This window comes from Crinia signifera, chromosome 4 (assembly GCF_055691185.1).
Source record: "Crinia signifera chromosome 4, ASM5569118v1, whole genome shotgun sequence".
In the NCBI taxonomy this organism is placed as follows: domain Eukaryota; kingdom Metazoa; phylum Chordata; class Amphibia; order Anura; family Myobatrachidae; genus Crinia; species Crinia signifera.
The window spans coordinates 22,943,667-23,015,755 of NC_139220.1; the positions used below are offsets into that span (position 1 = coordinate 22,943,667).

Consider the following 72,089-nt stretch of genomic DNA (forward strand, 5'->3'; position numbering starts at 1 on the left):
TCCAACAGATGGTGCGTTCCCCTAGCTGCCAACTATCTGTAATTCCTAGGGACAGTCTCAGGTTTTACTCAGTTTTCCCCGGATTATTTTTAGACATTTTTAGACACAATTCTTATCCTCTATTTTTAGACCCTGAGCTTTAGCAGATAAGATTTATAAAAGCTAGAGCTGCATGATTACTGCGTTCAACTCTGCAGGGCATGATGGGATTTGTAGTGCTCCTGCCAGTATCACAGAACTTGGGTCAGACGCAAAAATATTATACACAGCAGGATCTAAGGCCCTAATTCGGGTCCATTCGCACAAGGGGCTCGTCCGCACGGAGACCGATGTTTCTTCTATGCGCGTGCACAGATTGTTCATGGGTGCATGCATGCAATTAACCTTGCGGGAAGGGGGGGTGGTTTCAGATGGGGGGGCGGAGCTGGGTGTGGGGCGCCAGGGAATGGAATGGGACTGCCCAGTGTTTCATGGGCGTTTCCATGAGAACACTGGGCGTTCTCATGATAATGAGGCATGATGGACAGGCAGGGGGCGGGCAGCTGTGTTACTTTGCCTTGCAAATGGGTGTTGGCCAGCCACCATTCGTATGGCGGGGATTGGTGGACTGCAAATTCACAGCCTTGCAAATCAACCAGAATAGGGCCGGTGGGGATGCGGCCGCTGCCAGGGGGGTAGAGCTGTGGGTGCCGAATCGCTCCACTGGGGGGACGGGTCCACCACTCCCGCTGAGTCGCTCTACGAGTGCTTTGAGACAAGCTGCTCATTTGCTCTACGGCACAGGGGTGGATGCAGCCACCACCGACACGGTTCACCGGTGGCAGGGGTTGGTGCGGGCACTGCTCCCTGTGCTCCACAGAGGGGGGGGTACCAAGTGCCGCTCCTCAGTGGCCGGCGCCCCCAGGCAAATGCCTAAAGCCTAAAGCTTCCTAGTGGTGGCGCTGACCCTGAGCACACCTGTAGTTCATTGGCTCTATACCAGGGGCCCTGCTGACACCTGCAATAGGGCACAGGACAGCTCCTGCCTGGTACCACTCAGCCTGCGCTGCTCTGGTCTCTGAGATGTATGCACAGGTAAATGTTGACACACAATGTTGAATGTTGACACACACACCAAACTCCAACTTGCCTCCGGGCGCCAGATGAACATGTGCTCCTGCTGTACAGTATGTAACCAGAGACACAGGAGCATACAAAGGGTGTACATACAGTAATACACTACACCATGTTGTGCCATCAAGTCCAGTACACGCTGCCTATCAGACTTCGTCCCATCAGCCTTGAGCACAATTCCCAGCAAGCAGTGTACATGACTTTGCACCAGTCTGCATGCTGCTCGATGCCCCGAGGCCGGAGATGCTGGAGTGAGACACATGCAGTCATATTAATCCATATCAGGACATTCACATTTTACACTTCTCCATGCTGCAAGCTGAGACACGGCCGGGAAACGGAAATGATTTAAATGGGCAGAAAATAAAATGGTAAACAACTTGCCTCTGTGGAATCTCCTCCGAGAGGCATTTCAATATAAAGAATCGGTATGGATTGTCAATATGCTACGCTCCTGTTTAATTCATTGAGGAGACTTCAATGTAGCAATCTAGGTCTATACAGTATTGCTTATCAGCAAATAAGGGAATAAAGACAAGAGGCATCCTCCTAGGGGGTTTGTATTGACTTAAAGGATCAACGTGAGCTTGCACCTCTGTTTGCTGTTGCAGTGATCTGCTCTACTAAACTCTCATTTTGCACCACACTCACTTCTTATGGAGCTGCAGGCAGTGCTGATGAGATCATACCAGGAGGAAGGGGGGGGGGGGGGGCATCGCTACCGCACTACATGACTGCCTCTTACAGGCAGAGCAACACTGAGTGACCTGCAGGGAATGAGCAGAGGGGATGATTTCTGGAAATGAGCGTGAAAAAAAGCAGGATTGTGTCCTTATAGTATACAGGTGTCGGAAGGAAGCGTTCAGAAATCCTGGTTTTATAAATAGAATATAGTCGTTTGCCAAGTATAGAGATATAGAATGTTGACCGTGAAAATCTTGCGTCAACCATGTCGACATTAAGCTTGTATCGCCCTTCTGGCAATGTCGACCTATGGTATGTTGACCATTTTCTGGTGTTGACACAGGGCCAGATGCACTAAGCTTCAAAAGTGATAAAATCTAGAGTGATAAACAACCAGCCAATCAGCTGCTGCCTGACATTTTTTAAACACAGTCTGTGACATGTCAGGTAGGAGCTGATTGGCTGGCTGTTTATCACCCTCCATTTTATCACTTTTAAAGCCTTGGGCATCTGGCACTAGTGACAGTGGACCTAGACATTGTCGACACCCTATACCGTAACCATGCAGAATGACTCAGAAGCAGAAGGCTAAAGAGGTGATGCTGCCCATAGCAACCAATCAGATTCTGTCTATCATTTCTCTATTGCATCCTAGAAAATGCTAGACAGAATCTGATTGGTTGGAAGAAGCTTTAGTAAATTTACCTCAGAGAGGGGAATTTATTAAAACATGAAGAGAGATAAAGGGAAGAGAGATAAAATACCAGCCAATCAGTTACAAACATTGCTTGAAAAATGGTAGTAAGGAGCTTATTGGCTGGTACCTGTTCTCTCTCCACTTTGGGCCAGACCAGTTCGCTAGGCTGGGTATACTCGCAACCTAGCGAACAGGTGAGTGCGACCCGCCACCCCACCTAATGCCCACCCCCCCTGCCACCTGCGTCACCCGCGTACAAGAACACATCCCCTCGCATGCGGCAAATGGGAGAGAAATCATTTGATGTCAGACAAAGATGTCCGAAAAGGGGGCGGGTGCTGACATCACGTGACATCAGCCACCCACCCCGAGCAGGCTTTGGCCCACCTGCGTTGCCAAGGGAACACCCAGCGTTTTTATGGGTACGCCTATAAAACACTGGGCTCCAGCCCCCGTCCACACATACGCAAACTCCAAACATCAGAGAAAAGGCCAAATTCGGCCCACTATGACTGGGTCTGAATCAGCCCCTTCTTGTCTCTCCTAGTTTGATACATATCCCTAAAATCCTTATTATATTGAACGTTGTTATTATATACAGACACTGTAAATAGGAGTTGTCTATATAAAACCAGTAACCTTGATGCATGAAATGTGTTTCATAGTGGCACTTTCTTTAACGAGGATATCGACATTCAGAATGTCGACACTCTTTTGTCACCATGCAATAATATCGACATGGTCATAAAGTTGACATTGAGCATGTTGGCAATTGGGATGTCAACGCAGGTTTTTCTACTGTTAGAGACCAAACCTTAGGGTAACCCTGACCACAGCCTAACCCTAAACCTAACCCTACCCCTAAACCTGTAAATGGTGACATTGTGGTCATATTGACATTGTGGTGTCCTCTAACTCTCGTTATATACAGGTGTAGACATCCTCATTGCTGGCGTAATGCACACACACACGCGCACATATATAGTCAGTGACTGGGTGCGCCCAACTGCCACTATTCACACCACATGTCACACAATAAAGGGGTATATTCCTGGTTGATTCGCTCAGATGCAAATTCTACTGAGCCGCACCACGGCCCCACTGCCCCCCCTGCCCAGCGGCAGCAAGGTTGGGTGCACGGCCGCACGTACCAAGCGCATAATACAATACAAAACATCGGTGGCGTGCGAATGCACATGGCCTTGTGAATAGACCTGAGTAATGTCCTACGGCCGATTCAGGCATCCTTCGTTTGATTTTTGAATTCATCCCCGATTTTTGGCGGTTTGCGCATGGGCATTTGCAAACCCCGGGAGCAAACGACTTCGTGGAGCTGGGGGCGGGCAGGGGGCGGTAGAAGGTGAACGCCCCCAGCTTTCCCATAAAAATTCTGAGCGTTCCCCTACAAACGGCCAGCGCTGACAACATGACGTCAGCATCCGCCCCAAACTCGGTGGATAGTTGCCGGAATAAAAGTCAGACTAACTTCTATTACCGAAGGGGGAGAAAATCCATGAGCGACCACCAAATCTCTTCCGTTCAGACATGCGAGGGGTTGTGCTAGCGAACACATCCCCCCGCATGTAAGAGAGGGATTCGCGTTGGGGGAAAGTGTTCAACCGGGCGGCTTTGACCAGTCCGATAGCCTGCGAACATATGCATCCTAGCGGACAGTTCTGAATCAGCCCCAATGTAAGGTCTACGGCAGGGTGGGGGATCCTTCGGCCCTCCAGCTGCTGTTGAACTACATATCCCAGCATGCCCTGCAACATTTTTAGCATTACCAAATAGTAAAACTGTAGCAGGGCATCCTGGGAGCTGTAGTTTAACAACAGATGGAGGGCCGAAGGTTCCCCATCCCTGGTCTATGGGATGCATATGCACATAAATGGGAACACATGGGGAACTAGTCATGGGTGAGAATCAGAGGCATAACTATAGCACCGCAGCCCCCGCGGCTGCGGGGGGGGGGGGGGCGCTGTGCATGTGTGGGCGCCGGGGGGCTGTGGTGCTATAGTTAGCCCCCTCCCGTCCACCCATCTGCCGCCCGCCAATCTGCCGCCCGCAGCCTTACCTGACTTCACTGGTCCCGTCCCGGCTCCCTTGCTGGCTTCATTCTTCTGCTAGTGAGACGGACCACAATAAAATGTCCGCCCCAAATAGCAGACTGTTCTCTGAAACTGTCTGATGTATGGGGGCGGACATTTTGTGTTGGTCCATCTCACTAGCAGAAGAATGAAGCCAGCAAGGGAGCCGGGACAGGACCAGCAAGACAGGTAAGGCTGCGGGCGGGGGGTGCGGCGGGGGGGCGCCCCCCATTAACGGCAGGGGGGGGGGGCGCCCAATTCATAGTTACGCCACTAGTGAGAATAGTCGCAGCAATATTGAGGCTGGCTACATCTTCTTGCTTTACTTCCACACATGAAGGAGGCCGATACCCTCACACATAAAACAGATGTTGGCATTATTATTAATCATCTGAAGTGCTCTATTTCGCTAACAGAGGAAAATAATTTAGATTTGTGACCTAGTCCTTGATATTAGGGCTCTTTAAACTATCAGTGTTCACGGAATGAAAACAAAAGTATTGGCAGGCTTTGATTCGTTTGTATATAAAGCGGTGAAATACAGCTGTTTGATTACATTATCACATAATATATCAGTATCAGGAGAAACAGAAGAGAAATAACAGCCATAAATAATTCCCTCACCATCATATGCTAAAATAAAAATATACAACCAGGGCCGGTGTAAGACTTCTGAGAACCCTAGGCAAAACGTCAACCTTTTGCAGCCATCACCCCCCCATACTGCCACCAATACCCACTTTCCAACCCCTTAAGGCAGGCATGTCCAAACTGTGGCCCTCCAGCTGTTGTGAAACTACACATCCCAGCATGCCTTGCCATAGTTTTAGCATTCCCTAATAGCAAAACTGTGGCAAGGCATGATGGGACTTGTAGTTTCACAACAGCTGGAGGGCCATAGTTTGGATTAATACATGCCCAACATTCCAGAATGGCAGGGAGGCTCCCAAAAATCGGGTGATCCTTCTAGCCACACCCTGGGAAGGTCGGCAAGTCCCCTGCTTCTTCCATGGAGGCCTCCCTTTGCCACCTGCTACAGAGTGCAAGGAGGAGGGGCCAGCAAAGTAGGGAAGTATGCCTTAAGGGAATGTATGGAGCTGAGGTCTTAGAAGTTCGACAGCAGCCACCTGCATTAAGTACAACAAGGATTCTCATAGACATCCTTGATATTTGATAGGCAGACTTGGTGGCACCCACCCCCCCCCCCCCCCCCCCCCAAATCGCAGTGCCCTAGGCAGCTGCCTAATGGTAGAGCCGGCCCTGTACACAACAGTAGTAAAGGTGATTCCGTTACAGAACACAGGTAAAAAAACAGTTTGGTTATTCCCTACGGCAGAGATGGGGAACCTTCGGCCCTCCAGCTATTGTTGAACTACACATCCCAGCATGCCCTGCAAAGGTTTTGGCATGGCCAAATAGTAAAACTGTAGCAGGGCATGCTGGGATGTGTAGTTCAACAACAGCCAGAGGGATGAAGGTTCACCATCCCTGCCCTATGGGGTTGAGTACACTTCTTAGCGAGATCCCACTGTTATATAAAAAATGTATTTCCTTTATTTCAAAATTATTTATACTTTGTAAAAAATTTAACACTCCACATTCTGAGGAAACGTCATGAAATTGAAATTCAATCGTTACTCATTCAAAATCCCTGGAGGTTTTGAAATAAGAGGTTGCACAGGAAGTACTGGGAAGAGAAAAGAGCAAGGGAGGCGTGAACGCAACTGCACTGACCTCGAGCCTGTAATGACATAAGGTTTTATACAATTAAAATAACGTACTTTAAAAAGTTTCTTTCCTTCGGTAATTTGCCTATGCTTAAACATTGCTAATTCAACACAGATTACCAAATATCCTCAGTATCTTCTGAATTATGAGAACTATTAAACTTTTAGCATTTTGGGCCAATTGTTTGCTTGTTGTTGCTATGTATCGTGGCCAGCGTTGTATGGGTTATTTTCACCTCTTTTTCCCATCTACTGTATGCCGCTGCCCCATCTGTCTCTATCTTTTAACTTGGTCCCACTTCCCCATCCCGTCTGTCTGTTACTCTCATCTCTGTCTCCCCGTTCCTGCCATCTGTCTCTCTTTTAAATCTGTACTTCACCTGCCCACACCCTGTACCTGATCTCTGTCATCCATTCCGACTATCTATCTATCTATCTATCTATCTATCTATCTATCTATCTATCTATCTATCTACAGTATCTATCATATAGGTCTCTTTTCCAACTTATTCTCACTCTTTCTTATCTCTTTCCCTCTCCCCTTTGCCTTTTCTGTCATCTGTGTCACTACTGTCTGCCCTCTCCCGCCTCTGCAACTCCTTCTCCTATTTTTCCCTTGGCATAATCCCAACGCAACCTAGGGAGGTGGGGAGGGGGTGGCAGAAGAGGGGGTTAAGTTGAGGCTCATGGGGTTTGGATGCTAACAGGATGCAAGAGGCATTCCTGTGCATGCTGAGGCTGAGCGCATATTGAGTTCTGAAAGAAAAAGGTGGAAGAAACCCTTGGATCATGCTTGCCTACTTTTGAAAAAGCATGTCAGGGAGATTGTGAAGGTGGCACCTAGAAGCATGGTTGTGTACTGCTGCATCTGGGAGGCGGATCATACAATGATTTAAATCCAAGCAGAATATGGTCCAAGTTTAGATATACTGTATTCAGGGCCGGCGCCACCACTAGGCAAATCTAGGCATTTGCCTAGGGCGCCGGCCACTGGAGGGCGGCATTTCCCCCCCCCCCCGTGCCGCGGGGGTACCTGTCCTGCGGCTGTGTATATAAAGCTTGCGGCGGCGGCAGCGGGGGGTCCCTGCAGTCAAGAAATAACGAGCGCTATCCGCCTATCCGGATAGCGCTCGTTATTTCTTGACTGCAGGGACCCCCCGCTGCCGCCGCCGCAAGCTTTATATACACAGCCGCAGGACAGGTACACCACCCCCCTCCGGCACCGGGGCGCCCCCACCCCGACTCGCCTGGGGCGCTCCGGTGCCTTGCACCGTCCCTGACTGTATTTGTTGAAGAAAAACACAGTAGAGTGACCATACTGAAATAAGACAGTGACTGGTAGCTGATACAGCATATCAGGGAGCTCAGCACAGACCTGTAACTTCTGGAGTAGCAACATTGTACTGGTAGCTGATGAGTGCCCAGGAATCTCCCTTTATAAAGAGTGCTTTATTATCATTGGATACTTCGATCACTGAAATAGCGAGCGCTATCCGCCTATCCGGATAGCGCTCGTTATTTCTTGACTGCAGGGACCCCCCGCTGCCGCAAGCTTTATATACACAGCCGCAGGACAGGTACACCCCCCCCCCCCTCCGGCACCGGGGCGCCCCCACCCCGACTCGCCTGGGGCGCTCCGGTGCCTTGCACCGTCCCTGACTGTATTTGTTGAAGAAAAACACAGTAGAGTGACCATACTGAAATAAGACAGTGACTGGTAGCTGATACAGCATATCAGGGAGCTCAGCACAGACCTGTAACTTCTGGAGTAGCAACATTGTACTAGTAGCTGATGAGTGCCCAGGAATCTCCCTTTATAAAGAGTGCTTTATTATCATTGGATACTTCGATCACTGAAATAACGAGCGCTATCCGCCTATCCGGATAGCGCTCGTTATTTCTTGACTGCAGGGACCCCCCGCTGCCGCCGCAAGCTTTATATACACAGCCGCAGGACAGGTACACCCCCCCCTCCGGCACCGGGGCGCCCCCACCCCGACTCGCCTGGGGCGCTCCGGTGCCTTGCACCGTCCCTGACTGTATTTGTTGAAGAAAAACACAGTAGAGTGACCATACTGAAATAAGACAGTGACTGGTAGCTGATACAGCATATCAGGAAGCTCAGCACAGACCTGTAACTTCTGGAGTAGCAACATTGTACTGGTAGCTGATGAGTGCCCAGGAATCTCCCTTTATAAAGAGTGCTTTATTATCATTGGATACTTCGATCGGCCTACTGGGAGCAGTGCACAGAATGGCCGAGAATCATCAGGTGACTGAATCCAACATGGCTGCACTTTTGAAAATTTGCTTCTGGAGAGACACCTCTTTAGAGCAGTTCTTAATGTTATGCTCCATCATAGAGTCCTTGTTTCTTTTCTGAATCAAAGGGTTAATGTTATTTCTCATAGAAGTGCCCTACTGCAGTTTATTTTTGGAACCATAGTAGTGCCCTGGTTCATATTATGTCACATTGTAGGGCTGCCTCTGCAAATTATGCAACACGATACCCAGGGCACTACCCGCTCAGCACAGTCTGCAAAGCAGGTAGGTGCCGGCCCTGAGAGGTGCTCCCAGTCCCGCCAACTACTGTATCTCTGACACTGCTGCCGGATGCCACAGCCGGCACCTTTCAAAATATATGACAGGCAGCGGCGCCATCAGCGGGCTCAGCACCACACAGGCAGCACAGCAGATCCCTGATTGTAAAACAGTGAGCCGCTGCTGCTGTCAGTGTGAGTGGTCATTGGTCATCCAGGAGGAAGCAGGTGCAGGAAATGACTCCTTGAACTTGCAGATGCAATGGAGGGAGACTGGAGGTGCTGAGTGCCAGGAAGAAGGTAACTAGCTAGTAGGGGACGGCTCAGGCTGCGCATTGTCCCAGCCACCCGGAGGTAATATCAGTTTGGTGCCCCGTAACCATATTATGTATATATAGAGAGAGATAGAGAGAGAGAAAGAGAGAGAGCAGTATAATCTATATACTGATATATGATGGTGCCGCTGCCTTTCATATATTTTGACAGGTTCCGGCTGCGGCTACTGCTGTCGGTAACTGTTGTGGGCGTTACACAGTGCTACTGCTTTCGGTGTTACATAGTGCTACTGCTGTCGGTAACTGTTGTTGGCGTTACACAGTGCTACTGCTTTCGATGTTACATAGTGCTACTGCTGTCGGTAACTGTTGTGGGCGTTACACAGTGCTACTGCTGTTGGCAACTGGTGTGGGCGTTACACAGTGCTACTACTGTCGGCAACTGGTGTGGGCGTTACACAGCGCTACTACTGTCGGCAACTGATGTGGGCGTTACACAGTGCTACTGCTGTCGGCAACTGATGTGGGTGTTACACAGTGCTACGGCTGTCGGCAACTGGTATGGGTGTTACACAGTGCTACTACTGTCGGCAACTGGTGTGGGTATTATGTATAATCAGCGTAATGTGAATAAGGGGCACTAGGTGCTGTGCAGGGCCATAAATAGGTGTATGGCAGTGGTGCCCTGCCTATTTGCACTGTGGGTATACCATCAGGAAGCACCACTCACCGCCATTTGCCAGTCACCACTGCTATCAGAGCTTGTGGTCCGGCAGCTGCAGTTATTGATAGGCTCTGACTGGCTCATGAGCTGGAGCCATATTTGAAAATCAATTCCACACCTATGCAGGCTCTGCTAGGCTCAGGGCTAGACTGGACTAAATTACAGAGCAGTACTAGGAGAATACTGTGATGGGCACTACTGGGGCATTGCTTAAGGGGCACTACTGGTGGCATTATGTGTATAAGCATTACAGAGTACTTGCGGCATTACACATAGCATAATGTGTAAGATGCATCACGATATGTGGCATAATTTGTAATTGGCATTACTGTGAAGAATAATGTGGAATGGGCATTACGGCATGTGGCATAATGTGTAATAACGGTGTTATGTGGCCATGCCCCTACATTTTTTTGCGCAATTTTTTAATTATTTTTTTAAAGTTTGCAGGAGGTCGCCAAACACCCTAGCACTGGCCCTGACGATACCCCCAATTCACATTAGGACATACAGTGTCCCAAGTTCATATAGTGCCAAACTATAGTGCCCCCGGTTCATATTATGTAACATTATAGTGACCTCCAGGTTATTTTATACCATATTAAAATGAACAGGCCCAGCAGATAACTAGAAAAATTGTAGGCCCCAGTGCAAAAGTTTTTAAGGGCCTGTATTTATCTATCAATGATGACAAATGCGCACATATAACTGTACAAATGAAGGTGGCCCATCTCAGCTGCACTCCCTGTGCCTTTGGTAGCTACACCCTTAGTAAGAAGTATGATTTCAAAGGTGGCGTGCCATGACGCAAGATAAGAGTATGGTGCAAAATATGGTTCCACTGTCTATTAACGGAGCTAACAAATCAATTTGTTCCTCGGTCACAGTCGTTTTTATATTGCAAGACGTATTATGACCTTGGAAAAGTTAGGCAGGAAAGGACTGTCAGGAAAGGACTACTGAATCATGAAAGGACTATCATGGAAAGGACTATTAGGAAAGGACCAGCAGGAAAGGCCTATCAGAGAAGGATTATCAGGGAAGGACTATCAGGGGAGGACTATCAGGAAAGGACCAGCAGGAAAGGCCTATCAGGGAATGATTATCAGGGATGGACTATCAGGAAAGAACTATAGGTAAAGTACAGGAAAGGACTATCAGGTAAAGACTGTCAGGAAATAACAATCAGTAAAGGACTAGCATGGAAGGACTATTAGGAAAGGACTAGCAGGAAAGGGCCAGCAGGAAAGGACTATCAGGGAAGGATTATCAGGGAAGGACCAGCAGGAAAGGCCTATAAGGGAAGGATTATCAGGGATGGACTATCAGGAAAGGACTATCATGTAAAGACTATCAGGAAATAACAATCAGGAAAGGACTAGCATGGAAGGACTATCAAGAAAGGACTATCTTTCATATCAAAACACAATTTACTACAGCTGAGCGATGTTTTCCATGCAATAGCAGTGTTCCTCGTTAAGAGCCTAGGTTTTCTATTTTTCGTTTTTAGTTCCCACTTTATTACAGATAAAAATCCTTCCTGGTACAGTATATAGGTGACTACCATATATGACACTGTTTTCAACTTTAATCAAATATACATTTGAACCAAAATAAACAATTTAACTAACTTTAAAAGAATAAACGGTAAATAAAGGCACTCCCTACCGAACAACTGTTAAAACCACTCTGACCTTCAACATTCCCATATAATTCATATAGTGTGAAGGACATTTCTTTACATGATGTATTGCCTGTCAAGCTGTTAACCTTAAATTTAAAATAATAGTTTTTTTTTTCCTTTTTACCATAATTTACTGTGAAAATCCCCCCAAGCGCACTTCCTAATGGGCAGAACTGTGGCCCTTGGGGTAACTCGGACTAGAGCGCAATGACAAAACCGTAATGTTCTTTTATATGTTTATATATGACACCTACTGTATATCGTGTAAACTAATTTTCACTTAAGATAATTAAATATATTATTTTATAGAAAAATAAAGAATGACTTTAAATAAATACATTTCACTGTCAATTTGTATTCTTGGAAAGCTGAAATAATGGAAAGCTGATATATTAAAACTGCATAAAAAATGTACATACAAAAGGGTAATGCGAAAGAAAACCAACTAAATTTAGCGAAATGAGTACTCATTATCAATTCTATTACAGTATGTACAATAAATAATTGCCTAGCAAGTAACATAGTTGCTATTATGTTACGTCTTTATTAACCACAGGAAAAATGTTTTAGCATAATCTAATTAACATAAGTACGTGTAATTTGATATAGGTAATAAACTCAACTGAATATTTATAAAAATAGAATTATGCGTAGAAAAATTAAACCTTGGGGGTCAGAGGCCCAGAGCGGGCTGGCGTTTAATGCATGGCCTTGAGATACGTAATTAATAATTAAATACGGCACATTTTACATATTTACTATTAAAATCAAATTCTGTTCTAGATGTGTTTCCAAAGATATTATAGGGCACATATTATAAATGATAGGGCTAGAGAAAGAGAAAGAAAAAGTACTCTCTGTTTGTGGGGGCACTACTTTTGAAATTTATTTAAAACTTAGCTTTTAATGTAATACAACTTTTTTAAGCATAAAATGGGACATACAAAACACACTCAACATAAAACACGTAATTTTGTGGACATTACAATGTTGTAATAATATGTAGCATAAAGTCCACTATTCAATGATGCAATAATCCTCTAAGTAAAGTGTAGATGCTTGGCTTTGGTTATTCTGGTGGTAACCAGTAGCAACGGATACAGAGTGTGTTACTTCCTTCACCAATTATAGCAAAGAAATCTGTATTCTATACATCTAATTCCCAGAAAAATGGCTTGCTTTTCAAAAAATAACAAGGCTAAATTCTGGTTGATTCTAGAGGTAACCGGTAGCAACAAATACGAAAATATACTTCTATTGCAGACCGCAAAATAAATAAATTCAGGCAATTAGTTGGAAATCACATAATAGTGTATCATCATATTGTCTCTATTATGTGATTTCCAACTAATTGCCTGAATTTATTTATTTTGCGGTCTGCAATAGAAGTATATTTTCGTATTTGTTGCTACCGGTTACCTCTAGAATCAACCAGAATTTAGCCTTGTTATTTTTTGAAAAGCAAGCCATTTTTCTGGGAATTAGATGTATAGAATACAGATTTCTTTGCTATAATTGGTGAAGGAAGTAACACACTCTGTATCCGTTGCTACTGGTTACCACCAGAATAACCAAAGCCAAGCATCTACACTTTACTTAGAGGATTATTGCATCATTGAATAGTGGACTTTATGCTACATATTATTACAACATTGTAATGTCCACAAAATTACGTGTTTTATGTTGAGTGTGTTTTGTATGTCCCATTTTATGCTTAAAAAAGTTGTATTACATTAAAAGCTAAGTTTTAAATAAATTTCAAAAGTAGTGCCCCCACAAACAGAGAGTACTTTTTCTTTCTCTTTCTCTAGTACTGTGTTTACTCTCAGGGGAGCACCTCCACCAGCCATTGTATTATATTGACCAATACAGCACCTTATTATTAATATTGTGGAATATACATACTCGTATCTCTATATATCTTCAATTGTGTTAGTAACCTGTGCACCGGTACCTTCCCAAAATCCCCTTTTCCCCGCCCAAATATATAAATGATAGGGATATAATTTATTTAAAATGAAAATGTCCATAACCGGTTCTTTTATCAAATTAATATTGTATGTTTTTGCCAAATTATGTTGCTTTTAAACTTTTGAGCTTTGACTGAGCCTCGATTGGAGTACTTTGAGGGCCTAATTCGGTAAGCAGCGAAATACGCTGCTTACCAAGCACTCGAATGCCGCCCGCCTGCCGGCCAAATGTCCCCGTCGCTGAATCCCCTCGGTACCGTGCGAGGGGAGTTGTACGAGAACACATCCCCTCGCCACCAGCCGAAGGGGGGAGAAATAATTTAACGTCGCCGATCATCGAATGATTTCTCTCCCCTTCGGAAATAGAAGTCAGTATAAGCTGACTTTTATTTTGGTAGGTGTTTGCCGGGACGGGTCATGTGACATCAGCTGTCCTTCTCTGGCAGGCATCGGCCCGCCTGTGTTCCCAGGGGAATGCCCAGTGTTTTTGTGGGGACGCCCATAAAACACTGGGTGTACCCCTGCCCCAGCTTTGTTTGTACCTCCCTGCAACAGTTGGCCCTTGCTGAAACCATTCGGTGCCATGGTTTAGTAGGGGGACCGTTCAGTTCTCCTGGAGTAGGCAGGGCATAGGTACAGTACCATAAACCGGTCTTACAAAAACCGCAACTAAGAAAATTTTGTCCTACCTCTCTCCTGGATGGAGTCGTTGCACTAGATTCCCCCAGCAAAGAGTGTTTGCATTGAAAAGCAAGTCCTACTTCCAACGCATTTCGAGATACACACCTCTAGTAGTAGTTTGTTTATTTCTAAGGTGCCACAAAGTGTCCGCAGCGCCGTACATAGCAAACATAAAAACTAATTACAAGGTAACGTACAGGGTGTGTTGATAAAATACAGTATAAATAGGGGTATGGCTGGTAGAACTAAAATCAGCATCAGTTCTGAAGTAGGTGTCTAAGTTGTTGAGGCCAGGCCGCCCGCCTCCCTCACAGCGTGTGTTAACACGTACAGGCTGCAAATGGATGTTTAACATAAATGCTGGGATGGAAATGGGCAGGCAGCTGACATCTGGTGATGTCAGCTGCCCACCCCCACACCCGTGTCATTGCCTCATTACCATAAGAACACCCAGTGTTCTCATGGGAATGCCCATGAAACGCTGGGCATTCCCATATGGTAATGGGGCTGCCCGGTGCCCCACGCCCCTCTCGGTCACCGTCCGCTTTGTTGGGTGCGTGCACCCGGCGAACAGAATATTCGCCATGGGAGCACGCACCCTGCATATACACATGCACAGATTTGCGCATACTCATGCGCACTAACAAAACATCGGCCCCCGTTCGAACGCAGGCTAGCTGCGAATGGATCTAAATAGGGTCCTTGGACCAGCGCCGTTCCATCTGCTGCTTCATCCATCTCAGCAAAATCCAACAGCCACCGGAGCTCTGGTTCCCAGTACTTTATGCTATCTTACATACAATGAGTTTTCTGCGAGGCTAGGGCCCTTTAAATTGCACCATAGCAACAAGCACAGCTACAGCTCCTAGCACCGCCGCACCTGCGAACAGGTACCAGGAAAGGCCATCTTCCAGCATCGGCATGGGCTTTGGTGGGCTATTAAATTGTTACTATTTATGTGATTGCCTAGTCATGCATATGCACTTACAGCATGATCACTAATTTATTTATATTGCTAATGTTATTAAATAATTAGTTTATATTTGTAAGCATGTCCAAATGTGTTTTGTTTATTTTTTATATGCAATTTAGAAGCACCAAAAGTATTAAAGTTCATCCTTGCTGCACTGTCCTGCAGCCACAGTCTGCCGTACTACCCAGTATAGATGTTCAGTTACTGCCACTACACATACTCAGGCCTACTCACTGGACTTTATTCGGCATTAGTGCCCCAAGCAGTGGGCGGATGAGATTCTAAACTCTTCCTTTGCTCTGCTGTTGACTTGCAGCTGATTCCAGGAAATCTGGAAATCAGAAGTTCCTGATCACCATTGCTGCTACAGAGAACACAGGTTTTCCTTTCTTCTCCCTCAGGCCAAGAAATTGGGTGAAATTAGCCCAAATCGCATGTGTATTTTATTCCGATCCAATCCGATGCGCAGTCCTGTGCATATCGGATCGGAGTCAGAGGTCAGACGGGCTGCACATAACATAAACCATCAGTGGCACAATGCAAGTGCTTTTTAGCACCTGTGATGTATCGCTTTTGACATGGTCCGTGTAGTTGTGTGCTAACGTTGCTTCACCGATGGCACACACCTATCTGCAGAGCAGGGAAGTGCCATGCAGGAGAGGCACTCTCCTCACTCTGCAGCCCTGGTGGAAGCAGAATCAGGTGAAATCAGGCCCAAATCACATAGTGTATTAAGGGAGTATAAGAAAAACCTGTGTTCTCTGCATCATCAATGGTGATCCCCCTGAACTCATCTGGGGTATATCTCTCAGATTTGTGGCTCCACTCTAGAATCCTTCAAAAACAAACTGAAGACTTTCCTGTTCACTCAAGAATTTTCCTAATAGCCACTGTTGTGCTTGTTCTGTATTTTGGGCTGTTAAGGAAAATGTAGGAGAAAAGTGCTATATAAATAATATAATAATAAAATAAAAATAATAATCATTATTATTATTTTCTTTATTATTTTATTATTATTACTACAATGTATGTATTTATTCTGTATGTTTTCTGTTAATTATTCTGTATGTAGAAAAGTAATCTACAGTTGAATAGAATTTAAAGGTTCTGCACTTTATAAAATTACATCTGAAACAACATTAACATTTACTTCAATAAATATAATTTATATTTTGTTATGGGAAATATAAATTGATTTTAAATTATCTCAAAATGTTGAATATTGATACATACACATGATTACATGAATTGTAATAATTGAAAATCTCTAAAGTAATATGCATACATGTAATTAACTGTGGACATTGCGCACAGATAGCAAAGTTATTGGTAAAGAATAATGTAATTTCAAGGTCACATAACGTGTGAATATATATTGTATTACCATTGAAGGACAGTAATTGCATTCAGCCATTCCAATTATTGATATAATTTTAATTCTGTGAATAATTCACTACATACAGTGACTACAAAAATAGAAATTGAATCCATTTGCCATTATTTGTGATTGATTTTAACGGAAACGAAATACAGTTATTCTGGATTATTTGTTTTACATGGGTCAATAAAAAGATACTTTGCAGTGTAAAAAAAAAAGATACAATATTAACAGAAGTGGTGGAAAGTGGGCCAGTTTTTCCATAAGTACAGTATTAGCACTTACAACAAATGAATTGGATGTGACATATAAATTATAACAAGTGCAAATTGTTATTCAATGTAAAAATAAGAGAAATTGTATAGAAATCAAAAATAAATAAATGCTAATACATATTATTTATATATTGAAGAAAATATCATATTACTGTATGTCTACTGTATGTCTACAAATGCACCACCACAATTGGCATACCTGTGTATCACATTTATTGATGCTTTATGTTTGGGGACCTCTGTTGGCACCGTAGGTCCCCTGTTTAACAGGCAAGTGCAGTCAGGGGAGGCAGGAAAGGTAGTGCTTCCCTTGTAATTTGTTAAAAATAATACAAAGAATATACTGTACCTTCAGACGGAGCGCCTCTCAGCCAGCTGCAATTCCCTGAGCTAGTGCAGGCTGGCGGAGAGGCTCTCTGTCTAATGGGGACGCGTGAGTGTCTCATGCGCTCGTGTGTCCCCATCACACAATGGCGGGAGTGGATTCCCTGCCCATCTCCGCTTCAGGAAGACAGGCGGGGTTAGTGGGGGGTACGGGCAGCTACGGGGAGGACAGGGGAGAAGCGGGGAGGTGGCAGAGGGCGGCGACGGCTCCATCAGACCAGGTGGTGGCTGGCGAACAGCGGCGGATGGTGATTCTATCGCCAGGATTTTTTTCAGCAGTAGTTAAACAGACAAAATTAACAATGTCTTAAAAAAAATACTAGTCTCAGAGTGCGTTAACTTGCCCCTTCATGCTATCAATTGTGCAGCTAGACCACTTACCAGTTTAACAGTTGTAAATGAACACAAAGATGCAGGGTCCCAGAATTGCTGATGTTCCCTTCTCAGTGAGTCACTGTGGTCACGGGTGTGGTATGGGGCTCCGACAGTGATGATCCCGACAGTCAGTATCCCGAAATCGGGATCCTGACTGCCGTTGCTCTGACAGGGGGCGAGAGCAAAGAAGCCCCTTGCGGGCTCCCTGCGCTCGCCACACAGCGGGCCCGGTGGCTCACTACACTCGCCACACTGTGGGCCTGGTGGCTTGCTACACTCGCCACAGGTTCTATTTTCCCTCTATGGGGGTCGTTGACAAGGGAGAATATCCCCTGTGAGTCAGGATCCCCCTTTCGGAGCATCGGCAGTCGGGATCCCGACAATCGGGACACTGACTGTCGGGATCACCACTGTCGGAGCGTCATCCTGCACCAGTGGTTACTTGGTGGTGGTGAAGCTCTTCTGGGTCACTATTTCCTATTTATGGCTCATGTATCAGACACAAGGGGACTATTTACTTAGCCTTGGAGAGTTAAAGAGTGGACCAAGATTAAGTATGGAACCACAATGACACAATTCATCATCGTCTGTCAGCAAGAACCCTCCTTGCAGAGGGGGACTTGCCCACCTTTTGGAGGGTAAGGGAGTGATCCCTAATTTTCAAGAGCATCCCAGTCAATCCAGTTTGGTGGGCATGTATGCTTTGCTGCCCCCATTGAAACAGTTTTTTGCTGTGGCTGGTATCGGAAATGGAGGGACCACAGTAAATGTGGAGGTACATTCAAGGGATCTTTAATAACTGTGGATATCCCCCAAACACATAGTTGTCTTTGGAAGATATGAAATAATATATTGACCCCTTAAGCTGGGTACACACTACACAATGTGTGTACGCAGCGAGATTGGCAGTAACGGGGACCCGGAAAGGAACTTAAATCAGCAAGAGCATACACACTCGCCGGTCACGATGTAGCAGGGGTGGAGACCGGGCAGCATTCCGCATTGTAGCCCTCACTTTCAATATCCTTCACCGCACTGCATTTGCAGATGACGGAGGATGACACTAACAAAGTGAGGGAGCACGCATTACCAGCAACACAGAGCATACACACTAGACAAAGCCGTTGGAATTGGCAGAATCGTAAGAATTTTTTAAACGCTATGGCGGTTTACAACCGATCTGAATGACCAATGGATTAAAAACATTCTTCGTGTGGCCATGATCACAATCCAATGTGGATGCCCGCTGGCCAATGATTGAGCCTGCTGATCCACGATGAATGTCCCATCGTGCTTGATTGGGCCACATCTTTCAGTGAGTAGGAATGATGAACTATGTGGCAGTGATGTGGTATATAGTTTACAGTCCTTAAAAAAAAACATTTTTAACCTCATATCATTTACTTAGCCCTTTTGTGTTTGTGGGCATGATCAGAAGTGTTCTGGATATCAAGGGAAATCAGATAGACATTGGATTGTACATGATATCTATTTGTGAGTGGGCACCGTTAGATTATCTGTCTTCCAATTTAGCTGTTTTCAAAATAGCATTACAAACAGAACCAACTGTTAAAGATTACAATTCTACTTCTTAAGCGCCTCTCACCTGACCCTATAGTTGATTGCTGTGATATCAAGAGGTCTTCGTTCAACAAGAGACATCCCACCACATTATCCCGTTAAGCTCAACAAGTCCATCATCCATAGAATTGTTACAGATAAGTTAAAACGCTATATATTTAAGTTTACCAAGTCTCACTTCGAAGCTGTGCTCTTGTGAATTTAAAGTGCGTATTGGATAATATTTCCATTTCTTTTAAATGTTCTATCTCATCGACCATTATTATGTCAAGTGAGGGGAGCTTGAAGGCTTACTATGGAGGTGTGCCGCACGGATTAAGCACCTGCTGATTGTAACAAAGTAGAGGATAGATTTCATGGCCATAGGGAATTTTAATGAGAACTTGCATGCACTGGTTTCAAAAGATTTTATTAATCTCAGAGACCAGCAGGATTGAACATGTAAAAAAAAAAAAAAGAAACAAGTACATGCAGCGTGAATATACAGTACTGTAACTTATTTTAAATTGAGCACACAGCAACATACAGATGGAGCGCCTCTCATTTAGCTCTAGCCCTCGCCAGATCCCCTCCGCTAGTGAGAGCTGGCGGAGAGGCGTTCCATCTGGCACTCGGGGTACGGGAGGCTGCAGGCACCGACGGGGGAGGGGCGGGGAGGTGGTGAAGGGCGGCAGTGGGCTCGACGGATCAGGGCTCGCCAGCGTCTCTGACGGATCAGGGCTTGCGAGCATCTTGTGAGCGCGAGCCCCCTTCCATCTGATAGCGGGTCCTGACGATTGGCAATAGAATCGCCAGGATCCGGCCAAATGAGAGGCGCTCCACCTGTAAAAGTCTCTGCTTATATCAAGATTTTTCTCTGTCATCCTCATTCCGTACCGGGACATTATATGGGCTGCACACACTCTGTGAAATGCCCCCCTTCCCCCCCCCATGCAAAAAAGGGCCTAATTCAGGTTGGCTCGCAAAAGGAAACTCTCTCTCTAATAGGCAAAAACATGCTGCACTGCAGGAGTGGGAGATGTAACGTGTGAGGAGTGGGAGATGTAACAAGAGAGTTAGATTTGGGTGGGGTGTGTTCAATCTGAAATCGAAATTGCCATGTAAAAATAAAGCAGCCAGTATTTACTCATTTGCACAGAAACAAAATAACTCACCCAAATCTATCTCTCTCTGCACATGTTACATCTGCCCCACCTGCATTGACGCACGATTATGTCCATTAAAGAAGGAGTTTCCCTTGGAAACCAACCTGAATTACCCCGTACGACTTTCCTCTAGTCTCCAAACCTCCAGTATGGCGATACAAGGATCAGCATACACTGAGCTACTGATCCCATCACTATCAAGTCTTACTCATGTCTGGCAAAGAGACAAATATGTTATGCAATATGTTATGTTCAAGCCGTATCTTCCCGTTTTAATTAATGGTGTTATATGTGCTTACAAATTATGTTATGTTATCTTAATTAACTTTTTACATTAAGTAACTTTAAAGAAATGAATATACACATACACTAAATTACACGATATGATGAAACCAACTTTTTCAGCCAATAAATAAATAGAAAAATGTAAAATGGTCTCCCAAATGTACATGTTTAGTACCATAACTAGCATAACAACCTGAGCTGTTTCCCACTAAAATGGCCTAAGTGTTAGTTAGAACGTCAGATAATTATATTACAGGGAAATCCACCCTCTTATATGCCCAGAGTGCTAATCAAAATGTTGGCCCGATTCTGGTTGAGTCTCAGAGAGCAGGCGCCATCCGAACAAATTAGAATGACCCCCTTTTGTCAGAAGAGGAAAAGGCTGAGTTCCAGAGTTCCTACCCTTTGTTTGGGTGACCCTTTAGATAAATAACCATTTGTTGCTTTCTGCATGCATAAGCCCCGGGTATCGTAATGTAAGGGCGCACTGGGAATATCTAGGGGCCTTTAAACAGGGGTGGGTGGTGGCTACAAAATCAGAGCATCCAGGTACCATTTTCTACCTGTCTACCACCCTGAAGTAAGTGAATGGCAGTCTGCATGCTGATTGTTGGATGGCTGGAGCTGTCCAGCAATCAGAGTGCTGAAAGCCATTCACTGCATGAATATGCGTATACAGGAACACTGGTTCCTGTGAGCAGGGCTGCCGAGAGGGGATGGGAGCGGGTTCTACTTACCCGGGCCCGTGCTTGCTGGCAGGGGCCCTGGTCCATCCCCCCTTCCCCCTCTTCCCCCCCCCCACACACACATGCTGTAGGTGTGTGCTGCTGCTGGGGGGGGGGGCAATAACACTCCCCCCTCGAATTTATAGTGTTTTTTCACCTCCCCTAAACATTTTTGGGGGTGTGGCTTAATCATTGGAGGTGACCACGCCTCCCACTATTAGGCCACACCCCCACAATTTTACTGGGGCCCAGCATACCTCGCGGCAGCCCTGCCTGTGAGTGAAACTGCGAGGGGATTCGTTTACAGCTGGATCTACTGTCCAATCACAGCAGCCCCTGTCAAAAAAGCACTTTTAGCAGTGCTGCTTTTACCATTTTTTTCATGGGCTTCTTAGCTCACAGCTTATCCCCCCCCCCCCCCCCCCACACACACACACACACACACACTTCATCCCCTTGCACCACTTATTGGTGCCTCCCAAATTAATTTAAATGCTACAAATTACTAAAATAATATAAAGTAAATACTTACAATGCAGAATATGTGTCATAGGTATATTCTTTGTATTATTTTAAATACAATTACAGGGGAAGCACTGCCACCCCTGAAGTCACGTCCTTTGATTTAGCCGGGATTGCCAAGATGCATTTGTGTTCTAACTACTTTAAAACAAGTGAAAGGAATGGTACAAAAATTGTTATTGCTGATTTGTGAGTCGAGATCAATAGACAGAGAGTTCTTAGGTGTAAAGCTGAGCTCAGCCATTAATTCTAATCAAATTAGCCATTATACAAATGGAAAGAAAATGGAATCCAAAAATGTGTATGCTTTGATTACAAGGTAATGTCAGCCGCACAATACCCTACATGAGCGATAATCAAAGTCACAGACACCCACAATTATAGGGAAATCAGATTGAAAGAGTGTTCTCGTCCCATGCCAGGGCACTGTATTACTAGATGAAAATATAATTAGATTTTTTTTTTTATCTTTGAGTTTGAACAAATAGACTTCTAGCTGTATAATTTACTATATGACCCCGAGTCGTTTTTTTTTTTTCAGATTGTATTTCCGAGATAAAATGTGACTTCCCCAAATCAGGTAGAAAATGAATTTTAATTTTTAAGTATTAGTTTACCGTACTGTTCCGTCATTGCTTGTTGTTTGGTAATTCTACTATTTCCAAAAGCTTTTTCCAAATTATTTGCCATCCCCCTATCATAATGCCATGGAGTCAAATCATGATAATGCATCACAACAATGGGGTGCTGGATGTATAGTCTGCAACACTGGGGCGTAATGTTGTAATTCTAGCTCCCACGATAATGTACTGTAACACTGTGTGTACATCCCTGCCACATTGCAAATGGATGTTTAGCATAAACATCGATTCACGTACCGGGCAAAACCAGTCAGTAGCGTCAGAGAATGGGGAGGGCGGCTGGCGTCCTGTGTCGTCAGCCACCCACCCCTGAAGGCAGGGGCCTGCCTGCATTCGCATGAGGACCCCCAGCAATTTCCTGGGGGCACTTACACTTAGAAGGTTATTCTGGTTTCGGAAGAGGGTGTGTTTTCGGACTACATCCAAACCGTGCGTGTGCGGTGGCCACACACATATTCTGCACGGTCTTACAGCGGCAGAACGGACGGGAAGCTGGCCGTACGCACCGATGCGGGGTATGTCAGCAAAATATACTGCTATCATCGGAACTCATACATCACACACATGACACACTTATGCAATTAGGCTACCTCATAAAAAAGGGATTGTTTTTATTGGTTATCAATTATTTTCGAATTGATAATTAAACACTTTACCACCACTTTAGATTAACCCTTACATCATGCAAAGTTCAAAACATTCTTTCTTGCCCCTTTACGCCCATGTGTTATGTATGCATATTAGATCATAAATTATTATTCAAATGCAAACACACACATACACACCAACACACTATCTACATCTTTACATTACCCTTCACTTTCTAGCACTTGTATGCAATAAACCCATCTATACAGTATACTGTATATACCTTTTGCAACTTACATAAATATACAACACTATTTATACCTATACTGTAAAATGATACAAAAACACACAGACCACTTCTAACTTTCAACAAAACATTTATTAAAGTACAAAATTATGTAAAAAAAATTATAAGAGCAGGTCACATAGGTCCTGCACATCGGCTGCCAACAGGAGCAGGTGATGGCACCCTTGCTTTCTTCCCTCTGGTCATCTGTGGGCATGTTAAAGGGGGTTCAACATTTAAGTATGCTATTCAGGTTGACATTGTACATTGTGATACCTACATTCAATCCTAACTACCTACAGCATGATAAATCATACATACACACAATTACATAGCCAATACTGTTTCAAATGCAAATAAATACTATGATGGTGACACACACAGTGGCTTACACTATACAATATGTTACTTATAACATTGCCAATGTATGTTTCAAAAGCACAACAACACTTGAGCCTCACTCACACTTGTCATGCCTTACCACTCACCAATGTACTAGAAAGCAACATCCACTAGAACTTGTCACATTTTGCCATACATATAAACCTGCATGTCACTGCTCAATGCTAAACTGCAGGATAGATAGATAGATAGATAGATAGATAGATAGATAGATAGATAGATAGATAGATAGATAGGATATATTACATACATACCACATGAAAAGGCTGGGTTAGTCCCTCTACCCCTTACTCCATGAATCATTGTCACATTGCCAGATAGGTGAAGGTGCAGCACTAATCCTCTCCCATGCACCAAACATTTTCTAAGTAAAATCCATCCTACATATTTGGTTTAAAAAATACATGGCAACAACACGGAGCCACTGGCTAGAGGGGGGGCCAGGGGAACTGCCCACTTGTGACTCCATTATAATTCAGGCCTGGCCATACTCCATTTATGTATTATTTTTTCTTGTATAGAAAGACCCATCATAAATAATCAATTATCACCTACATGAGCTTTCAGATTCTACGTTTGCAGCAGGGCCCTCTAACCCCAAAGTGTGTCTGTTACTAACCACTTGGTTTTACTACTCTTTACTATTGTAAAGCACAATATAATCAGCTGTGCCACAGATCAAACTGTACCAAAATAAGTAAGTAATGAGCCATTATGTCTACTTACCACTGGCTGGCATCTCCACGCCCATGTCCTCATCCAGGCTGATGGGTGGTGGGTAGTTGGGTGGGGGTAGGGGTGGCTCCTGATGAGCAGGGTACATGGGTGGCGGAGGAAGGTAGAATGATGAGGTTGGGGAGTGGCTAGGGGGAGGGGTGTGGGTAGGGGGAGTGGAGTGGGAGTGTTCCGCCTCCTGACGGCCCTCCTCCTTCACATCCACCTCAGCACGGCCCGCCTCCTCCTCCTACACCTCCACCTGGCCCTCCTCCTCCACCTCCTCCACCTCCTCCTGGCCCTTCTCCTCCACCTCCTCCTGAGCCTCCACCTCCACCTCCTCCACCTCCTCCTGGGCCTCCACCACCACCTCCTCCGCCACCTCCTCCTGGGCCTCCACCACCACCTCCTCATGGGCCACCTCCTCCTGGGCCTCCACCACCACCTCCTCCTCCGCCACCTCCTCCTGGGCCACCTCCTGGTCCGCTGCCTCCTCACGGGCCTGTCTGGCTCTCTCCCGTGCTGTTGGGAAAATGAACAAAATGGATGAGTGTCACTTAACAGTCATTATAGTACAAATCACAATCCAATTTCTATTACAGTTACATATTATATCCACATTAATGCATGTGAAAGAAGATGTATCACACATATAGTATATGCCATTTGAAAATCATCACCACCCACATGACCTCATGTAATCTAATTAGTTAATAATGTGAAAAGGAAACCAATCACTGTTAATTATGTGTGATTTGCGTCAATACTTACAGCGTTCAAGACGCCGCCTCAAATGCTGGAGTAATTCCGGCTGCCGCCTACCCAGGTCGGACCATCGCCTCTCCAGCTGGGCGACGGTCCTACGCACGTTTGTGCGGGCGAAGATTCGGCGCCGGGCAGCAACGTAGGCCCAGCGCTTGTCCCTGTTAGAAATATAGGGCCCTGCACGTCCCAGCCTCCGCTCCATAACGGAAACTAGGGCCAGCAGCTCCGCAGTGCTGAAGGGTGCTGCACGTTGAAATGAAGCCATTTTAGCAATGGCGCATGAAAAATATTCATGTCCTGTGATTGGTTGTTAAGTGTAGTATTTGGTATTAACTTTATTATTCATATTGACATGAACATTTTGTATGCGCCCAACATTCGCCGAAAACATCGCATCGCCAAGCAACCCTTGCCATAGGTTTGCATCGCTGACCTGGCCTTTGCCACACATACAAAGCAGACAGGGTGAAAGAAGTAGGAGATCTAAAATACTCACCAACCATGGGTGAAAACAACAGGTGAAATAGTGTGCCACAATATACAGTTACACATATCTGTACAAGGTACTAAATTAGACAGCCTTATTGGTCTGAAACCAATACACCACTAACATACAAAATAGTGCTATACCTTTTCCCATTATTAGGCCATGGCGCCATTTAAACACTTACCTTATACCGGCCCACACTATAGATGTGGATTAAAATGTACCTAGCATCAAGGCAGTATTTATAGGCCTAGCACATGTGATTTGGATGCAAGCAGTGATTACTATTGCATGAGTTGTGGACTGGATTAACATATGGAATGGGTTAGTGTCATTTGTTGTACATACCAAACAAGTGCACAGTACAAATGAACATTCACATATATAATTTATGCCTGGCCAAAGTTGTAGGTGTTTATTGGTGTCAAAATCTGGCAATGAGTACAAAATCAGACTTGGAATGAACGCCTGGTTTTGTACATTTGATTTTCCGCTGGTATGGGCATGGCCTAAGCGCCGCACAAACGCCACGGTGTACGTCGCCGTATAGTACGCTGCCGCACAGAATGCAGGGTGGGGCTTATGTACGCCAATTGCATCAATGTGTATATATAGGTGTGCAAGAAAAACAACAATGTGCTGCAAACATGTCTGGTTTACAATCAGAGGGAGAACAGGAGCATCAGCACCTCCTAGCTCAGCTGGACTCCATCACCTCCAATGTGAACCTCACCAGAGAACAGCCATTGGGAGGTGTGTAGGCAGCTGGGCCATCTACAGCTGGGTCATCTACAGCTGGGCCAACTACAGCAGGGCCATCTTCTGCCTCAGCAGAATCATTGGGAACACAGCAGGTGGCTTCACAAGAGAGTAGCCTGGCCAGCACTTCAAGTACAGCGACTGGTAGCCGTGGCCGTGGCCGGAAGAGGCCAACAGAGGAACCAAGCAGCAGGAACATGGCATTCGAAGTGCAGGAGCTTGCCATACTGGTACCCCGTGCACGGGATTGGATAGAGTTGACACAGGAGAGGTTGACACACACAAGGAGATGGAAGATTTGGGAGGACATAACTGTGGAGATTAATGCGGTAGCTCCACAAGTTCGTGAGGCCGAGCACGTCAAAAAGAGGCAAGTTCAAGTGTGTTCAATTTGAGCAGATCAAGACCAGTAATGTTTTTATTAGATGTTAGATGGATTTGGTAAATGGCCGATCACGTTGCTAGGAGCAACAGACATGATTGCCATGTCACTTATTCGATATTTATTATAGGGTGAGTGTGAATGTTTCTTCAAAGTGTTGGTTTTATAGTTTAAAACAATGTAAGTTATGTTGAATGAAGCACACGTTGAAATCTGTAGCAGATTAAAATGCATGCTAAATCAAACGTCAGGGGTAACATGTAATAATATTTAACCTTTGTTTGCAGGTGGCATGACTTCAAAACCACCCTCAAGAGGAAAATGACCGCACGTTGGAACTACAGCAACACCTCTGGGGCTGGCCCCATGCCAGGCCGACTGCAGATCACCCCCCTGGAGGAGTTGGTTGTGCCCTTCATTGCTATTGAGGAGGTCCGTGGGGTGAGCAACATGGACAGTGAGGCCCCAGTGGAAGTTTTTGCTGCTGATTTAGAAGGTAATTTGATTGCATGGCATAAGTAGTTTGTACTAATTTTCAAGGAATGTGTTGTAATTGTACGTTTCTCTTTCAGCATCATCTCCAACGTGCGGGAGTTATACTCTTGAGGAGGCGGAGGAGACAGTGACACCTGCCACCAGTGGCAGCCAACGGCCACACAGGATTTGGACAGGTGGCTGCAGATGCTTGGGCAGATTCGCCAGCAGGGAGAGTTAGCATCAGAGCGGCTGCTTAGGACCGAGGAGGTCATGTAGGGTATTGTCAGCACCCAGCTGACAATCGCTGGCACACAGCAGGCCATTGCTGCCACCCAGCAGTCCATAGCTGGCAACCTGCAGGTGTTGGCAGAGCAAGCCCTGCGCCAAAATGACCACCTCCTCCGCCATAATGAGCTTGTGGCGGAGCTACTTAACACCGATAGGGCCCTATTGTCAGTCGTTTCTGGTGCATTCCCAACACCAGCACTGCCTGCTGGCAGAAGGGGAAGACCATCCCCCCTTCCACATCATCTGCTCCACCTGCCCCACCATCCCAACGTGGCTGTGGCCGTGGGCGAGGAGCTGCTGCACGTGGCAAGGGCCCTACCAGGGCCAAACGGTCCCGCTAGTGAACTTGGCTCCACATTAATCTCCACCCTTATGTCTTCCCAAATCTTTCATTTTGCTGTGTGTGTCAGCTTCATGTGTGCAACCCAATCCCGTGCACAGGGTACCCACATTTGCCCTTGTTTCAAATGTTTTGTTTGGTTCCCCTGTTGCCCTCTTTCTGCTATCATTACTGTCTGCTGTACTTGAAGTGTTGGTGCTATACTTTTATTGTGAAGCCACCTGATGTGTTCCTAATGATTCTGCTGTGGCTACTGTATGTATGAAAAGTAAAAAAAAATTGTACATTTTTTTATTATTTGTACATTTGTGTTATGGTCCCTTTATTTTTTGGCATGTGCCAAATAACATGCTATTAAAATGTTATGCTTTTCCTAAAGGTAATACATTTTTCATTTTATCCCCAAATGTGTGCTGTTATTGCTGAATGTAAAAGTGACATGTATATTTATATTAGTGATACCAATTTCTGCCCATTGCTTGCAGTGTAAATGTGTGTAAAAAATGCAGCCGTGCTTTCAGCATTTGTGTGTTTAGTAATGGTCCATTTAGGCTGCAATGGTTCCAATTGAAGCAATGACAAGAGTAATTAATGAGTAATGAGTAGAGGAGTGGATTGTATTGTGTTCAGCTGACAGTGGTTCAGGTGCGGCTGTACTAATTGGGCGATCCGAATGCCTAGCGCATGACCGAGTGGTGTCCACAAAGTGAAACTTGCTTATGAAGACCGCATATTTCCTGGCTGTTGGTTCGTTTGCAGTCGGTGTTCTGTCCGAATGCACGCCTACCAGAGTTAGTGCTTTCCCTCGTGTACGCCCATATTTACGCCCAGTTTAGCCCACTTTGAAACTACGCCCTTGTGTAGGTCCGAATGACGCCCATATTACGCCCATATTTCCCGAGTGAATGCGGTGCACATTTCTGTACAGTATTAGTGAGAACGAGTACGGCGACCGTGCGTGGCACATGCGCATTGCGTTGCCTACACATGCGCAGACGTCTAAAAAACGTCATCCGAAAGAATTTGGAAAATTACGCATCGACCAGAATAAGGCCCTAAGTTATAGGTAACGCTTAGAAGAAAGCTGCTACTTTGAGTTCACCTACTGTGATACATTAAGAACCACCCTGGATATTTGGCTTTACCAAACATTCTATAAGACTAATTAGTGATGCTTTCCTCCTTGGGAAACTCTCAAGAGCATTCAGTACAGGGTTGTCCTTTGAAATTTGCATGATTATGACATCTCATTTAATTAAAAGCCAAACAAAGAGCATGCATTTAAATGGAAATTTCAGATCCCTATTTGGTAAAATTTGGCTTCTTGCTGACACCTCTGTTTTACTTTGATAAGAACACTGTATGTTTTTAGACAGTGAAGGCAGTAAAATGACTGCTCATTAAAGCATTGTCTTTGAATTGCTCCCTTGAATTACGGAATCCCGTAATGATTTGTTTAACTTTGAAACAAAAACTGGAAGAACTTTTCCCATTGAAACATATCTTAATTTCCAGCTTATGAAATGACCAAAATATTTGAATTGCATAAATAGGGTCATATTAGTTTAGGTATTTGTAAGTACACAATTTTCCTAATTCAAATTATACTACAGGTAAATTAAGCTGTTATATAATATCTACAGTCTTAGGAAACATATACACTTGCAGCATGACATAATAACTAACTGAAGTGCAAAAATGTTACAAAAAATAAGAGAGAGATATAGAGAAGCCATCAAAAAAAAACATCTAAAAAACTATATGCACACAGTCTGCAAACAATCCATCATACAATCCCTCGAGATTGTATGATTGGGTGCAATGTCTTTCTGATGTATGGCCACCTTTATGCAAATGTATCAATGTACAGCTGAATTCCAGTTTTGGATCCAAGCAGTGCACATATCGCCTCTCTGAGCAATAATCTGATTGCTGACATTGAGTAAATATACAAAGTACCAGTCCATTTTGAGTCAATCAAACAAATGTTCTGATACTTTATTGGTGGAATTCCGCCTACAAACTCAGACCTGTATTGGATCACGTTATGCCACACAGATTAAGGCAAAATTAACATTTTGCCACACTGATTGAGCCAAAATTCACAATATGCCTCACAAACAGGGACATTGCACGCCAAAGGCACGCATTAAAAATATACATCATAATGCCCATTACATGTTAAGCCACACACCATAATTTTCATTACGCATTATGCCAAACACCATAATGCCTATTAAAAATTATGCTACATAAGTGCCTGCTTACCTGCATGCTCATTGCCAGGGGTTCCATGCTTGTTGCCAAGTGGGATTACATGCTCATTGCCAAGGGAGAATACATGCTCGCGGTAACTGGGGGACAGCCTCCGCCGGGCAGTAGTGATAGCCATTGACAGCAGCGCAGAGAGCGGGGGGCTGCCCGGCTGTATTCAGAGCACTGCAGGTCCCAGCTATTTGAAATAATACCGCTTTCATACCAGAAAATGCAGGGACTTACCCAGGAATATGGTCCCAGGATCATGCAGGGACATTCCTAGGCTGATCCCTTTTACACCAGCCTAGTCCCTGCATTTTCTGGTGTGACGGGGAAACCATCTCATTCTCGTGGCCCACCCTTCTGATGGATGGCGGGGCCCGGTGGCTGGCGGGTGCTGGCGATTCTATTGCCAGCCCCCGCAAGAACTAGACAGGCTCTATCTGTATCTTTATCCACTGGTCACCTGGGGTTAATGATTTCCTTTTTCATTTTGCAGTTTGCCCTGGAGAGGAAAGATGGAGCAGGTCCTGTCTGATGATGGTGCCTGGTCCCACCAAAAGGAGCCTGAATGCAAAAAAACAGCAATAACCCAAATAACCAGCAGACAAAAAGATAAATCTCACTGACAGTGGCCTACTTTGTGTCTTTATAGCCCAGGATCGGCCTTTATACTGTATGTGCATACACATTATGCCATAATCATTAATGATAGGCACAATAAAGATTATGTTAATTATATTATTGTGCATATTGGCTAATGTCTATGCACTGTATCACTAACGATGTGCTCTCCCGTGGGTCATTAACGAACCCTCTGCCGTCTGTACATGCAATAAAATTCTAACTATCTTTTCAGCATTACCATGCTCCTGGATGTGGCCGCTGACCGATACCGTTAACAGAATTTGGCCTATATCGGCACTGATTGCTAGAAAAAAAGCAACTGCCGACAACCAAACATCTCGTTCGATAATCGACTGGATTTCAAATTCTCTACTTAGCAATCCATGCAGCATTAGGCCTAATGTTTGTTTGCGATATTGCATAATGTGTATGAATCTTTAGGGTTAAATTTACAAAGACGGGATTTCTACTGTTGCCCATAGCAACCAAGCATATTTTATCATTATCTTCTAGAAAGTGCTAAATTAATAAGACGTAGGATCTTCAATAGATCTCCCATTTTAGTAAATTTACCCCTTAGTAATTTGCAAAGCCTCAGCCATAAATGTAGGTATAAATGTAGGTACAAGAGACAATTTAAATAGTACAACATTTATAGGCCCTTATTCAGATCTGATCGCAGTACAAATTTGTTTTCAAAATGGGCAAAACCATGTGCACTGCAGGTGGGGCAGATGTAACATGTGCAGAGAGAGTTAAATTTGGGCGCGGTGTGTTGAAACTGAAATCTAAATTGCAGTGTAAAAATAATGCAGCCAGTATTTACCCTGCACAGAAACAAAATAACTCACACAAATTTAACTCTCTCTATACATGTTACATCTGCCCCACCTGCAGTGCAGCATGGTTTTGCCCATTTTGAGAACAAATTTGTACTGCGATATGGGCCATATAACATTAGTAAGCCCGCTCGAAGCAAAAGCTTTGAAAGCTAGTTTGCTTTGTTCTGTGCTTGTGCATGTGAGAGAGAGAAAGAGATGTAGTTTCACTTGCTTACAACAGATGGCAGTGTTTCAGGGACAAATGGATACTAGCCATATATATATATATCTATATATATAGATATATATATATATATATATATATATATATATCTATATATATAGATATATATATATATATCTATCTATATATATATATATAGATATATATATATATATATATATATATATATATATCTATCTATATATATATATAGATATATATCTATATATATATATATATATATTTAGATGATACAGGACTTACAATTCATACTATTATGACACAATAGTCTGCAGTATGATCTGGAACAAGCATTGATGTACTGTTCACCAGGGCCGTATTGACAGCATTGTAGGCCCCGGGCAAAGTAATGAATTTGGGACCACTGCGCACCCATTCACAGGAAAAATTGTAAACAATTTTTTTTTAACACACCTCTCCTGTGGTCTTGTGCCCTCTCTCAACTTGCTTCCATACGGTGAATGGCTGTGAGAACTCTGATTGGTGGATACCTGCAGCCATCCACCAATCAGCATACTGATAGGCATTCACTATTTGGCTGCAGTTGGGAGGCGGGTAGGGAAAGCTTTACTCTGATTGGTGGATACCTGCAGCCATCCACCAATCAGCATACTGATAGCCATTCACTGTTTGGCTGCAGTTGGGAGGCAGGTAGGGAATTCTTTACTCTGATTGGTGGATAGCTCTAGCCATTCACCAATCAGCATGCTGACAGCCATTCCCTGTCTGACTGCAGCCTGGGAAGCAGGAAGAGAACGCTTTCCCTATATTCTGTAGTTGTTCAATTCCCATCAGGTTGTTGATTGTGACACAAGTAATTCAGGTATCTTCATTTGACCATTCTCAGCCCCCAGGACGCTATTAGGATTTAGTTGTCGGGAGTATAAATAACGTTCATTAATGGGAATTGTTTTGCCTGCACTTTAATTATCTGCCATACACACATACATTAGTTTAAATGGAAAAGTAGATGTGTTTCTATTCTACCTAGGGGTGGAAATGCACATTTTACTTGTAATTGAGGAATACTGTATATTAGGTACTGCATAATGGGAATGCAGATGATTGATGTGTTTCTATATTCACTTATGAAGTTGCTGTAACTGTTTCTATGCCAACCCATCTGTTTATAGGCCTGATTCAGATCTGATCGCTGCTGTGCAAATTCGCGATCAGATAGCCACCGTCCAGGCAGAGTGAAATCCCGCCCTGTGGAACTCTGTAAACGGCTTGCGAATGGATCAAGGATCTGCAAACCTATTTGCAACTCACTCCCCGCCGTATGATGTTATCAGTCCGTGCAAGTGTGTGGAACGCTGACCCTACCATAAATCTGCAACAGAATCAGGCCGATTGAGGCTGTATCTGACGTCACACACCCGCTCGGGGCACGCCTGAATTTTTTCTGACACTCCCATTAAAAATGACCGTTTACCAACCCATAAATGCGGCTTTGTGGGGGGATTGCAAAAAAAATGAATTGCTGTTTTTTTTATTGCTGTTCGGCCTTGTACATGTGCACTACCATCTGTATGCATGCGTAGTCATTGATCAACTTACGAATTCGCACATCAGCCAGGTCTGAATTTGCTTTATCAGCTCTATACAACCCACTATACATTGCAGCACATGTACAGTACTATAGATTTATATGAACACAATTTAAAAAGTCTTACAAAAATATCTTGAATTGAAGCGTTATTTAATAATCAGCCTTTGATAGAGGATACAGACTCGTAAATCTCCTAGACTCAGCGGCTTCCTCAGATCTTGAGCTCAATATCCGAGGAAGCCGCTGAGTCCCCAGGCGAGGAAATGCGTCATTGAGCAATCTTTTTATCTCCGGGATACAGGAGGACCTACAGTGGCGTAACTATAGCACCGCAGCCCCCGCGGTCGCGGGGGGGGGGCACTGTGCATATAGGGGTGCCGGGGGGGCTGCGGTGCTATAGTAATCCCCCCGCCCCCCATGCCCCGCATGCTTACCTGTCCGCGCATCCCGGCTCCCCTCCTGGCTTCAATCAGTGCTATGGAGACGGGCCACGATAAAATGGCCGCCCCATAAAGCAGACTGTTCTCTGAAACTGTCTGCGGTATGGGGGCGGCCATTTTATCGTGGTCCATCTGCATAGAATTTATTGAAGCCAGGAGGGGAGCCGGGACGCGCGGACAGGTAAGCATGCGGCAATGGGGGGTGGGGGGGAGGGGGCAGGGGGGGGCGGCCGGTCGGACGGGCAGGGAGGGGCGCCCCCCCATTAACGGCTGGGGGGCGCCCCAAACAAAGCTATGCCGCTGAGGACCTACCTTTGTTACCTGCAAAACAGCTGATTGATTCCAAGACAACTGTTTTCTTTGTCAAAATAAGGAGCCTGGGCTTCCAAGACTCTACAAAACTGGACCATTGTTGAGTACAGCCAAAAGGAGCATACAACCCGGCCCTTACATGCAGGTACAGGGAGGTCGTTCCCTTTCCTGTCTCTCATATAGTGGACAATAAACATCATTCATCCACCTCCCAGTGGCAAAATATATAATAGTGAACAACAACAGCCCTTATATATAACTGCTGGGACTTGTACTGACATCTTGCTGCATCAAAATTCTGGCTTTTTAGCAGAGACCCTTTTAATAATAATTTCCGGATGTAAATAGTGTCAGATTAATTATTTTCTTTTTTACATTTTAATTAATTCTGTATAATATTGTATAATTCTTATCACTGGCCAGTGAATTATAGTGTAATAAATATATATATATATTTTTTATACTTTGTTTCTAGCGTATTTTATGTGGGTTTTTTTGTACGGAACTCTCCTAATCCTGCCCACTTTACCAGGGCATGAGAGACATTTGGGAGATTGTTCTGTGACTGCCAACACCCTAGAAGTAAGCTCATAACCTTGGCCAAGATTTAAAAAAAAAATCAAATTGCTAAATGAATGCATTCTTTCTCTTTGTGTGTAGCACTAAAAGCCTTAGCAGAGTAGCACCACTCATCAATAGCGTAACTAGATATTATGTAGGCCTCATAGTAAAAGTATATAAGGGACCCTACGCAACACCCAATGGTAAAAAATTTATATAGCACATATGTATTACTTTGACAGTGAAGTCTCAGTTCTGGGCCCATAGCAGCTGCACTCCCTTCGCCTATGGTAGTTACACTCATGTATATAACACATGTAACTGTGACAGGGAAGGTGGCCCCTCTCAGCTCTGGGCCCCATAGCAGCTGCATTCCCTTCACCTATGGTAGTTACACCCATGTATATAACACATCTAACTGTGACAGGGAAGGTGGCCCCTCTCAGCTCTGGGGCCCATAGCAGCTGCACTCCCTGCACCTATGGTAGCTAAACCCTTGTGTATAACACATGTAACTGTGACAGGGAAGGTGGCCCCTCTCAGTATTGGGCCCCATAGCAGCTGCACTCCCTGCAGCTATGGTAGCTACATCCCTGTATATAGCACATGTAACTGTGACAGGGAAGGTGGCCCCTCTCAGCTCTGGGCCCCATAGCAGCTGCACTCCCTGCACCTATGGTAGCTACACCCCTGTATATAACACATGTAACTGTGACAGGGAAGGTGGCCCCTCTCAGCTCTGGGCCCCATAGCAGCTGCACTCCCTGCCAGCGGTGTAGCTAGGTGCCATGCTGCCCGGAGCAAGGGCATATTTCGCGCCCCCCCCCCCCCGGTAATGAATTGGGGGCGTGGCTAACGGAATCTGCTGCGCTATATAAGAACCTGTAACGGAATCTGCTGCGCTATATAAGACGCTGTAACGGAATCTGCTGCGCTATATAAGACGCTGTAACGGAATCTGCTGCGCTATATAAGACGCTGTAACGGAATCTGCTGCGCTATATAAGACGCTGTAACGGAATCTGCTGCACTATATAAGAACCTGTAACGGAATCTGCTGCGCTATATAAGACACTGTAACGGAATCTGCTTCTCTATATAAGACGCTGTAACGGAATCTGCTGCGCTATATAAGACACTGTGACGGAATCTACTGCGCTATATAAGACACTGTAACGGAATCTGCTGCGCTATATAAGACACTGTAACGGAATCTGCTGTGCTATATAAGACACTGTAACGGAATCTGCTGCGCTATATAAGACACTGTGACGGAATCTACTGCGCTATATAAGACACTGTAACGGAATCTGCTGCGCTATATAAGACGCTGTAACGGAATCTGCTGCTCTATAAAAGACACTGTAACGGAATCCGCTGCGCTATATAAGACACTGTAACGGAATCTGCTGCGCTATATAAGACACTGTGACAGAATCTGCTGCGCTATATAAGACACTGTAACGGAATCTGCTGCGCTATATAAGACACTGTGACGGAATCTGCTGCGCTATATAAGACACTGACGGAATCTGCTGCGCTATATAAGACACTGTGACGGAATCTGCTGCGCTATATAAGACACTGTAACGGAATCTGCTGTGCTATATAAGACACTGTGACGGAATCTGCTGCGCTATATAAGACACTAACGGAATCTGATGCGCCATATAACATGCTGTAATGGAATTTGCTGCGCTATATAACAACCTATGAGACACTGAGGCACAAGCATCATTATAGTTACCCTGAGGACCCCCAGACTGCTTACCTATTCCTGCACACCTCTAGGACTGAAACACGGTGTCCAAGATTTCATGGGACCCCCAGAATGAAGCCCCCAGGCCAGGCAGCTGTTGTGACTTCAATAACCAATGGCTCTGCCTTCCTCATGTTGTCTGACTGCTGCAAACGCTGCCTCCTCCAACCTGCCGCGGGGTCTGCGGCACGATAGAATGCCACTGCCAGGCGCCCACACCGAAGCCTGCTGCCGCTTGCTCCCCAAGCGGTAGCTGCCTTGCGCTAGAACCGCCACTGGAGAGGACTGGTCGGAGTGTCAGCCCGCCGCCCGGCCCCACCGTCCGTGACACTTGGCGGCAGGGACCGGGCGAGCAGGACAGGAGGCAGTACTATACTAATGGGCAGCGTGCGCAGCGCCGGCGGCTGCCATGATGCTTGAACTTGTGCAGACTGCAGGGGGGGCGGGCCGGCGGCGCCATGAGCTCCGGTGGCTCCGCCCTCCCTACGCCTCTGGTCTGGAGTGATGCTGCGCTGCGCTGCCCGGAAGCCGGACCGAGCAGCAGCAGGGCAGGATGCAGGCGCCGGGACGGGCAGCCGCTGGCACACGCTGCCCCCCGTTAGTGTATGACTATGGTGATCAGGCAGGGATCATTTGCGGAGGGGGGGCGGGCCGGCTGCGCCATTCCACCAATCGGCGCCCGGAGCAGGAGCTCCGGTGGCTCCGCCCTCCCTACGCCTCTGCTCCCTGCACCTATGGTAGCTACACCCCTGTATATAACACATGTAACTGTGACAGGGAAGGTGGCCCCTCTCAGCTCTGGGACCCATAGCAGCTGCACTCCCTGCACCTATGGTAGCTAAACCACTGTATATAACACATGTAACTGTGATAGGGAAGGTGGCCCCTCTAAGCTCTGGTCCCCATAGCAGCTGCACTCCCTGCACCTATGGTAGCTACACCCCTGTATATAACACCTGTAACTGTGACTGGGAAGGTGGCCCCTCTCAGTTCTGGGGCCCATAGCAGCTGCACCCCCTGCACCTATGGTAGCTACACCCTGTATATAACACATGTAACTGTGACAGGGAAGGTGGCCCCTCTCAGCTCTGGGCCCCATAGCAGCTGCACTTCCTGCACCTATGGTAGCTACACCCCTGTATATAACACATGTAACTGTGACAGGAAGGTGGCCCCTCTCAGCTCTGGGCCCCATAGCAGCTGCACTCCATGCACCTATGGTAGCTACACCCCTGTATATAACACACGTAAGTGTGACAGGGAAGGTGGCACCTCTCAGCTCTGGGCCCCATAGCAGTTGCACCCCCTGCACCTATGGTAGCTACACCCCTGTATATAACACATGTAACTGTGACAGGGAAGGTGGCCCCTCTCAGCTCGGGGCCCCATAGCAGCTGCACTCCCTGCACCTATGGTAGCTACATCCTTGTGTATAACACATGTAACTGTGAGATGGTGTAATAATTTTTTTATTTTTTTTTAGTATCACCTACCTACAGTTATTTCTGGGCAGGTACAGTAACCTATGGAATCAGCACAACTGCCAGACATTGGCTACTTGTGTTGCCAGCAAACAGCAGAATGTTTTCTTTATTCTTCGCCTATATTTGTTATCTCACTGACAATTCCAGCACAGCTATAATCTTTTTTAGTTGTTTTATAGCCACCGTGAAATGTGAGTCGGCATCAGGAAACAAGAGGTTGCAAATATGTCTTAAGAATAGAAGCCATAACACAGACCAAGCAGAATGTGTGTTCTCCTAATGTTGGATGTGACCTATTGTGGTCAGGTCGATGCTTACTACAGTTGTTTATTTATTTATGGTTTCCACTAATAGAGCACAAACATTTCCTATAGCGCTATAAAAACCTTTGCTCGTCATTCTACCATAACATCTTTATCATTAGTTATGTACAGATGGAACTACTCAGGGCCGCCACCAGTAATGTTGGGGCCCGGGACTGACCTTCAGCGGTACCCCCCCCCCTCGCGCGCGCCGGCACCCCCCTCCCGTGCCGGCACCCCCCCCCTCGCACGCTGGCACCCCGCCTCCCCCAATTACTATTACTTACCAGAGGTGGCGGCGGCGCAGCATCTTCTCCCTCCGGGACTTGGGGCTCGGAGCACTCACTGCACAGTGAAGCCTGTAGAGCGCCGAACCCCTCGTTATCCTAGGCTCGGCGCTCTGCCGGCTGCACTGTTTATTGTGCGAGCACGGCCACCAGCACCAGGTGGGGGGATTTGTGTGGGTGCGGGGGTGGTGGTGCCGTGCTACTGTGGGCAGCGGCCCGGGCCCCTCAAGAGGCTGGGGCCCGGTACAGCTGTACCCCTGCCATCCCCCCTGTTTGCGGCCCTGCATGGCGATAGAATCGCCGCTGTGCGCCATCTGACAAGGGGGCGCATGCACACAAGACGATCATGCGCCCTATTCTGTCGGAGCCCGTCGCCGCCCTTCGCGGCTCCCTCCGTCTCCCCCATAGCCCCCCGCAGCCCCCACTCGCCCTGCCCGTCTCCCTGAAGTGCAGATGGGCACGGAACCCACTCTCCCTTGCTGACGGGGAAATGCGAGCGTGTGAGATGATCGCTCATCCCCATCAGATGGAGCTCTTGTCCGCCAGCCTGTGCCAGCTGAGGACATCTGGCCATTCTTCAGGCTGGCTGAGAGGCGTTCCATCTGTACTACAGTATAAGAAGCCGATGCAGACTCACGAACTTCCAATTCTCGACTTGATGCTTGTGTGACCTTCCGTCCCTGTCAGCTTAAGCCGTATTAAGCATTATTATTATTACTCTAATGTATGTCACCCATTTCTTTGTCTATTGGAGGGCAGTACCCCTCCACCGTAGTGGCTGCTGGGGTACACTGGACACAACAACTACCCCTAGCGCTCCAGACCTTTTCTGCGAAACATTGCTGTAATGTAACCTCCACAGATTGCACCCACTGCCAGCAGTGACCGACGCAGTGCATCCCAGATGGTTGTCTAGGACGGTTTCTCTGCGGGCAGGATGTGCTTCACGTGGATGATTTCCATACATTATATATCATTCTACTACACAAGCATCCTGTTCCCATATCAGCACTGCATCCTTATATGGCTCACCTGACACAGTATAGTCCTGTCCCCTGCCCCCAGATCGCCACCCTCCAGTAATCTGCGGATGGCAGTCTGGCGGCAACACTGAGCTTGGCCGAATCAGTACGGTAGCTAAACCCTTGTGTATAACATATGTAACTGTGACAGAGAAGGTGGCCCCTCTCAACTCTGTCCCCATAGCAGCTGCACCCCCTGCACCTATGGTAGCTACACCCCTGTATATAACACATGTAACTGTGACAGGGAAGGTGGCCCCTCTCAACTCTGTCCCCATAGCAGCTGCACCCCCTGCACCTATGGTAGCTACACCCCTGTATATAACACATGTAACTGTGACAGGGAAGGTGGCCCCTCTCAGCTCTGTCCCCATAGCAGCTGCACCCCCTGCACCTATGGTAGTTACACCCCTGTATATAACACATGTAACTGTGACAGGGAAGGTGGCCCCTCTCAACTCTGGGCCCCATAGCAGCTGCACCCCCTGCGCCTATGGTAGCTACACCCCTGTAATATAACACATGTAACTGTGACAGGGAAGGTGGCCCATCTCAGCTCTGTCCCCATAGCAGCTGCACCCCCTGCACCTATGGTAGTTACACCCCTGTATATAACACATGTAACTGTGACAGGGAAGGTGGCCCCTCTTAACTCTGGGCCCCATAGCAGCTGCACCCCCTGCGCCTATGGTAGCTACACCCCTGTAATATAACACATGTAACTGTGACAGGGAAGGTGGCCCCTCTCAGCTCTGTCCCCATAGCAGCTGCACCCCCTGCACCTATGGTAGTTACACCCCTGTATATAACACATGTAACTGTGACAGGGAAGGTGGCCCCTCTCAACTCTGGGCCCCATAGCAGCTGCACCCCCTGCGCCTATGGTAGCTACACCCCTGTAATATAACACATGTAACTGTGACAGGGAAGGTGGCCCCTCTCAACTCTGGGCCCCATAGCAGCTGCACCCCCTGCGCCTATGGTAGCTACACCCCTGTAATATAACACATGTAACTGTGACAGGGAAGGTGGCCCCTCTCAGCTCTGGGCCCATAGCAGCTGCACCCCCTGCATCTATGGTAGCTACACCCTGTATATAACACATGTAACTGTGACAGGGAAGGTGGCCCCTCTCAGCTCTGGGCCCCATAGCAGCTGCACTCCCTGCACCTATGGTAGCTACACCCCTGTATATAACACATGTAACTGACAGGGAAGGTGGCCCCTCTCAGCTCTGGTCCCATAGCAGCTGCACCCCCTGCACCTATGGTAGCTACACCCCTGTATATAACACATGTAACTGTGACAGGGAAGGTGGCCCCTCTCAACTCTGGGCCCCATAGCAGCTGCACCCCCTGCACCTATGATAGCTACACCCTGTATATAACACATGTAACTGTGACAGGGAAGGTAGCCCCTCTCAGCTCTGGGCCCCATAGCAGCCGCACCCCCTGCACCTATGGTAGCTACACCCTGTATATAACACATGTAACTGTGACAGGGAATGTGGCCCCTCTCAGCTCTGGTCCCATAGCATTTGCACCCCCTGCACCTATGGTAGCTACACCCCTGTATATAACACATGTAACTGTGACAGGGAAGGTGACCCCTCTCAGCTCTGGGCCCGAAAGCAGCTGCACCCACTGCACCTATGGTAGCTACACCCCTGTATATAACACATGTAACTGTGACAGGGAAGGTGGCCCCTCTCAGCTCTGGGCCCTATAGCAGCTGCACCCCCCACACCTATGGTAGTTACACCCCTGTATATAACACATGTAACTGTGAGAGGGAAGGTGGCCCCTCTCAGCTCTGGTCCCATAGCAGCTGCACCCCCTGCACCTATGGTAGCTACACTCCTGTATATAACACATGTAACTGTGACAGGGAAGGTGGCCCCTCTCAGCTCTGGGCCCTATAGCAGCTGCACCCCCTGCACCTATGGTAGCTACACCCCTGTATATAACACATGTAACTGTGACTGGGAAGGTGGCCCCTCTCAGCTCTGGGCCCTATAGCAGCTGCACCCCCCACAACTATGGTAGTTACACCCCTGTATATAACACATGTAACTGTGACAGGGAAGGTGGCCCCTCTCAGCTCTGGACCCCATAGCAGCTGTACTCCCTGCACCTATGGTAGTTACACCCCTGTATATAACACATGTAACTGTGACAGGGAAGGTGGCCCCTCTCAGCTCTGGGCCCATAGCAGCAGCACTCCCTGCACCTATGGTAGCTACACCCCTATATATATAACACATGTAAATGTGACAGGGAAGGTGGCCCCTCTCAGCTCTGGGCCCTATAGCAGCTGCACCCCCCACACCTATGGTAGTTACACCCCTGTTTATAACACATGTAACTGTAACAGGGAAGGTGGCCCCTCTCAGCTCTGGGCCCCATAGCAGCTGCACTCCCTGCACCTATGGTAGCTACACCCCTGTATATAACACATGGAACTGTGACAGGGAAGGTGGCCCCTCTCAGCTCTAGCCCCATAGCAGCTGCACCCCCTGCACCTATGGTAACTTTACTCCTGTATATAACACATGTAACTGTGACAGGGAAGGTGGCCCCTCTCAGCTTTGGGCCCCATAACATCCACTCTTTAGATAGTTACAACCCTTAGGATTTATTGTTTGGGTCATTATACAGTAGGGATGTACACCGGCCACTTTTCGGGTTTTGAATCATAGAAACATAGAAACATAGAATGTGACGGCAGATAAGAACCACTTGGCGCATCTAGTCTGCCCCTTTTTTAAACATGTTACCTCAAACCATATTTGATCCTTATTTTTTTGTAAGGATATCAATATGCTTATCCCAAGCATGTTTAAATTGTACTACTGTATTTGCGTCTACCACCACTGATGGCAGGCTATTCTACTTATCTACTACTCTTTCTGTGAAGTAATTCTTCCTCACATTTCCCCTGAATCTTCCTCCCTCTAGTTTCAGTGCATGTCCTCGTGTTCTGCTGCTCCTCTTCCTGTAAAGAAAGTCTCCCACCTGTACCTTATTAAAACCCTTGATATTTCTATCATGTCCCCACTTTCCCTTCTCTGCTCTAAAGTATACATATTAAGATCTTTTAGTCTTTTCTGGTACGTTTTGTGATGTAGGCCATGCACCATTTAGTTGCCCTTCTTTGTACAGTCTCTAATGTATTTATATCCTTCTGGAGAAATGGCCTCCAGAACTGACCACAATACTCTAGATGAGGTCGTACCAATGACCTATACAGTGGCATTATTACTTCTTTCTTTCTACTGCTGATATCTCTCCCTATGCAACCAAGCATCTGACTTGCCTACTTCATTGCTTTGTTACATTGCCTACCTGCCTTTAAGTCCCCTGAAATAGTGACACCTAGATCCCTCTCTTCCTCAGTAGTTTCCATTATAGTGCCATTTATACTATAGTTAGTCTTTGGATTTTTGAGACCCAAGTGCATGATTTTGCATTTTTTGGCATTAAACTGTAGTTGCCATGCTCTTGACCATTCCTCTAATCTACCTAGATCCTCAATCATTGAATAACGTAATGTCTGCAATAGGCATGGAGTGGGTTAAACATCCAAGACTGTTGTGTGACCTAGGGAAGCATGTGACTCGGTGGTCCAATAAGGACTTAGGGAAGAGCAGTGTTAGCTGGGATATCAGGGCAGGAAAGGGAGGAGTATTTCTCTCTTTCCTGAAAGTTTTCTGGTGAGTGGATCTGTGCCCCTGAGCTCCCCAGTTAGTGTATAACTGTATTCAGTTGAGTGCTGATACATTGCTTTGCTGTCTCAGTAGTGCTTTCCCTGACTATTTACCATGCCATGCATACCTCCCAATTTCTGAAGATTGCTAATAGGGACTCTCACAGCGCCCGCAAGGGGCATGGCCTATGCTAATTAGGTCGCGATGTATGCTAATTAGGTCGCGACATATGCTAATTAGGCCGCGGTATATGCTAATTAGGTCGCGACATATGCTAATTAGGTCGCGGCATATGCTAATTAGGTCGCGGCATATGCTAATTAGCCGTGATTAGGCCCCCACCCCTCTGCAATGCTGAGTAGATGCTGTGCGAAGTCAAGGAGGCCTGAACAGACGCTGTGGCATCATCCCTGTCTCTGGTCCCCGTTCACGGATGGGCTTGTGGTAGACGCCCGGCTGCAGGTGAAGCCTTGGAGGCTCCTGCGCTGCGGCCTGCTTCCGGCCCCGGGGCGGCTAGAGCCAAGGGGTGGGACACCGTGGGGCAGCAAGGCCCGGTGTTGTAGGTGAGCGCTACAGTAGCTGCGAACATTAGGGGTCGGGCAGCGTGGGCCAGGTTAGTGCAGGCAGCATTTACATGTCCTCATCGGCCAACTGTGAGGCGCTGCCACCTAGGGGACATACTACTGCACGGGCTTCTGGGGGGTGGAGTCAGGGGAATTGGCAGGCTTCCACCGGTGGGGTGCTCTGGATCCAAGGCAGGGTCTGGGGGTGCAACCACGGCTAGAGTCTCCACTACCTCCTTTGACCCCTCTCTGCTGTCCGCAGCAGTGTCCTCCATTGCTGGGGCTCTGGTGCCCATTGTGAATACTCTGCCACGGGAGACGGTGGGGTCCCAGACAGTTAGAGGATTGGTCTCAGGGGGCACAAAGGAGGCCCATTCCAGGGTGCTCAGAATTCTTGCAGGCTTTCAGGGATATGGGGTCAGCTGTTGCCATGATGGAGAGGGAGACACTCTGAGGTGATGGTTCTGCACAGAGCCGCATGCGTGACCGAGGCCTACAGTCCTCGGGGTCCCCTTCCCTTTTTGCATGTTCCCACAGATGTTGAGGCACAGCTGGACTACAGCGAAGAGGATTCGTTCACTGCTGGCAAAGTCGGGGAGGACGATGCAGATGATGACACATGGGCTGCTCAGCCTGAATCTTCAGACGTCAAGTCCCCACGGATTTTCGGGCAGTGGAGTCGGCTATGGAAGCGGGCATGGATAGTGATGCTGATGTTGGTACATGTACGGCGCGGCCTGGATTTTCAGGTGAGGGGGCTGAGCCTGTGTCGGGCGGCTTATCTGGCATTTCTCACTTGTCCCTCCCCCCCATGGGGTTGACATTGGTTGGGCGCTGCGAATGCACAGCAGTCCTTCAGGTATCGAGGCATTAAGTGAGAGTCGTAGGGGGTAAATTTAGAAGGATGACTTTATGTACTTGTTCAGCCTAACCGACGAGTCCAAGTAAGCCTCCCAGGCTCGGTGTTCCTATGTCTCAATTAGATCAGCCTCAACCCCTAGATCAGTGGTTCCCAAACTATGGGCCTAGGCTCCCTGGGGTGCCTCAGGATACTGGCAGGGGTACCTCGGGTTGGTGGTCCGGGACCAATTCAAACTATTTACGTTCAATTATTTCTGGACAAAACCAGTGCTGGTGGCTGCCAATCATAAAATGTGTACAATCGGAAGCAAATCCTGCCCTTTACCACATAACTGACCCTAAGAGAAATATATCAACAGAATCTACTTGATTTGATATATTTTTGGGGCCTGGGGGTGCCTTGGAAAAATTCTGATACTCTAGGGTGTCGCAATTAGAAAAAGATTGGGAACCCCTGCCCCAGATACAGCGTTCCTAATAAAGTAGTTCAGCTCAGGGACCATCCTTCTCCAGGGCATTTCTCCAGAAGGGTGTGATTATTACTGCAGAATAAATAGATTACATAACATGGCGGTGGAAACGCAGTACCAGCGAATGAGTTATTTAGGAGCATCAGCCTCTAAAGCTTGGATTAGCTGTATTCTAAGGTACAAGACCTGTCATTTGCTTTGCAATGCTAAAATTATGATGAGTGAGGGAAAGGTGACATGATTGGCGGTAGAACACATCAGGTAAGCGCATGGGCAACGCTGTGTTCTCGCACAGTAATATTCCCTTCTAAAAATTTCCAGCGCTCCAGGCTATGCTACGGACACATATCTGGATTAGGGGTCGTTCAAATCAAAATATTTGCTTCTCGAATGTGTGACGAGCAGCAAAATAAAAAAAAAAAAAAGGCAAAATCTCTAGCATTGCAGTAATAATCATTATTTTCGATAATAATATTCCACAATAATACTTCTAAAATGTATTGGATGCCAAGAACGAAATGAGTTTTGGTGGGCATACGTGTCCAGGTGAATTAAAATATAGACTTTAAGTTCAAGGCAGCAATCTATGGGTGCATAGATCCCCTGTAACACACTACGTAGTATGGGAACAATGTACATCACCACTACCAATTAAATAGCAGCAATGCCATGAATAAATAAATCAGGATTATAACACCTTTAGCCTGTTATTCACTAGCCTTAGCGAACGGATCTGCTGTGTAGAGGCGAGGAATACTTCATCGTCAAGTGTTGCCGATGGGGTGTTCCATTTCTCATGCATAATTTAAGGGGTTACACACCTTTACACTGGGGCGTTGAAGTGTCCCCGTGTCAGGGCTGTATCTCTCACTACCTTTAGGAATTGCTTTTTGTTGGCCCTGCTTATTCTGAACGCTGCGCTAGGCTCCTGGGTGGTTTCCGTTCGCTATTCGGACATTTTGGTGTGCTAATCGCTGAGGTTGGAATGGAGGAGCGGTTACTTACCTGTCCTTTCTGGGAATCCAGATTGCCGCTGTGTATGACCTCTGTTACCTGAAGTCATTTGTACCCATGGGTCACTTGTCTGCCACTCACTAATAAGGGCCGCTGCGGGCGTGGCCAGATCCCATCATCTGGTTCGCTTGTCTACCATAATTGGGCAGGATGGTATCCAGCTGGCTCTAGTAGTTGTCAATGCAGGGCTGCAGCCATCTACCCAGTAGGCCGGGTCTTCTTGGTTGCGTGGGCTAGGGGCAGCTCGCCCTGCAATGTTTTCACTTCCCAATTCTATTTAGGGAACGTATGTTCCGGGCGTTGGGTTGGCTGATCTGCGCAGTCAGGTTGGCGGGGGTTGGGGTTAATGTTGTCTATTCTAGGAGATGTTTAGTGCCGGGAACTTCAGGGTGGTACTGGCGCATTACCTAATGGGTATTTTCTTTTTTCTTTTGATTTTTCCAAAAAATGCCCTCCCCTCCCCACCACCCCATCACCTTTTGCTTGCTGCTGGTTTAGGGTTGCGCAGACACTGCTTACGATACGCTATTGTCCGGGAGGAGTCTATCCTTGCTGTTTTGCTACAGCTGCATGGTGCCCCTCGGGTGCCTTATCTGGTAGTGCTTTCTAGGACCCGCGCTGCGTTTTTTGCTGGCATAAGATATCTGACTAGTCCCCGGGGTTCGGGGGTTTAAGATTAGGCGGCCGAGATGGATCTGACGGCTGGGGGCGGAAGTGTGTCCTTGGTTCCTGTGGTGCCCTAGGTCATCCTCCCAGTGGCCTTGGCAAACATTTATACACTGGTCAGGCTTTCCTTTGCAGGCTCTGGCTCCTGCAGTTTGGTGGCTCTCTGATGACCTGATGTCAGTTTGCTGGGTCGAGGTGGCGTTGTCCAGCGAGTTTCCATTGGGAATTTGGAATCCATTCCCACTGCCTTGGGGCTGCCACATCGGCTATAGCCGCTCAATTGGCCTTGTCGAGCTTTAAATCGCTAGGAAGATGGCGCTCCGCAATTTAAATAGTACATTAGGCCTCACCTACTGCGCTGTAGGTCCTTGCGCTTTGTATGTATGTGTTTGATTGAGGTCATTTGTTTATTCCCCCATCCTTGTCCATCCTACTCGGGGATTAGCTACGCTCTGCTGTTGGGCCAGCGTCCGGAGTTTTCTCGCTTTTTGCCTGAACTGACGGACTGAATTTGATCACTCTGATTCGGCTATAGTCTCAATTAAGAGTCCCTCAGCAGGTCCAGTCGTTTTTTCTCCGGCCGAGTACACCCGTTTTTTCCTTATACCCTTCCATTACCTTGCCCTCCCCCTGTTTGTCTCTTTCCATCTTTGTTTCCTGGTATGGCTTCAATTGGTATTGGAGCATGTCTTAAGCACCTAAAATTGTGCTTCAACAGAACAAATTTATTTTCTTTTTGGCAGATCCTCCTATTATACTTAGGTCAACCCTTTAATATAAATACTACTAGTCTCCTCTTATAGCTTCTCCTTTAGAGGTATGAAGGATAGGCTCAGAGTGTGCATAGTTGAACATTCATTTGTGTATTGGGCAGCCGGCTGGGCCTCATCTGGGGGTAGGCCGGTTGCGAATTCTCTGTTAGTCTGGTGGCTTGGAGTTCGAGGGCCGTACTGGCTTGAGTTTAGAAGCGTTCCTTGAGGTGAACGTCCGCCAGTGTCTGAGGTCTTTGGTACTTCAGCTGGAGGCAACAATTTGGGAAAATGTCCCGATTGAAGCTGTCGGCCTTGATCTTGAGTGATCTTGCAGCCATTAATACAGCTTGGTTTTTCTGCACCTTGGTTGGTCTCCAATTGTTTCCCCGACTCCGTTTTGAGAGATGTTAGAAATGGTAAGGCTTCAAATGAGGCTCGGAAGCAGCTATATCGGCGGTGGCACAGTGGGTTCTAGCTGCCAGAGGTGCTGTTGACCCACAGGAGAGGATTAGGTTTTGGTGCCATCAGGTCTTCCTGCCTAACGGGGTGCATTTGGTTAGGGATGGTTCATTAATTTTGGAGGATCTATCTCTGGTTGTAGCTCAGTGCGTTAGGTTGGTGGCCGGGCGGGGATTCTGGGCTCAGAGTCCCCGCTTTGGCGGGAAAGAACGGCAGGTGAATAGAATTAGTTCTTATTCAAATGATGATGCTACGTATATGTTTGCTTTTCGGTGCGCTCGCCTCTCATTGGCTTAGGCCTTCGCTCGATCTCCCGCTCGGGGGGCAGCGAACCCATCAGATGGGTGGGTAGTCAATGCAGTAGGTCGAGCGGATACCGCTTGTTAGGGTAGGCTTGATTACGTATGCAGATTGTGTGGGTGGAGCTTAGTTAATTAGCCGTTCTTTCTGGGCCACCATTAATTAATTAATTATTAATAAATTAATCTAGCTTAAAAGTGCTAAAATAAATCAGCTAACAAATTCTGCCAAACCTAAGTCTCCGAGTCTTTATTTCAGGTTTAGTTTGTAAGTTTTGAAATGTGATGTATATACATGCTAGAGGTCACACACATCAGATGCTAGGATGTTTAGAATAACGTAATGTCTGCAATAGGCATGGAGTGGGTTAAACATCCAAGACTGTTGTGTGACCTAGGGAAGCATGTGACTCGGTGGTCCAATAAGGACTTAGGGAAGAGCAGTGTTAGCTGGGATATCAGGGCAGGAAAGGGAGGAGTATTTCTCTCTTTCCTGAAAGTTTTCCCGCCCTCCCTCCCTTGTGTTATTATGGTTGGGTGGGTGTTAATCGCGTTGGCTGATAGGCGGGAAAGAACGGCAGGTGAATAGAATTAGTTCTTATTCAAATGATGATGCTACGTATATGTTTGCTTTTCGGTGCGCTCGCCTCTCATTGGCTTAGGCCTTCGCTCGATCTCCCGCTCGGGGGGCAGCGAACCCATCAGATGGGTGGGTAGTCAATGCAGTAGGTCGAGCGGATACCGCTTGTTAGGGTAGGCTTGATTACGTATGCAGATTGTGTGGGTGGAGCTTAGTTAATTAGCCGTTCTTTCTGGGCCACCATTAATTAATTAATTATTAATAAATTAATCTAGCTTAAAAGTGCTAAAATAAATCAGCTAACAAATTCTGCCAAACCTAAGTCTCCGAGTCTTTATTTCAGGTTTAGTTTGTAAGTTTTGAAATGTGATGTATATACATGCTAGAGGTCACACACATCAGATGCTAGGATGTTTATGTTTTACCCCTCCTGGTGTGTCTATCCTGTTGCATACCTTTGTGTCATCTGCAAAAAGGCACAGTTTACCCTCAATTCCATTTGCAATATCACCAATAAAGATATTAAAAAGCACTGGTCCAAGTACAGATCCCTGGGGTACTCCACTTGTAACCTTTCCCTCCTTTGACTGTACTCCGTTTACTACAACTCTCTGTTTTCTGTCCTGCAACCACGCCCAAAATGGGTTTGGGGTTTTGCCAAAACACCTCCTAAATGTTTTGTGTTTGGATTTTTTGGGTTTTGGGTTTTGATTTTTTTGTTAAAAAAGCATAAAAACTGCTAAAATGCTAAACATAATTTGGGTTTTTTTTTTTGGTCCTACGCTATATGTACCTCAATAACATTCATTTCCACTCATTTCCAGTCTATTCTGAACACCTCACACCTCACAATATTGTTTTTAGGACAAAAGGTTGCACCGAGGTAGCTGGATAACTATGCTAAGCCACACAAACTACTAGGTAGGTAGGCAGTAGCACTGCCAGTGGCCACCACAAAAGCAGCAGTAGCAGACTATTATGCAGCAGCAGTAGCAGACTATTATGCACCAGCAGAATTTATAATAATTAATTTTATGATTAGGTACTGCTTGGCACTCAGTGGCACACGTCAGTGCACCAGCAGCGTGGAATTATTTTTTACATATAGTCCCACGCAGCACAAGTATTATTTTTGATTTAAATTATATATAGCAGCCTAGTATGTAGTTGTACTAGGTTGGTACACTTAGGCAGTAACACTGCCAGTGGCAACAGTGGACTGAGTAAATAATACTGGCAGATTCAGTGCAGGCAGCACCAGTGGACTATATATATATATATATATATATATATATATATATATATATATATATATATATATATATATATATATATATATATATATAATTAATTAATTAATTATTAATATGATATATAATATTACAGGCACAGCACAGCACCAGAGGTAGGCCCCAGCACAGAGGAGAGAGTAGTACTACAGGTACACAGTTAGACTGTCCTCCTTGCTAGGGAGAGCCCACCCTAAGCAGAGAGGAGAACAGAGTACACAGCAGCACTGAGGGAGACAGCCCCAGCGAATAAAATAATTACAGCACAGCAGCTCACCAGAGGTAGACCGCACAGAGGAGACAGTAGTACTACAAGTACACAGTTAGACTACACAGCAGCACTGAGAGACAGCCCCAGCGAATAAAAAGGTCAAGGTCAAGCTCAAGTTTAAGCCCCAGCAGCAGCACCAACACACCCTCTCCCAACCCACTACTAGACTGGAGTGAAGATGGCGGGTGCAGCAGCCGCTTTTAAAGCCTTGCGAAATCCAGCGCCGGGAGATGACGTTCTGACCACGCGGACGGACCCGAGTCAGGCGGGAATCTCCGAGCGCTGCTCGGAACCTGGCTCGGAATGATGACGTCCGTGGGGGCTCGGATCTCTTGAATCCGAGTCTGCACATCTCTAGTATACAGTATACTTAGGGGTATGGATCATTGGACAGACAGCAACTAGCTCGCCTAGCATTAGGTCAACACTACTAGGTCAACATGCATGAAGGTCAACATGATTGAAGGTCGACATGCAGGAATGACGACATGACTGAAGGTAGACGTGGGTTAAGTTGACAGGGTCATTAGGTCAACGCATCAGGTAGACATGGAGAAGGTCGACAGTCAAAAGGTCGACATGGGGTTTTCCGTCTTTGAGGGTCCCGAATGACACTGAAACCCGCTATGCTCAGAACACTATTTTATTCTCCCACCACGCCCTAGTGGATGGTAGGGCATGAAATACCGCCTGTCGGCACATGTCGGCTCAAAAAAAAAGGAGAAAACCCTATGTCGATTTTCCCCATGTCAACCTAATGACCCTGTTGACCAAACCCATGTTGACCTTCAGTCTTGTTGAACTAATGCTGGTCGACCTAATGACCGTATCCCTTACTTAGTTGATTAATCTTTTGAATTATCAGTATTCTTTGTCTCCTGTGTATCACTTTTACTTTATGACGGAATACAAATCCCTCCTGTACAGACTGGCACATATGTGAGTGCAGAGTGTGACTCATTAGCACTTCCACCTTTCACCATCATCCTGGCAATCATTAGTCCTGGTTCCGTGCTGTTACCATATGGAGGGAAAACCCGCCCATTGCTCATAGAAACAGAAGAAATTGTCAAATTAGCTCTGGTCAAACAGGAAAATATTGCTGCATTGGAGTGTATCATTATTGTACTGTAATATATAGTTGTTAAATATTTATATCCCTTATTATGACATTTTTGTCCCTCTTCATACTTACAGTATATTGATTAATATAAACTAAATAGACAGATGTACATTATATCGTATGACCTTGACCTTGATCTCTTACCGGCACAAAGAGCCTGAGTACATCTTGTAAGCTGGACAGGGGTGTAGAGAGCTGTGCCAGTCACCGGGTAATTTTTGGGGCATGGGCTAATCATGGACAAGATTGGTCACACCCCCTTATGCAAATTGAAGTTATAAAAAATTATTTTCAGTGAAGCGATGCTGAGTGCAGGTTTTTTGGGTGCTATCCTGCCCATTGGCCATGTAAAAATTCAGAGTGGGGCATGATCAGTTAGGTTGACCCCCCCCCCCCCCCGCCCCCACTGCTGCTGTCCATTGTTCAAGGATAAGGAGGTGACATTGTTGTTTCCCTGATGGCATATCTCTCTGGCATGTGCGGTGCATTGGAGGGCATGCTGCTGCCTTGATAGATGCCCTCTGTGTACTTCGGGGCGATTGACCCACTAGCATTGTGTGGCTGGGATCTCTATGCCCTGCTGTATTTCCTGTATGGCAGGGTTTTTTTTACCAGGTTCAAAGATCTTACAGCCTAGTTTATTAAGTGCTGAGCTGCTGATAAACCTGGGTGCTCTAAGACCCCTGCAAGTCAAGATTAATTGTAAAACTGCCCCCCTTTCCCCCCTACATTAAAAGTGTAGCTCCGCACCTTCTGGTATGTCATAATGGTGGGGGTGGGGAAGTTCAGCGCAGTGCACACATGCCCTGTATCCTACATCCAGAACTCCTAATGAGTGTACAGATGTCCTGATTCCTACCCTTTCATTTGATGTCATGGCAGGGGGGAGGGAGATGAAAACCAAGGAGTCGATGAATCAAGCCTTGTAATTAGTGGAGAAGTTTAGATGTTGTCCATATCAACCAATCAGCTTCTAGTTATTATTTTATAGAGATATATTTGCTACCTAGTAAATGATTGGTGTTCATTGGCCTACAGTGGGAGGAGGAGCATCGTGACTCTATTTACAACACCCTCACAATCGGAACCTGGTTAATTGTATAATTTATAGCTCTTTGATCTACATTTATAGACATTCATTAACAATGCTTACCTACAGTATGAATAAATCTGTCGTGTACACAGTACCTACTGATATGTTCTGATTGGTGGATATTGAGGCACTTACACCTGTTGCTACCAACTTGCTGAGTGAGCGGTACAGTGGGCCACGCCCACAGCCCCCTGACAACCAATCATGATGATGCTTAGCCTAAAACCTGCCTGGGAAAATTACCTACATATCGGTGAATACCGCATCACAATCAGTCCTGTGGTTTCAGAGTTTATCACAATAAGAAAAACAAACGTTTTTATTTTATAAGATGTATATAATTATAAATGTGTATTCATTTCTAATCTAAAGGTGGCCATACACACTCAGATTTTTCTGCAGATCTGTCTGGTTGGAACAAAAACATGGTTATGGATGAGAGCAAATGACAGTTGACCATTTGCTTGGAAATGATGGAAAACAGACAAACTGTCACTCACTCATAACCATGGGCCTTATTCTGGTTGGTGCATACTTTCCCGTATACTTTCGGATGACGTTTTTTAGCCGTCTGCGCATGCGTGGGGAACGCTATGCGCATGTGCCACGCATGGTCTCCGTACTTGTACTCAATAATACCGTACAGAAATGTGCACCGCAAACACTCGGGAAATATGGGCGTATTATGGGCGTCATTCGGAATGACACAGGGGCGTAATTTCAAAGTGGGCTAAATTGGGCGGAAACATGGGCGGACACGGGGGAGTACACTTATTTTGGTGGGCGTGCATTCGGACAGCACACCGAATGCACGCGAACAAAAAGCCTAGAAATATGCGGTGTTCATAAGCAAGTATTGCTTTGCGGACACCACTCGGTCATGCGCTAGGCAATCGGAACGCCTAATCAGGACGGACGCACCTCAACCAATGTCAGCTGAACACAATACAATCACCTACTTTACTCATTACTTGTTAATTACACGCTTGTCACTGCTTCAATTGGAACCATTGCAGCTTAAATGGAACATTACTAAACAAACACATATATGCTGCATTTTTCAAACACTTTTACACTGCAAATAATGAACACAACTTCATATTAATAATACAAATACACATGTCACTTCTACATGTATCAATTAAACCACACATTTGGGGGAAACAAAAAAACATTTATTAAATGAACTTATAAAATAAATTAGAAACCGGCACAAAATAAAAGGTAGCATACCAGCAATAAAAGTAAATAATATACAATAAATACATGTATTATAGACATACATAGCCACAGCAGAATCATTAGGAACACATCAGGTGGCTTCACAACAAAAGTATAGCACCAACACTTCAAGTACAGCACACAGTAATGGTAGCCAAAACGGGCCAACAGGGGAACCAAACATGACATTTGAACCGAGGGCAAATGTGGGGACCCTCGGCACGGAATTGGACACAGGATGCTGACACACACAGCTCAATGAAAGATTTGGGAAGACATAAGGGTGGAGATTAATGTGGACACAAGTTCATTTGCGGGCACGTTTGCCCCTGGCAGGCTCCTTGCCATGTGCAGCAGCTCTTCGCCCACGGCCACGGCCACGGCCACGGTCAGATGGTGGGTCAGGTGGAGCACATGCTGGGGAGGGGGTGGATGGTCTTCTCCCTCTGGCAGCAGGGAGTGCTGATGGTGGGAATGCACCAGAAACGGGTGACATTAGGACCCTATTGCTGGCAACTAGCTCCACCATAAGATCATTATGGCGGAGGAGGAGTTCATTTTGCCGCAGGGCTTGATCAGCCAGCACCTGCAGGCTAGCAGCAATAGCTTGCTGGCTGGCACTCATAGCCTGCAGGCTCTCAGCGATACTCTGCTGGCTGCTGGTCAAACCCTGCAACACCTCCTCGGCCCTACGCACCCGCTCTGATGCCGACTCTCCCTGCTGCTGAATGTTGACAAGCACATGCCCCCACGTGGCCAATTCAGCCGCGGACATTGGCGGCTGCTGCTGCACGGGCCTGCTACTGGGGCCAGGTGGCACAGACTCCTCAAGAGATTGTTGACCAAGCGGTGGGGATGCTGGTGAAAGAGAAAATTCAAATTACCACACATTCCATGCAAAATTCAATACATCTACTTATGACATGGCAAATAATTACCTTCAAGCAAAGAAGCCATGACTTCCGCTGGGGACTCGCTGTCCATGGTGCTCACCCCCCGGACCTCCTCCACTGCAATGCAGCACTCTGCCATCTCCTTCAGGGGGGTGAGCTTCAGCTTTGAAGGCATGGGGCCAGCCCCAGAGGTGTGGCTGTGTTCCTACCGCTGGGTCAATTTCTTTTTGAGGTTCGTTTTGAAGTCGTGCCACCTGCAATAAAAGTGTACATATTAATACATGTCACTTCTCATGTTTGCTGTAACACCCATTGCAATCTGAAACATAATACAACATGTGCCTCCTGACACCAAACTTAGATTATAATAATTTTGAAAAACAACCCTTAGAAGATACAATCACACTCAGCCTACAATAACTATCAATTCAATGACATGGCAAACATGTCTGTGGCTTCAAGCAACGTCACCGCCCATTGACCAACTCCATCTAATTTCTAATGTAAACATTACTGGACTTGTACTGCTCAAATGTAACACACATGAACTTGCCTCTTCTTAACGTGCTCCGCCTCACAAACTTGTGGAGCCACCGTATTAATCTCCGCCGTTATGTCCTCCCAGATCTTCCATCTCCTTGTGTGTGTCAACTTTTCCTGTGGGCACTCGATCAAATCCCGTGCCCGGGTCACCAGGATGGCAAGCTCCTGCGGTTCGTATGCCATGTTTCTGGTGGTTGGTTCCTCTGTTGCCCGATTGCGGCCACGGCCACTGGCACCGCCACTGCCACTGGCACCGCCACTGCCACGGCCACCGCCACTGCCACGGCCACGGCCACCGGTTGCTGTACTTGAAGTGCTGGCCAGGCTACTCTGTTGGGAAGCCACCTGCTGTGTTCCCAATGATTCTGCTGATGCTGAGGATGGGCCAGCTGCCGATTGGCCTGATGTCAATGGCCCATCTGGCTGCTCTTCCCCCAATGGCTGTTCAGGGTTGATGGGGACATAGGTGGTGCTGGAGTCCATCTGAGCAAATAGGTCCTGCAACTCCTGCTCTTCCTCAGATAGAGATGCAGACATGTGTGCAACAACATTGCATTTGCCAAACACACCTTTATATAGTATTTCTGTAATTGGCGTACATCAGCGACACCCTGCGTTCCGTACGGCCGCGTTCCGTACGGCAGCGTCAACCGTGCGGCGCATAGGCCACGCCCCTTGCTGCGCAAAAATATTTAAAAAAAACCTGGCAAACTGAGTAAGTCTGATTAAATAGGTAAATGCAGATGTGAACACCAATGACCAAATAAAACTGAGGTCAAACATGAAATGTATATGTGAATGTACATCTTTACTGTGCACTTGTTTGGTATGTAGTACAACTGACAATACCCATTCCATATGTAAATCCAGTCCACCACTTAGGCACAAGTAATCAGTGCTAGCATCCAAATCACATGTGAAAGCTCTCCAAATTCAGCCTTGATGCTAGCTACTTTTCATTCCACCTCTCTAGTATGGCCCAGTAGAAGGTAAGTGTACACATGGCAGCATGGCCTAATTTTGGGAAAAGGTCTGCCACTATTTGCTATGTTTCAGCTGCATAGCTTTTACTATAAAAAAGCTGTTTAGTACCTTGTGGAGTTAGGTGTAAGTGGCTAGTGATGCAGACTATTTCACCTGTTGCTTATACCCATGTTTGGTGAATGTAATAGATTATATATAATGGGTTACCATCTTATGGTACAGTGTCTGTTTAGGAGATAGTAAGTAATGGCATGGTCTGCTAAACTATGCACAGGTACAGCGATGCAATGGGATAGCCGTCTGTCCTGGCGCATCAACACTGTTACTGACAAAATGAACAATAAAGTTAATACCAAATATCACTCTGATCAACCAATGACAGGACATGATTGTATGGATTGTGCCATTGCTAAGATGGCGGCCTATGGGAGAGCAGCACCCTTCTCTGCCGCGGAGCTGAGGGCACTGGTCTCCGTTATGGAGACCAGGCTAGGGCGTGCGGGGCCCTTCATAACAAATAGGCAGAAGAGCCTTGCGTATGCGGCTGCCCGCAGGCGCATATTCGCGCGCACCCAGGTGCGCAGGACCATCGCCCAGCTGGAGCGGCGATGGTCTGATCTGAGGCGCCGGGAGCCCAAAAAGCTCCAGCAAATAAGGGCCAGCATTGCACGCTGTAAGTGTTTACACATTAAATGGCCAATTGTACATTAATGCTTACATGACCTTTTTGTCCCAATAAGGTTACCTGGTTCATCATGAGTTAACCATGACATACTCTATCTGTGTGGCACCTCATGTTAGACATGCTGTAATGTGTGTGTAATATGTCATTTTTTGGAATGCAGGATGAATGAGCAATTCATGTGACTTATTTAACACTCTGCATTTTGATTTCCCTTACAGCACGTGACTGTGCAAGACGGGCCCGTGAAGAGGCCCAGGAGGTGGAGGCCCCCCCTGAAGAAGTGGCCGAGGAGGAGGCCACAGAAGTGGGAGAGGAGGAGGCCACAGAAGTGGCAGAGGAGGAGGCCGCAGAAGTGGCCGAAGAGGAGGCCGCAGAAGTGGCCGAGGAGGAGGCCATAGAAATGGCAGAGGCGGAGGCCCCAGAAGTGGGCGAGGAGGAGGCCACAGAAGTGCCAGAAGACGAGGTGGCTGAGGAGTTGGTGGAAGAGGAGGAGCCATGCGAGGTGGTTGAGGAAGCAGTAATTGGTAGGTAAACATAAGGCATCATTAATAATTGGTGGTAGTACTATTTGTTAGGTACCACTGGTGAATCTAGTGTGTTTTACTCAATTATTATTTAATAAACTAAAGTGGGTTACAACAGACACACTTAGGGGTTATAGGCCCAAGCTGCAAACGTGGAATCTAGAGCCTCAGGTAGGTGATGCGTTTTGGTTTATGGAGGGCCTTTCTATTTGTTTGGTGTAAGGAAGCGGCTTAGTGCAGCAGCTTCACCTATCTGGCAATGTGACTATGAATCCAGAAGTAAGGGGTAGAGGGACTAGGCTAGCCTTTAAATGTGGTATCCATCCATCCATCCATGTATCCATGTATCCATCCATCCATCCATCCATCCATCCATGTTTCTATCTATCATGCAGTTTAGCTATTAAGCAGTGACATGCAGGTATATATGTATGGCAAAATGTGGCATGTTGTATTGGATGTAGCTTTGGAGTAGATTGGTGAGTGTGTGTGTGTGTGTGTGTGTGTGTGTGTGTGTGTGTGTGTGTGGGCCTATTTTTATTTTTACCAATACAAACAGTATTGGCTATGTAATTGTTTTTATGTATGAATTCTCATGCGGTAGGTACTTAAGATTGAATGTACAAGGTCAACCTGAATAGCATAATTAATGTTGTTCCCCCTTTAACATGCCCACAGATCCACAGAGGCAAGCCGCCAGATTAAGAGGAGCCCTACTCAGGCTGCGGCAGCTCCTTATTGAGATGGTCGCAGAGGTGGAGGCTGTCTGTGACCTGCTTGTTTGATTTTTTGTTAGTGTTTATTACTCTGTTGTAAATTTATAATAAATATTTGTGTTGACAGTTCAAAGTGGTATGTGTGTTATTATTTTATTTAACAGTATAAATATAACTATAAATATATATATTTAAATAATGGTGTTTAGTTATATAAGGTGCAAAATGTATATACATATTCATAGATAACACATGGGCGTAAAGGGGCATGAAAAAACGTGGTGCACTTAGCATGATGAAAGGGTTAATGTAAAGTGGGAGTAAAGTGTTTAATGATCAATTAGAGAAATAATAGATGACCATTAAAAACAATCCCTTTTGAATGAGGTTGGCTAATTGCATAAGCGGGTAGTGGCACAGATTTGTCTCTTATGAGAATAGTGTTGATTTGTGCGTAAATACTCTGCATCGGTGCGTACGGCCAGCTTCCCGTACGTTCTAACGCGGTTAGACCGTGCTTACGCTGCAAGACCGTGCAAGAATCTGTACGTGTCCACCGCACATGCAAGGTTTGTATGTCGTCCGTACACACGCCCTGTTCTTAAAGAGTGAGTCCGTCCGAATGCGGGGGACCCGTGGGCGTTTCTACGGACGATGTCCGCACGCCACCGCACAGCGTTGCGTGCGGACAACACCGTAGGAATTCGGGAAAGTACGCACCAATCAGAATAAGGGCCCATGTTTTTGTTCCAACCAGCCAGATCTGAAGATAAATCTTACTAGTGTATGGGCACCTTAAGTTTGGTCAGTAATTAGGTCATTTCTGTAGCTGCATTGTTTTCCATGTGCTGTAATGAAACAATGACAAAATGGACAAATATTAAAATTGGCCAACACTGTACCTGTACAACTGAGCGGCACGGTGCATAGTCAGTGCCCTTGGTTGACAATATTGTACAGCGAGAATACTGAAGTGGCAATTAGCAGCGATAAATCTTACCCTGCACCTCGGATGTAATCTTCTAGAAATTCAGGTCAAATCAGCTGGTGACTTCTTTTCCTTAGAGAGGGGACACAAATGTTAATGGTTTTCACTGTGTGCTTAAAGTACTTTACATTAACATACATTTCTATCACACTTAGTTTGGCGGAATAAAAAAATATATATATTTTTTTAATTTTTATTTTTTATTTCTACAATAGCGAAATGTTACCTGTACAATTAAATCCGTTGGGTATATGGAATTATAGTTTGCTATTATTCTTGAGTAAATTTACAGAGAGTTCATTATATTAATTGATTGCTTAGCCTATTGTATACATTATTACAGCAATTTAGTCCCTAACGTCTTAACCGTTTTTTTCTTTTTGTTTTTTATATATATTTTTTTTTATAACACCTTGCTTATTTGCTACAGTGTATTATTATAAATAGCATTTTCATTTTACTCTGCTGGTGCGTTCGTATGTTGTGGGTGTTTATACATTTCTTTCCTGCTAGATATATGTAATGTGTTTTTTCCATAATTGTATAAGTGGGTTTTAAACAGAATGTTTTACTCGGCAGGGGCTGAATAGCTGACAACTATTGTAGACTGCTTCTAGAGGCGCTCTGTGGGCGCGTAGTGCATAAATGGCCTGATTTAGAGGTGGAAGCTACTGTGTCCTCACAAGTATCGCTGCTACTATATACAATTACTACATTCAGCATGCACCTTGTCTACCGGCATGCATCCAATGTGACCACTTTCGCTGCCCGTGCATGGTGTTACTCCGAATGTAGTTCAGGACATGCCATCACCCATGTACCACTGCATTGACACTTGCATCTGCCCTATGGAATCTCCAGGGCCTGAATAAGTGGGGAGGGGGTAACTGGGGTGTGGTACAGCTCACAGTCAATGTGTAATCAGACAGTCAGGGGGAAATTTACCAAAATGGATTCGTAAAAAATAGGTGTATTCGTAGGCAGAAATACACCTATTTTTTACACATTTGTATTTTCGGGATTTACAATCCCGAAAATACAACAATTCGTATTCCTAATGATGGGACATTTGTATTTGTATTTACAAATACGAATGTCTACACCATCAATAGAATACGACAGAAATCACCATTCAAAAGAATGGTGGTTCCTGATGTACTAAGCAGCCGTACTGATAATATGGCTGCTAATTGGTGTAAAACAGGCACCAAAATACGACAGGAAAATACACCCTGATGTTCCTGTCGTATTTGCTTTAAGCCTGCACGGATCAGTCAGATCCGTGCAGGCTGCAGTGTAAAAAAATAGAAAAGCCAGCCCCAGGCTCCAGGTCCGGGGCTGGTTCCCAAAATACGGGGGACAAAATGACTAGGGGTCACAGCTGGGGGACACTTATGATATAAGGTCCCGCGGCCAAAACATTAACCCCCTGACCGTCAGCCTGGCCAGGGGCCCTGGGGGAGTGGGGACCCCCCCAATGAAGGGGACCCCTTTAAAGTTTTATTTTAAGTGTGTGTCAGTGTGTTTTATTTTACTATTTTTAATACTATGGAACTACAAGTGCCAGCGGGCCCTTTAATGCCCCGCAGGCTGGGACTTGTGGTTCTCCAAGTCCCAGCTTGCGGGGGAGGCTTGCTGGGACTCATAGTTCCCCAGTATTAGACAATAGTTTATTCTTTTTTTTACCCTTTAATCAGCCCGGTGACCACAGCCCAGAGTCACCGGGGACAGCACCAGGCTTCAGCCTGGTCAGGTAAGTCCTGGAGGGGGGGGACCCCTTTATTGGGGGGGTCCCCACTCCACCAGTTCCCCTGGCCAGGCTGACTGGTCAGGGGGTTAATGTTTTGGCCGCGGGACCTTATATCATAAGTGTCCCCCGGCTGTGACATTACCCTGCTGGCTGGTTTGGCCTGGGGTTGGTTCTTAAAATACGGGGGACCCCTAGTCCTTTTGTCCCCCGTATTTTGGAAACCAGCCCCGGACCTGGAGCCTGGGGCTGGCTGTTAAAAATCGGGGAACCCCTATTTGTCGGGTTCCCTGATTTTTAATTACCGGCCCCGGCTCTTTCAGCCTGGTGCTGGTTACAGCTGTGGGGGGACCCCACGCCGTTTTTATTTATTTATTTATTTAATTTTCTATTTTTTTTACACCTTGCAGCCTGCACGAATCTGACTGATCCGTGCAGACTGCCTACACTAATTCATATTAGCGGCCGTATATATGGCCAGCTAATACGAATGGTTACACCATCGGAGGGTTACAAAGCAGTCGTATCTGACTGCTTTGTACATTCCCCTCCAGCACACGACTTTGCATACGACTGAAACAGTCGTATGCAGTCGTAGGGGAAATACTAATACGAAAAACTAGGTTTTTCATATTGGTAAATTTCACCCTCAGGGGGAAATTTACCAAAATGGATTCGTAGAAAAAAGGTGTATTCGTAGGCAGAAATACACCTTTTTTTTACGAATTTGTATTTTCGGGATTTACAATCCCAAAAATACAACAATTCGTAGTCCTAAAGATGGAACATTCGTATTTGTATTTACAAATACGAATGTCTACACCATCGATAGGATACGACAGAAATCACCATTCAAAAGAATGGTGGTTTCTGATTTACTAAGCAGCCGTATGGATAATACGGCTGCTTAGTGGTGTGAAACACCCACGCAAATACGACAGGAAAATAGAACACCATTTTCCTGTCGTATTTGCTTTAAGCCTGCACGGATCAGTCAGATCCGTGCAGGCTTCAGTGTAAAAAAATAGAAAAATAAATAAATATAAAAAAAAAAACGGCGTGGGGTCCCCCCCACAGCCGAAACCAGCACCAGGCTGACGGAGCCTGGAGCCGGTAATTAAAAATCAGGGAACCCGACAAATAGGGGTTCCCCGATTTTTAACAACCAGCCCCAGGCTCCTGCTCTGGGGCTGGTTCCCAAAATACGGGGGACAAAATGAGTAGGGGTCCCCCGTATTTTAAGAACCAGCCCCAGGCAAAATCAGCCAGCAGGGTAATGCCACAGCCGGGGGGGAGACTTTTTATGCAAGTCCCCCCGGCCAAAGCATTAACCCTACCGACCAGTCAGCCTGGCCAGGGGCCCTGGGGGAGTGGGGACCCCCCCAATAAAGGGGTCCCCCCCCTCCAGGACTTACCTGACCAGGCTGAAGCCTGGTGCTGTCCTCGATGCCCCTGGGCGGTGGGCATCGAGCTGATAAATGGTGTAAAAAATAGAACAAACTATTGTTTTTTACTGTGGCACTACAAGTGCCAGCAAGCTGGGACTTGGAGAACCACAAGTCCCAGCCTGCTGGGCATTAAAGGGCCCGCTGGGTCTTGTAGTGCCACAGTAAAAAAAATAGTTAAATAAAACACACTGACACCCATTTTAAATAAAAGTTTAATACACACATTACATACATACTGATACTTACCTTTCTTGATCCCGTAGGTAGCCCTAGTCCTGATGTCCTGTGTCGTCCTACAGGTCCATGTCGGCTGTCCGTGTCGTCCTCCAGGTCCATGGCGGTGTCCGGGTCCGAAGAAATCCATGTTGGAGCTGTGGAAGGAAATCCTACTCACCTGGTCCTGTGCTGAAGAAGTCTTCTGTTGGTCCGACGTAATCCAGGTAATCTTCACAGCTGTCGGCGCTCCCCGCTGTCTCCGCTGTCTCTGCATCGCGCTGAGGAGAGATGCTGAGATGTTTCATATTCGGCGCCTCTCCTCAGACTGAATTCTATTGGCCGCCTAGCAGGCCAATCAGGAGCCGAGAAAGTCGGCTCCTGATTGGCCTGCTAGGCGGCCAATAGAATTCAGTCTGAGGAGAGGCGCCGAATATGAAACATTTATCAGCTCGATGCCCACCGCCCAGGGGCATCGAGGACAGCACCAGGCTTCAGCCTGGTCAGGTAAGTCCTGGAGGGGGGGGACCCCTTCATTGGGGGGGTCCCCACTCCCCCAGGGCCCCTGGCCAGGCTGACTGGTCGGTAGGGTTAATGCTTTGGCCGGGGGGACTTGCATAAAAAGTCTCCCCCCGGCTGTGGCATTACCCTGCTGGCTGGTTTTGCCTGGGGCTGGTTCTTAAAATACGGGGGACCCCTACTTTTTTTATTATTTATTTATTTAATTTTTTTTTACACCTTGCAGCCTGCACGGATCTGACTGATCCGTGCAGACTGCCTACAAATAATTCGTATTAGCAGCCGTATATACGGCTGCTAATACGAATTCCTACGACATCGGTGGGTTACAAAGCAGTCGTATATGACTGCTTTGTAACTGATCCTCCGGAACACGACTTTGCATACGACTTAAACAGTCGTATGCAGTCGTAGGGAAAATACCAATACGAAAAACTAGGTTTTTCATATTGGTAAATTTCCCCCTCAATGTCTAAATAATGCATGTCTAACTTTTGTCAAAGTCTAACTAATACATGTCTATCTTTTGTCAACATCTAACTAATGCATGTCTAACTTTTGTCAATGTCTAACTAATGCATGTCTAACTTTTGTCAAAGTCTAACTAATACATGTCTATCTTTTGTCAACATCTAACTAATGCATGCCTAACTTTTGTCAATGTCTAACTAATGCATGTCTAACTTTTGTCAAAGTCTAACTAATACATGTCTATCTTTTTATCCCTAAAATACATATATACATTTTTCATTGTATTAGTATATATAGAAGTTTCCTCCCAATCTGCCCTTGATAGTAACTATATCCATCAATATCTCCACAGTGAAATATCTGGTTGACGTTGGAGATACAAATATGGATATGGATATGAACACTAATGAATAAATAATAAAATTAAAATTAAAATAATATTTTCTATGTATAGTCCAACTACTAAGAAACAAGGCCTGGATAAAAGATAAAAAATCAAAATATATACTCTAGGGAATAAATAAGTATTATATATGTGGAGTCCAAGCCCCACTCTCAACAAATTTGATTTATATATGGTTATACATGTGTACGTATATTGCCATTTTTTTGTGTGTATGTATATATATATTTCCATTTATTATTGCTTTTATTATTATTATTTTTCAAAATATCTACTGTATATTATTTATATGTATCTATTACTGTTATCCACTTATCTGAGCCTCTTCCTCTTTCTCCTTTTTGCTCTTTTTCATTATACCATTAAAAAATTAATTAATCTCTCTTACTAATATACGATAAATATAATTCAAAATAAATAAAATTGAGAACAGCCCCATAAAAACTCTCTCTCCTAGATCGGACCAGAATGTGTTAAATACATGTAGATCACATTATTAATATGATTCGAAAGAAAGTATAAGCGGCTACTATGTATGTAATCTCCACTCAGTATTGACGGGAGCGTTCCTTCTCCTAACACCATCAGTAATTAGTTCATGAATCCTGTAATATGCAGACTAAATATATCTTACCCATTTCGGAATATATATGTTATTTTTAACTTTGCAAGTACTAAATAAACTGACACACTGTTTGCAATATTGTATTACTATGTACTTTTTCTTTTCTTTTATACACTTGATCTGTATTCTAAAAAGAAGCTGGTGTTTCAATTGATCGCTCAGCTAATTGATTAATTGCACACCTTTAAATAAGGTCTCCTTCAAGAGCAGAGTTACTTGTCTTGAGAAAGTTCCCTAATTACCCCGGGGACGAAACGCGTTGACGTCATCACTCTGTTTGAACTGGAAACTCCATTCAGCTAAACCTCCAAATCTACAGCTGATGCGCAGCTTACCACACGCTGCCGGTAATCAGCTACCTCGCTGACCACGAACCGAACCTCAGCACAGAGACTCCTTCCAGCTTTCCGCTCACCCTCCAGCCCGAATTACAGCTGAAGTGCAGCTTCCACGCTGCCGGCCATCAGCTGTTTTTCACTGCCCGCTTACTCCACCACAGCGGGAACCCATCATCCGGCTCCCCATTTGGGAAAAGACCGCTTACACCGCCAATTCACCTCGTGTGCCGCTGCGGCCAGGACGGTGACTCCGTCGCTGACCACAGGACCGCTGCCGAGAAGGGCGAATACCAGGTCTCCAAAAATCTAACATCACCCCGCAAAAACAACTGGGACGATTTGCCGGTATATATACGTGATTCAGCACGTAGAGATTGTAACTCCAGAAGGGTGAGCTTTTAGTATACAAACTGGTGACTACAAAAATTATTTTTCTGTGCTATTTTTATTACATTATCGGACAGTTGAAAACCCATTATTTTTCTATCACCTCATAATTCTGTGTGCACAAACTGGACTTTATTCACTGGTACCATCTATTACAATTATTTGCATATTCCTATAAAGTTTCACTTATAAATGGAGGATTGCTGAATGTCCTAAATCAATACAGCCCATGATACTGGGACTTCAATTCAACATTGATCTGTCTTATATATGAGATTTGTTTTTATTCAAGTGTTTTATTTTCAGATGTATTAACTGTGTATTTCCATGCCTATCTTTATATAAAGCATATATTTGCAACAGTGTGTCAATCATTCAATTCTTCCAGCCATACAGTGTGTTTATAGCATTATTATCAAGCAGCGCAAACATACTTCAATTTCCCTCCCCTTAAATTATCTTTTGTCAATGTCTAAATAATGCATGTCTAACTTTTGTAAAGTCTAACTAATACATGTCTATCTTTTGTCAAAGTCTAACTAATACATGTCTATCTTTTGTCAATGTCTAACTAATGCATGTCTAACTTTTGTCTATGTCTAACTAATGCATGTCCAACTTTTGATGTTGTCCTGTTGACTGTCTGACTAGACATTGTCTCTCAGCTGCCTGGAACGTGGCAACTGGGACAGTTGCCTTAGGACCCCCACACACCAATGGGCCCCCTCAAGGGCTCTCTGATAAAATGGAGTGATAAACAGCCAGCCAATCAGCTCCTGCCTGCCATTTCACAGACTGTGTTTGAAAAATGTCAGAAAGGAGCTGATTGGCTGGCTTTTTATCACTCTCCATTTTATCACTTTTGAAGCTTAGAAAATCTGGCTCTGAGTCTGCTCCTGCAATTGCCAAGTTCTGCGATCGGTACCAGTACCCAGATCGGTGCTGCCGGCCTGCTCCAGTTTTGCACTTTGCAAATACAGAATAGATACAGAGCATATTTGCCCCCCTACCTCTTAGCCCCTCAGCATCAAGTGATACATCACATGTTTGCGGCTAATAAGGTGACTCGCTCTGCTTTGTGTAAAATGTGCAAGCAGTGCAGAACATAAAATCATGATATTGGTGGTCAATAATCGAGGGCATAGGGGGCACTGGTTAGCATTATTTGTGGTAAAATGACCCGCAGTTATTGGCAGTATCAGGTCACATGAGTCAGGACCCATCAGTATGTGTGTAGTATGTGCTGAATGAGATGATGTTTTTAAAGTCATACGCACAATTACTAGAGTTTAAAGATTTTATGTGATTTGAAATGTTCCTGTGTTACATTGTGTATACTGTAATTACACAATAAACATGTTTGTGGACATGTAAATGGACACTCAGTCGAAGTCTCTTTGCAACTGCTGTTCTACTATCTGTCATAATGTTTTTTTGCTCCCACCCAGTGGAAGACACTATTATTACAATATAATATCAAACATAAAGAAAAACAACGTAATGGCTGGATAGACATGTAGGAGATTAAACATGAGAGCTGGGTGGGGCCTTAAGTAGCATGTGACTTAGGGAGCCTATAGGGACAAGGGTTTGGTCAGGGTTAGCTTTGTATGTAATTCCCAAGGGAGGAGGAGTCTCCCTCTTTTCTCTGGAGAAATTCTGTGAGTAGGTTGTGTGTTGCTTTCCCTGTAGGCCTCAGTTACTACATTTACCTCATTTTTTCATATTAAAGAGGTTAATTTCACCTGAGAATGCCCCGGGCTACCCCGAGACGACCCAAGCGGTCAGTGAGGCCACCCGCCCGGTTTGCTGAGCTAATGGCTGAGGGGGACGCTGGCAGCCTACCTTTACCTGACGGTGACCAGGCCGCAGCGTCAGGCGGTGGGCGCGGGACCTCTGTGGCGCCCTCGGCGGCAGCTGCAGCGGGTTCTGGCTCCACTGCCGGGCTGCGAGACTCCCGTGGAAGGGTGACAACTCGCGGCGGGCGTGCGGCCTCAGGTCGTGCCCGCCGCGGTAACGGAGGCAGGGCGTCTAGGCCTCCTCAGCCGGAGCGCGGCGCTTCGTCCGGGGGGGGGCTGGCTGGTCATTGCTCCGGGCGTGCGGGGAGCCACCGCGCGTCTGGGGCTGCTACCCGCGTCACTCCCGGTGGACGGGGTGACGCGACGCGCGGCCGCCAGGCAAAGCGCGGCAGGGGCTCATCACTCGGCGGGCGCAGGTCGGATGACGGCGCCCGCCGGGAGGCGGACGAAAGTGCAGCAGCTGAGGGAGAAGTTCCCTCATTGCCTGCTGCTAGGAGCCGTGCCCGGCGAGCACAGGGTAATGGAGGAAATAAGCCGGCACGCGGGGCTCAGTCAGCAGAGGACTACAGTGAGGAAGTGCCCGCCCGCCCTCACAGCGTTAGGAGGAGGGGGAGGGCACCTGCACATAGCAGACAAGGCTGGGAGGCAGAAGCTTATGGCCATGATCCAGGGGGTCAGATCACTGTCACCCCAGACCCTGAAACCCCGTTTTATGGGTATAGGCCTTCATGGGAGAGGGGCAACATGCAAGGGGAGAGGCCAGACACGATTAGGAACACAGGCAGAGGGGCACGCCGGGGGGGTAGGACACCCCGCAGCAGCCGCCGGGGAACCTTTGAGTTGGATGACAGGCCGGATGGCCCTGCCACAGAGTTTGATCCCGCCCTACTTTCTGCAGCACTGTCATCAGTTGCTGGGGCTTTGGCACCACTGGTGGAGCCGAGGCCTGGGACTTCCAGGGGTTCAAGGGTGGGTGACCGCCACGCATCAGTTAGCATGCAGGACATCCCTGGCTGTTCTGAATTTGTCAGGGCGTTTAAGGGCCTTAGATCACCCTCGCATGGGTCCCGACACACACCTTCACAGAGAGTGCAGTTTAAACAGGCTGCCAATAGGCACCAGCCTTCCCGCTCCGGGACGGAAAGGCCCTCCAGGCCCTTGTCTGTCATCCCTGCAGGTGATGACGAAGTTGAGATGATACCTGACGACGATGAAGACGCAGGAGACGATGATGACACTGATTCGGATGACGACACATGGGCCGCCCAACCGGAGTCAACAGGTGAGGACACTACTGAAGGAGGGAATGTATCGGTAGACTACTCCTCCTCGGTAGGCTCCGGTACTAGCCATTATTCATCCTCATCCTCCTCGTCATCCCCTGACGGCTCGGAGGCAGGGAGGAATAAGAAGGAGCGTAAAAGGGCCGCGAAGTATGCTAAGAAAGAGGCTGGCCGGCTGGCTTCCAGTCTCAAGCGCAAGCGAACAGGAGCACTCTCTAAAAGGGAGCGCAAGCGCAGGAACCTACCTGGGGTGGTGCACTGCGACTATACTGCAGTGTTGCGCGGCCTTCGCGAAAGTAGTAGGGTTAAGATTCAGAAGGGCGAGTTTGTGGACCTGTTCAGCTTAACTGACGAGTCCAAAAAAGCTTTTAAAGCCGCCAAAGCAAAAGGTGGGATAGGGGCGGAGGCATTCCGCTGCTATGACAATTGGTTGGCGGGCTTTTGTGTTTTCGCAGCTTGCTACCTGGAAGACAGGCCTGACGAGCATATGAATATAATTCGTTATATTCACATGGTCCATGACATGTACCGGTCATACGGTGGAGTGTCATGGAGAACGTATGACGAGCAGTTCCGGCGTAAGCAGGACTGTTTACACATCATAGATTTTGGCTGTAAAGATGTGGAAGTGTGGATGAGTCTGACAAAAGCGCATCTAGAAGGAGTTGCTAGTGCGAACCCCACTACCACGGTTTCTGCTCCGCCCCCTGCTCAACACCGCCAGGTGGCGGAGCAGTCTCAGAAACGCTTTACCCCGGGTAATAGGCCTTTCACACCTGGATCTGCAAAAGGCAAATGTTATGCATATAATAATTCCTTTTGTAGCCAGGGGCAACGGTGCAGATACAAGCATATCTGCATCAACTGCTCAGGGAACCACCCGGCTTCTGGCTGCTTTCGAGGGGGCCGCCCCTCTAGAGGGGCTCCCGCCGCTGCAGCACCCAGGGCCTCCACCTCTGGGAACGCTCGATAGGGCTCATACCCCGGTACGGATAGGAGCCATAATTCCTTGGCTCCATCAGTACCCAGATAGGGAGACGGCTGTCTTCCTGCAGGAGGGGTTTAGTCTCGGTTTCCGCCTTCCTATAAGAGGCAATGTTTTGGGGGGATCATTTAGAAACCTACGGTCGGCCATTTCCCTTCCCACAGTCCTCAGAGAAAAAGTGGACAAGGAATTGCGCATGGGACGTATGGCGGGGCCTTTTTCGGAGCCACCCCTGGAAAACATGGTGATTTCACCTGTTGGGGTCGTTCCCAAGAAGGTTCCTGGCAAGTTCCGTCTCATCCAGCACCTGTCTTATCCTGCAGGCTTCTCGGTAAACGACGCCATACCCGCCGAATTTTGTTCGGTGACGTATCAGTCGTTTGACGATGCTCTAGCAATGGTAAGGTCACACGGCAGGGGTGCCCTGATGGCAAAGATAGATGTGGAGTCGGCCTTCAGGTTACTGCCCCTTCACCCCGATGCATTTAGGTTCATGGGCTTCCGCATAGGTGAGGAATACTTCATCGACAAATGTTTGCCGATGGGGTGTTCCGTATCCTGTGCCTATTTCGAGAGGTTCAGTACCTTCTTGCATTGGTGTGTGGAGAAATCATCCGGTCTGAGCGGAATCGCGCATTACCTGGATGATTTCCTATGTGTGGGACCAGCCCTTTCCAATCAGTGTTCGGTTCTACTTGCGGCCACCCGTTCTGTTTTTCAGCAATTTGGCGTGCCTATTGCGGAGGACAAAACGGAGGGCCCTATAACATGTCTGTCATTTCTGGGGATCCAGATAGACACAATTGAGGGCCATTGCTGCTTGCCTCAGGATAAGATAACAAAACTAAGAGAGGTTATTGACATCTGCTGTAAATCCAAGAAGATTACCTTGCGCCAAGCACAGTCCTTGCTGGGTCAACTTAATTTTGCCTGCCGTATCATCCCAATGGGGCGCTTGTTTTGTCGCAAGCTGGAGCGAGCAACTGCTGGGGTCAACAGAGGGCACCATCTGGTGCGACTGTCGGCTGAGATTAGGCGCGACATGGCTGTTTGGCTAAATTTTTTGGAGAAATTTAACGGGATACGTATCTGGTTGCCCCCGGCTGTTGACAACTTCAGGCTGCAACTCTACACCGACGCAGCCGGCTCCACCGGTTTCAGCTGTTTCCTAGATGGGAGCTGGTGCGCTCAAACTTGGCCCTCCTCGTGGCACAGCAAGGGCCTGACCAGGGACTTGCTGTTACTCGAGCTTTTTCCAATCATGGTGGCAATGGAAATCTGGGGTGAGCGGATAGCTAATAAAAGCGTCCTTTTTTGGTGCGACAATTTTAGCGCGGTCCATGCAATAAACAACCAGAAAGCGAAATCGCTCCTGGTGCTCAGGGTTTTGTCACAGTTACACCTGCAATGCCTTCGCTATAACATCTTGTTTAAGGCCAGACATGTACCGGGCATCCAGAACGAGGTAGCTGATGCTTTGTCGCGATTTCAGTGGGAGCGCTTCAGGGAATTAGCTCCAAATGCCGAGGTGATGGGGGTTTCATGCCCACTTTATGTTTGGCAGGTCATCGGGCCGGACTGGAGGGGCTAGCGGAGCTGTCTGTAGCGCCGGCTACCCTTAGGATTTATCGGCAAGCGTGGTCGGAATGGCAAGCTTTTTCGGGAGGTGCAGCGCAGCCAGGTAGGCGGGGCCAGAAGCTATTGCTTTCCTTTGTCTGGAACCTATACAACACAGGCAAATCCAGGGCGATAGCGGCAAGATATCTGGCAGGCATATCCTTTTTTGCGCAGCTTAAAGGTGCTCAAGATTTTACGAAATGTTTTCTAGTACGCAAGGCCATGAAAGGTTGGGGCCGAGCGGCACCTGTACCGCCCGACCGTAGGCGCCCCATTGATCTACCCCTGTTACTATCTATTCTTGATAAAGTTGGTGTGTTTGCTGACTCGGCGTTTGAGTCATTGTTGTTTAGTTTGGCCTTTGCAATGGCCTTTCACGGGGCTTTTCGGGTCCTAGAATTGGTTTCCCCATCAAAGCTTAAGGGGTCAGCCCTGCTTCTCTCCGATATACGCATAGAACCAGAGTCACTCCTTTGCAGGATTAGACGTTCCAAAACTGACCAGACAGCTAGAGGGACGTGGGTCCGGATGGGGGCTTCGCGGCCGGTGTCTGCTTGCCCAGTGGCCTTAGCCGGGCGCTATGCACTCGTGCGTCCTAATGTAGGGGGATCATGGCTGGTACACTATAACGGATCACCCCTGACGAGGTATCAGTTTAGTTGGATGCTACGCAAGTGCTTGGGTGAGCTGGGCCTTCCGCCGTCGGAATTTGGCACCCACTCCTTTAGAATTGGCGCGGCAACCGCAGCGGCTAGTGCTGGATGGTCAGCCAGGGATATTAAGCGACTAGGGCGTTGGCGCTCTGCGACCTACAGGAAATATATCCGCCCTAACCTCCTGCTCTGAGCTCTGTGCGTGTATGGTTTCCAGCTGTGTGGTTGTACTCCTGTGTTACCCCTGCCCTCAAGTTTCCTACTCGGGGATTAGCTACGC

At 46.5% G+C, this 72,089-nt stretch overlaps 1 protein-coding gene across 1 annotated transcript; it reads left to right on the top strand.

The window, feature by feature from the left end:
* Positions 1 to 10,813: 10,813 nt before the first annotated feature.
* LOC146072913 (uncharacterized) lies at positions 10,814 to 58,408 on the top strand. Its single transcript, XM_083180093.1, has 4 exons — positions 10,814 to 10,983; positions 27,137 to 27,306; positions 57,312 to 57,617; positions 58,296 to 58,408. Exons 1-4 carry the CDS (start codon positions 10,814 to 10,816, stop codon positions 58,400 to 58,402), a joined length of 753 nt encoding a protein of 250 aa, XP_083036219.1. The 3' UTR covers positions 58,403 to 58,408.
* Positions 58,409 to 72,089: the final 13,681 nt, after the last annotated feature.

What these genes read in the sequence shown, in the direction of transcription:
- LOC146072913 (XM_083180093.1), top strand. Translation starts at nt 10,814, where the DNA reads ATGAAAGGACTATCATGGAAAGGACTATTAGGAAAGGACCAGCAGGAA. An exon ending in TGGGGTGAGCAACATGGACA is followed by an intron (nt 27,307 to 57,311) that starts GTGAGGCCCCAG and finishes TTTCCCTTACAG; the next exon opens with CACGTGACTGTGCAAGACGG. An exon ending in GGTTGAGGAAGCAGTAATTG is followed by an intron (nt 57,618 to 58,295) that starts GTAGGTAAACAT and finishes ACATGCCCACAG; the next exon opens with ATCCACAGAGGCAAGCCGCC.